Below are 69,510 nucleotides of genomic sequence, written 5' to 3'. Positions count from 1 at the left end.
CTTTCGCAAATAAAAAACGTATTTTGATCGACGGCCTAAGAGAGGGAGAGAGAGAAAGAGAGAACCGTACGTGAGTGTTGCCGCAGAATGTGCCTTGCAGGCATGACTGCCGGAAGGAAAACGAGAGTGCTAACGAGGAGGAGAGAAAGGCAGACAAAAACCTTCATGGCTAGGACCTAGCTTGATGAGTTTGATCTAATTTCTATTTCTCTCCCTTCGAGAGTTTGGTTTTTCTAACTCAGAGAAAATGTGAACTTTTTGGTAGGACAAAAAAAATGAGAAAGCACGGTGCGTATTTAAATGGGTGCACCTATTGAAGTAAGTCACAGGCAAAGGTGAGGGCTAATGGGAAAGGGCTCACATGAAAGAGAAGGTGATCAATAAGAAAGAGTGGTCACAGGGCAATTGCTCGAACCCCTTCGATTGTATTGATCATCTAAGCTTTAATTCCTTCATTTATTTGCTTCTCTCACGTTTTTTTTTTATTCCTTCCACTAGCCGTATGGAATTTCAAGAGAGAGAGAGACCACAATTGTGCAGGTTCGCTTCCCGCACAATTGATACGGGTTCGATTTTCGGAGTCAAGTCACAAAAAAGAAATTTCTTGCAAATATCCTCTAGTCCCGGCATGGATGGCTCGCCTTTGATTGGACTGTGGAGGAGATAAGTCGATGTATACGTAAGCTGATCCGGACAGCTCCGATCATATAGAGAGAGAGAGAGAGAGAGAGAGGGAATTTAGTGATGAAATATACGTGAGCGTCTGGTGAAGAAATTTTGAAACTGGAGGGTCTAATGTGACTGCAATTAATGATGTTTTCAGGTAGTTATGAGATCTTCTGCTTATGTACATGCCCATGTATTGATACATCACTTTCAAAAGGCCACTTTAAAACACATACCGGCCAGCTTTTAATTTCCTGTAAGAACTGGTACAAATCAGTACTTCTATTTCTCTCTTATGCTATAAAGAATTTTTCCAACAATTAGTACGAAATCCAGAAGTTTGTACCGGTAAGAAATACTGTATATGCTAGAAATTAGTACAAAATCCAGTAATTAATTTGTACTCTACTAGTTAGTGATTTTCAAAAAAATCGAGAAATTTAAGGTAAGGTTTCTTTGGATTTATGTGTTCGATTAATGTCAAATTGATAAATTGTATAGCAAGGTAACAAAGGAAGTAATGTTGAAAATGGGTGTTCAAATTTTTATAAATAAGGTGGCTTGGGTGTTTATTTGTAGAGTAAGTTTAAGTTACCTTTTACCAAATATAACATATACATATCTATAAGTACAACTCGAAGCCTAGGGTGTTCAATTGACTACCCAAGGCACGATCGAGAAGCTTGAAGGGGTTTATGTGGGTTGGTCCTGCCTGACTTGATTTCACCCATCAGGTCCTAAAAGCGCATAATTCCAAAAGTCCATAGCTGACAAGGTCCTTTTCTTGGAAAAGAAATGCAAAAAATAAAAATAAAAATTAGTTAAGTAAAAACAAAAGAGCGTTGCCAAAAAAAAAAAAAAAAATTCAGTAAAAGAGTGGTTTTATTTATTTGGAAAAAGAAGTTTCGAGCCATCTCTCAGTATAGACCACTTTTTCCATGGAACGGAAACAGCTAGCTATCCCTCGTTTTTGTTCAAACTTTTTATGCCTCATTATACTACTGTTTTATGGAGTACTATTATATATAGTTGCTAGTTTTTTCTTAAATTGAGTTTCTCACTTTAGTTATTGTTCTAATGTTCTTCATTTCTGATGAAGTATATAGGTCTCGATGAATGGAACTTAAAAGTTACTCTAAAAAATATTGACCGAAACTGGAAATTAAATTACCAAGAACGGACCTATATGCGTGGATTTCTTTAGAAACTAGTACTAGTCTATATTTGTTTAGTAAGTCAATTTTTTAAGTAGTGACAAAGACCAAAAGATTTTAAAAAACTATGCTAAAAGTTAAATTGATTAACTAAGAACGATTTTTTGGAAATTTTCAGATTACTGGAAAAAAATTGCACGGTGAGACCCGCAATGCGCGGTGGAAACCCCATGCTTTCCACCTAAAGTGGAAAGAATTTTAACTCTGTATGTTTAAGCTAGATTTTATGTGTCAAAGTTGTTATGTTGAGCATCCACAATGGGCGTGCTAACTCGTGTTTTAATTGTGTGTGTTAAGATCTAGCAAACAAAAATGTATTTTTTGTGCTACAATGCTAGTGTTAGTTTGTGTGTCAAGTTTGACAACTATGTTAGCAAACAATACGTGGGTCCCACCTTTATAATTCAAACTCCAACCATAAAATATAAATATCTACTACTCCTAATACACACTTGTGGCACCCATTTTTATCCTAACAAACATTTTAACATACAAATTTTGTCAAACTCATTGTGGATGTTCTAACACACTTCTATGTTATCAATATCTAACACACACTTATGGGATCCATTTTTATTCTAATACACCTTTTAACAAATATTTTATCACACAAATATCCCAAACGTCATTGCGAATAAGTGAATAATGATTTCATAGTGAATAGGGAAAACGTTTCTTGAAAAATAAAAATAGATAAGCTTTGGGATCTTATCATTGTTTTACGCTACTAAGTGGAGTATTTTAAACCATAACCTGATAACCATAGTTAAAATAGAGTAGGCGCGCTCCACGAGTTGGTACCAAATAATGAGGTGGTGGCTAACACACTTTTCAGCAGTTCTATAGGTTGCTTTTTGCATTTTCTCTCCATAGACTTTCATTGGAAATACTATATTGGTCAAAGGTCAATAACGAGGGCTTCAGGCAACTGCTTATTGAAGATAAGGCTTGACAAATGACAGCGGGTAAAGCCCCTTAGCCTAACTTTTTAGTGCGATGTCTTTTTAGTATTTTTATTTAGATCAAATTTCTACGTCACATCTTTCGACTTATAAGAGGAATAAGACTAATGTTAAAAAATAGTATACCAACGTTAAAACCAATTGACATAAAATAACGAAAAAGACCTATGTACTTTAGGCGGCACTACGAGGTAGTATACGGAGTATTAATTTACTATTGTTATGAGATTCATATGCTTAATTTAAGGTCCCGTTTCAGAACACCTTCTTAAAAAATAAGAACTTATTTCACATTTTTAAACTAAAAAATAATGTAAATGAAAAATAATTTTTCAATTTTTTTTGCACCGTATTAAAGATCTCAATGAGATCTATTATACAAGATCCATAGTGATAAAAAATTATTTGCGTAAGCACATGATTTTTAAGCTTGAAATTGCCTTCTTAAAAATAAGTACTTATTTATCGTTCCGGAACGGAGCCTAAGACTAACATTTACGTGTGGTACCTTAAACACAACGTGGCGGGGGCCAAAAGTATTAAATATATATATTTTTTGATCCGAACATTTCAGCCGTCAATTGCCTTGAACTTGCTTCCATTTCATGAGAGATTATTTAGCGACAAGGTCTAGTGTCGCAGGTTTCTTTCCGCCATACAATTATGAGGTAAGGGATTTAAGCACCGGGTGCCGATGCCTGCGTTTTAATAAATTTTCCCATTTCATGGACCTACCATTAAGACTTACAGTATTTGCCAAAGTTGACTCTTCCACAATGGATGTCAGCGTCGTGGATTACATATTTGGCTGCAATCCAAACGTTGCGCCCTCCACGAAAGAACCAAAAGGCAAGAACAGTCGAACAAATTTTTCCTTTTATATATACAGCATCTTCATATATCTACTTGGTTCAGCTAGCCCCTCTCTCTCTCTCTCTCTCTCTCTCTCTCTCAAGCACACAGCCATGGACTCCCTAGTAAGGAACACCACACTGCGTTTCAGCCGGCGGACCCGCGCAATCCCGAAGCAAAAGAGTGATGACCAACGCCCTAACATGACAGTTTCTTTAAGCTTCAGAAGGGAAAGGGCGAAGAAAAGGCAGATTTTCCTCAGCACATACAAGTTGGCATCCTCGGACAATTACGACTACTCGCGAGAATCCAATAGGTGTCAGAAGCTAAAGAAGTTTGGCGTCAAAGTGAAGTCGGTCGTGTGTTCGGCCATGCTGTTCGCGCAATTTCGTTTATCGAGGTGTTGCTACTCTCCACCAGCAATCTCTCCACTCCCATCCCGGAGCGAAAGTATTTTTAGTTTGCTTTTTCTTGTAACTTTTGGTTTGGTGAAGAAGTTGGGTTGAGCTGAGCTTTGAGTCGACCTGAAGGTATTGCGAATGCTCTAAAGCAAAGATGGTTAGGTGCGCGCAAGCTGGCTCGGACACCCTGCATTAAAAAAAAAAAAATGGTTAGGTTACTCAGTTATTTTGTTAGCGGGGATTCAACTATACTATGCATACAGTGTTATGAAAACCTTTCATCTTCATGCTATGAGAATTCTACTTATATATTTGATTGACGAAAATTGGAGTTTGGTCAACAGGATTCATATGTATTTTTGGTTGATGTACAAGAAAATAAATATATATCCACCATCAAAATTAGGAAGAATAAATCTCTACTGTCACAAATCTTGCTCCTATCATGGAGTCTGTGGAATGTAGCCGACCTCAATGGTCTGAGCCGTCATCTCAGGCCCGCCTAGAAAACAAATTGGCCGAGTAGTAATAGTCAACTGATCGAAATCACATTTGTCATATAAATAAAAATTAGCCAATCTGCATACCCCATTTGATCCCTCACTAATATCTTTTCATTTGGGAAAAAAGATGATCTAATCAATCAATTTTTTATTTGGATGATCTACTTGGATAGCAATACCTATCATACCGCTCAAATCATCCAGACGACCCGTACGTTATGGTCCTGCATTTCGCGGACTTCACAGTGCAATCCCAATTTCGGATAGCAAAGAATCGAAGTTCCAAAATTTAGGATAATATGCTGTCAATTCTTGAAATATAGTGTAGCTGATATGCTGTAGCAGAAGAACAAAGAAATTCAGTCAAACTAGCCAGCAACCCCAAATGTCTGTACAGGAAATAAAGAAGAAATCCGGGAAAAAACTGCACGTATCCAAGAGCCAAGTTATTTAGCTCGAGCAAGCCCGCTAGAATATGTACATCTTTAGCCACACATATGTGAAAACACAGTTGTCTTAAATTAGACAAATACCTATAGATACCAATCTCTCTCTCTCTCTCTCTCTCTCTCTCTCTCAGATTTCAGCGGAGAGGAAGAAGAAGAGCCGCTCCTTCATCCTCCCTCATCTTCTGGTTCTCCTTCTTTGATGGAATATCAACCAAAGGTTGCATTCTTAATTTCCACATTCTAACCCACCATTATCACAATGAGTTCTGCACCCCCGCCACCCTACGTCGCCCTATCTGAGAACAACGGAAGCCTCCGTCCCCCTCCCTACCGCCGCAATGTCCCCCGTTACCAATCGACCCATCACAAGAAAGGCGGGAGTGGTTGCCTCAGATGCATATGTTGCTGCTATTGCCTCCTGTTCCTCTTCATCTTCATCGTATCCGCATTCATCCTCTATTTCTACACCTTCTACAAGCCTCAAATGCCTTCCTACCATGTGGAAGGCATGACTGTCCAAGCTTTCGACCTTCAATCTGATTTCAGCCTCCTCACCCAGTTCTTGGTTACAGTGAAGGCTGAAAATCCTAATGAGAATATTGGTTTCATCTATGGCCGCGAAAATGCTGTGACCGTCTCGTATAAGGACTCCACGCTTTGCACTGGGAATCTCCCTCACTTTCACCAGGGGCACAAGAACACCACCATGATGAAGGTTTTGATGAGTGGAAAGAGTGAATTCGGGTCGGGTCTTCAGGAGGCCCTCATGCAAAACCAAAACTCGGGGCACATACCGTTGCTGGTTCAAGTCAAGGTGCCCGTGAACGTTGTGGTGGGAGAATTCCCTCTGAGGCATTTCACAGTTTCTGTCAATTGCTCTTTGGTCGTGGACAACTTGTCGCCCAACAAGAAGATTGGGATCGTGTCGACTAAGTACAACGCCGGTGTTTCGCTCTGAGTTTGACAAAAGCTTATCCTTCGTGATCTCTCTCTCCCTCCCTCCCACTCTCTCTGTCTCTCTTCTTGCATGGGAAAGAAATCAGATATTCTCGTGTCCTTGCTCAAGATGTAATATTTCTGTTGTTTACCATGGGTCGATACATTTTTTTAAAACCAGCTATACATAAACATTGAACATATAGATTGTGCAATGTAGGCTTCTATTCAATTTGCACGGAAGATGCAGGGTTGTCAGGCAAGGAAAACACATGATAATGCAAATAGATAGCAGGGCAGATACTAGAAGCCTTGATTACAGGCAAACTTTCAAGCGTGGCCAGTTTTAGATATCTCTGACACTATATTCTAGACAATTCAAATTTTCATTGATGAATGATGATTCCTAAGAATTTGCAGAAGGTCAAAAGGGTTATTGTATGTTAAAGCATCCAACTCCAAACCAATTGGCAAAGAATGGAGAGGCCGCCCAGGCTCATATACTAGTTTTGGAGGAGATAATTAACCAATGTGGGACAAATCCCAACATTGTATATTTCACAAAGGAAAGCAGTTCATTTAATCATGTAATTCACAGACTATACATTAGCAAAACCTTGACAGTGGAAACAAGATTCTAGCTAAAGTAGCTTTGAAGGTTCCAGGTAAAGCACAGGACACCAACCGGACAACCATTACTTTGTGGGTTAGAAAACATGCATGATATCCAAATACTACAGGTGTGCTCAAAGGAAATAGACCTGTTTTGGGGACACATAGCGTCAAACATCATATAACCTGATAAAAACATTCTTCTGTTAAGGTGCGGAGAACCAAGAACTCCTTTTCTAGACATTATTCACTATCCAGGATGCTACTTTATCACCAATCAAATTGCATTAACGCGTTTTCCTTTTTCTTATTAATGACTATACAGTTTAACTTGCATACTTCAGGTGTCTCTTACAAGTATTTTAGTATCACAACTATATAAAGAACAGTTAAAACAATAATATACTAGTATCTAGATTCACCAGCGTATCAATCTTCCATCTAGATCTCTGGATTTCCAGCTTCAGACCCCAGTATAATCGTAGCAACGAGCAAGTTATCCATGATTTGGGCAGCCAGAGGTGATGATAATGATAAGAAACACTAAATGCTCGACAGAGTGGTTCCAAGGTGGGTTTGGAATAGGAAAGTTTCTGAGACCATTCATGCATGATTTTTGGTTACAAGACAGTTGCTCCTGGAGGATCTTTCAGGATCAGTAAGTTGAACCACTGGCTTCTAACATGCTCAATTGTTTTGCTGAATGCTGGGTCCCCATTTAATCCTTATTCCTTATCATCACATCCCCCTTTTATGTCTCATTGTATCATAAATATAAGCAAGCAATGAAAGACCTTGATCATTGATTCCACAGAACCCGTTTCGAATATCTATACTTAAACGACTGTTTGACAAGGCTTCGAGAAACAATATATGCAAATCAATATGCGACTACCCACAATGATCAGTTCACTTTTGTCAATTTTATGTTGTTCATAACATCTAAATCCTTTGTCTGGGTCAAGGACGGATCCAGAAATCTATCCTAGTAGGAGCACATTATTTGTCATCATCGGTGAAATTTATTTTCCTTGTCAACCACACTAAGATCATACTAAATTAGGATATGTATTAATAACTACAAAAGTTTATAATGCATACTTAATAAAAGAATATCTTGAAATGAGCATAAAATCTTAATTAAATTTTTTTAGAGTATATTTGACATTGGCAAGTTCTTAGAATGACATAGATGGTTTTAGTGATGGCTTTCTTTCCAAATACTCCTCCAAGACGGATAAAAATAAAGAGAATCGAGAAACAAATGTTCCGAATAGTCAAACTTTGTAAACCAATAATTATAAATCAACCATAAAACGAAAGTTGAAGCATAAAAGTAATCTTGTAACTTTATTAGTGAGATGTATACAAGCCTGTATGCTAAATATAGTCGGACATTTAGACTATTATTCTAAAAACATAAGAGTATTAATCGAATTTTCTAGTTTTGAGGGTCATGTGGCCCCGCGTATATCCTGCCCAGCCTGGGGCTGGGGCTCAAAATAAGCACTCTCTGTCATACAAAACTCTATTTGCTTGTAGTGTTTACTACCACAACTTCTACATAATTCCTACAACCACCAGCTATAATAAGATACAAGAAAAAGATGACAATATCCGTTTCAACCCGAGGAGTTTGTGGAGTACGTATCAATAAAAAATAGCAGTTTAAAAATATTAATATGCAACTGGAGACAAATAAACGAGCAATTTGCAAGTCAGCCTTACTAGAGATGCAATTTTCGGCAGTCCAAGAGACTATGAGAGAAAAGATCTGTCTAGCAGGCATGGTTTGTGTAGGGATGAGGTCTAAATGAGGGTTCATTTTCCTATGCTTCCTCTGCTGATCAGCCCCATGTTACCAGGCAATGTTCATACCCTAGCCCGATTTAGTACATGTATCCCAAAACATAGCACACTTAAAGCATGGTACACTTCCATTTCAAATTAATGATCTAAAGCCATACCAAAACTTCCATTTTTACTAAATCAAGTAATCAACTTATGAAGCTAGAGAAAGTGGAATTTCAGAGAGAGGGAATGTTAAAAATTAAGTCTTCATAATGTTTATTTTGTGAATAAATTGGAAAAGAATTATTATTTGACCAGGTACTTATCGGTTGGAAGAGTAAATTCTGTTTTGTGTAACCACAGATCGCAAACCAAACACACAGACAAACTCGAATCAGTCACGAGAGAAAATTCATCTATTATTATACACAACCATAATAGATTAAAAAAAACTCTCCAGGGAAGGAGCCCCCAATTCGAGCTCAACTCTACTCCCTCTCTCTGGTTCTCTCTCCCTCACAGTTCACCACACACCCTCACAGCAAGGTTTTAAATAGCAAAGCGGCAGCGGGAGTATCATATGATACGTAGCGAAAAGCGGTTGAAGAGATCGTAATTTTTAAAAATTATCTTTGGCGCCAGAGCACCTAAAGCGGTTGTAGTGGTCACATCGCGGCTGTAGTGGCCGTGAAGTAGGCAAAAATTCAAATAAAAAGTGATACGTAGCATGTATCGGACGATACGGGTGTGAATTTTTGGTAACGCCAGTATAGCGGGGTGTAGCAGTACCGGAGGACCCAAAAACCACTACGTAGCAGCCGATACGCTACTTACAGTCCCACACTCAGACAAGAGGAAAGCTTCTGAATTTATAGACATTCTAGCCTAGGAGCCTTCGCAACAGGCAACAAGTGATAAGGCACACAAACAAAGGGCAGCCTTCAAAACTCTGAGTTTTGGTGCTGCAACAAGCAGTCTAGGTCTCCCACTGAAGCACAAAGCTTCTAGAATTCTAGCTTATCATTTTGAGCCAACTCCACAGGTTCTACTTTTGTTATCTATACAAGCCCACTCTAGATTACCACGTTCCCGTTTCTCTCACACGTATGATTAGTATACACATAACATACAACCAACAAAATTGCATACATTAAATCGCCAAAACTCTCCTTTATGAAACTTATATTGTCGCCCGCACTTATCCAAACTTAGCTCATTGCCCAAATGAAAAATGTGACGAATAAAATTACCATAAATTTCAGCCCTGTTTTGCTGAAGTTCTGGGTTACAGCCAAAAGCTTTGCAATCCTCCACCTCGAGTCCCCAATTGAATTTGGATCTTTCATCCGTCTGGATGACTCAGAATCACGAAAACTAGTCACTAAGTCCTAAAAAATACCCCCGTTCTGATCTACTCAAGACAACTACGAAAATGAACGGTTCTAACAAGCATAAAAGCAAACATCTGGAGTGCTTTCATCACAAACAGTGTGAACAAAATTTTATGATCAGGGTTAATGTTTTTATCGTGTTCCTTTCGCTTTAGCAAATTCTTACACGTATATTGTCGAGTAAGATAACGAAACTAATGAAAGAAAGATCACTGGTAGTATAACAAATGAAAGAGCTGTGTAGGGTTGGTTGCCGTGTTCTGTAAATGTGGTAATTGAATATGAAAAGGTACAAAAAGGAGTTTACCTTGTTTCTTTTTTGGCTGCGAATTGGTCAGCAATCACCATCATTTTGGGTGCTCGGCTTTGCCCCTCATGACAAAGCAAAGGTCCAAACCTCATCTCTCGAACTTTGCATGCTCTGTCTGTCATAAGTTGGTCACCAACCCAAGAATATATGAAAAAATGTATACATGTTTGGGTTTGTCATTTGTGTATGCGTGGGGAAGGAGGTAGAGAGTGAGAGATTTGCGATAAGTTTTTGAGATAATTTTTTTTATAAGTTTTTGAATTTTTCGTCTTTGGTAAATTTTGTTTATATTTTAATAATTTTTTAATCTTTTGATCAGAGATATGTTATATACGTCTAAAAAATAAAAATAAATAAAAATTTTGGTAAGAAATCACTAAAGACGAAAGAATACAAATAACAAAACAATCAAAAGTTTTCGAGATGAATTTTCCAAGAGAAGAACCAAACAAGGTGCAACGATTACCTCTTCTTTATTTTTACTCTAAATAAACATAATTACCAAAACCACGCAGTGTTTTGAATTTGTGGGTTAAGAAAGTAGATTATTGAGGACGTGAAATCCGACCTTGGATATTAAATATTGAAGGTAACATATTACGGAGATGGTGTCAGTGCCTACGTTTTGAGGATGAGAGTATCTTTTTCAGGGAGCCTCCGTGAGCAAAATTGTTCACAGAGCTGTTCAATCTTGCACGTTTATTTTGGTTTTGAACAATTTAAATTTTAATGAAAAAATTTCGGGAAAAAGTTAATCACAATTAATTATTAGCGGTCATAATTGGTTTTCAATCCGGATCGTCTAAAAACACTTTGGACGGTTGCGATTGAGCTCGGTAACTTCTTCTTTACAGAACAGCCATAAAGAAGATTTTCTCTCGATGATGTCTCGGAAAAAAGTGAAAACAACATTTTACGGAAACAATCATTCTACAACCACAAATACTTACACAAATATTTATATTGGGATCCACATACACTACGCCTTCAGTGTGTGGGCCCTACCTAAAGATGTGAGTGTGCGCGAGTGTTTGTGGAACGTTGAATAATAATTGTTACGGAAAAATCATTACACTAAAATTTTGTGCTGTGGCATTAGGAATATTCGTGCTCCACTTTTTATCGATGGCGCTCCACTTTGTTCCTGAATTACTAGTAATTTCACGTTAAAATTAGAGTGCCATCAATAAAATATGGAGCGCGAAAATCAGTTTCATAGCATTAACATCTGCTAAAAAGAAATATGAACAACAAAATGTCGCACCCATCTACTGTTTGATAAATACACTCTTATTTAGTTATTTATTTATTTATTTTGGTCAAACGGAATTCTTTAAATTAAAAATATTGTCCAACTAAACTGCCGAGATTATCTCGTTTAAATTTGGGATTTTGTGTGTGTGAGAGAGAGAGAGAGAGAGAGAGAGAGAGAGAGAGAGCACGTAGGAACACTGACGAAAACTTTGAAAATGCAGAGTTCGTTCAATTGCGGTAAAAAGGGAACCTCAATCAAATGAAATTGCAGTGACTTAGCAAAGCACAACATATTCGATTGGTTGTTATTGGTTATAGGTTATTTGGTATCTAAAATAGAATTTCAATTAATATGTATCCAAGATTTGGACACATTTACTACGGGAAAAAAAATAGAGTACCTTATTATATATTCTTTCAAAAAAGCATATTCCTTTTAAACGAAACATCGAAGTCATTCAAGACGTATGTGGTTATGACGGTATTGGTGAATGGTGATTTTGTGGATATAGATATCTCATTAGAGAGATTTCATGTAATATAGTATTCGAGGACTTTCTTGATTATCTAAGAACTAGTGGATGCCCGTGTCTGAAGACACGGCTTGAACGATTCAAACAATACTGGACATTCAACCAAATATATCAACCCCTACCCAATGAATTCAACTTTGCGGAAAATAATAATCCAAACAAATTTATTGACCTGTTTAACTTGAATCAGCAAGTGAAGGGCAAATAATTTTTCAATTTCTAACTTCTGTATGCACAAACTCAAATGCATAAAACTTTGATAAAATAAAAAACACCATCCAAACATCAATGCAAACAAAAAATCTATATTGATTTTGGATAGGTAAAAAAATCAATAATAATAAAATGACAAAAATATATGGTTGTGTACCATTTTTTTTGCCTACGATGTGTCCCCAGAAAGCGATTATGATTAGGGCATTCCAAACATTGATATCTGTCAATAGATACTAGAGAAAGCCCGTTCCCAGTTAACAAAAACTTGTACCAAATTAAAATTAGGCAAAAATCAAATTAAGATTAGGGAAAAATCGCGTGAGCAAACATTACAATAGATTAAATTCATGCCACTACCTTGGTTGATGTTTGGTGTGCTCAGAAGAACCTTAGCAAATCTGTAAATGACATCTAAAACCACAGAAATCCAAGAAATTTTTTTGGATACGTAAAAATTTTGGTAAGAAATCACTAAAGACGAAAGAATACAAATAACAAAACAATCAAAAGTTTTCGAGATGAATTTTCCAAGAGAAAAACCAAACAAGGTGCAACGATTACCTCTTCTTTATTTTTACTCTAAATAAACATAATTACCAAAACCACGCAGTGTTTTGAATTTGTGGGTTAAGAAAGTAGATTATTGAGGACGTGAAATCCGACCTTGGATATTAAATATTGAAGGTAACATATTACGGAGATGGTGTCAGTGCCTACGTTTTGAGGATGAGAGTATCTTTTTCAGGGAGCCTCCGTGAGCAGAATTGTTCACAGAGCTGTTCAATCTTGCGCGTTCATTTTAGTTTTGAACAATTTAGATTTTAATGAAAAAATTTCGGGAAAAAGTTAATCACAATTAATTATTATCGGTCATAATTTGTTTTCAATCCGAATTGTCCAAAAACACTTTAGACAGTTGCGATTGAGCTCGGTAACTTCTTCTTTACGGAACAGCCATAAAGAAGATTTTCTCTTGAGGATATGTTTCGAAAAAAAATGAAAACAACATTTTACGGAAACAATCATTTTACAACTACAAACACTTACACAAATATTTATATTGGGGTCCATATACACTACGCCTCTAGTGTGTGGACCCCACCAAAAAATGTGAGTATGTGTAAGTGTTTGTGGAACGTTGAATAATACTAATTGTTACGGAAAAATCATTACACTTTCAAAATGCAGAGTTCGTTCAATTGCGGTAAAAACGGAACCTCAATCAAATGAAATTGCAGTGACTTAGCAAAGCACAATATATTCGATTGGTTGTTATTGGTTATTTGGTATCTAAAATAAAATTTCAATTAATATGTCACCAAGATTTGGACACATTATAAAATTTCAATTAATATGTCACCAAGATTTGGACACATTTACCACGGGAAAAATTACTTTATTATATATTCTTTCAAAAAAGCATATTCCATTTAAACGAAACATCGAAATCATTCAAGGCGTATGTGGCTATGACGGTATTGGTGAATGGTGATTTTGTGGATCTATATATCTCATTAGAGAGATTTCATGTAAGATAGTATTCGAGGACTTTCTTGATTATCTAAGAATTATGCCGAGTGTCAAGTTTAGGCGAAAATAAAAATAATTTTGTTATTTTTAATTCCGTTCAAGATTAATTACCACTTCATTTTAAGTCGTTTCATTTTATTAGAAATAAAATTGACAAAACTAAAATAAAATGAATTTTTTAAGAAGAGAATTTATTAGAATAAATTTGTCAAAACTAAAAATAAAATCTGTTATTGTAGTCTAAATTAATATGAATGAATTTTTTTTAAGAAGTAAATTATAACTCTCTCTCTCTCTCTCTCTCTCTCTCTCTCTCTCTGTTTCTGGGGTTTCGAGAGAGGAACCGGAGAAATCTCTCTCTCTCGCTCTCTGAAGTCAGAATGCTTACCTTTTGCTTTTGAGATTTTCTGTAGTCCATATAATTTGAATACCCCTACGCTCTGTTAAATAATTTCTGGTGATCAATAGCACGAGTTCATGCAATTGATAGTTTTAGATTTTATTTTAGGTTTCTGTTTTCTTTTTGTGCTGTTGGAGTATTATCATTTTCTTTTTCAGCTGGTATAAGTTGACAGCGTAGATATTCAAAAGTATAGTGTAGTGAACAGTTCAAGCATATATGGAATCTTAATTAGCAGTGTGATCATATATAGAATCGGATTGCCAATACCCAGGAAATTATCATTCCAAACCATCATAGATAGATGGTCGATATCAGAAGCTTCCAAGAAATCTTCGAAATAAAACTCTCACGGTCTTTTGTCTTTCTCGTCGGAGACAGAGTAATCGGGTAGCTCAGGAGTCAACCACCTGAGCTGTTCGATTAAAATTTTCTAGGTCTAATCCAATTTTCTTCTCCTATGTGACAATCGACAATGATCTCTTCGGACTTACCGAGAAAATCTCACAATGGCCGGTCTTTGTTTTGACTTTTGATAAACCCACCCTATAATAACAGATCGAAGATTTTTTTTTTTCCGCCTCCAAACAAAAAGAAAGTACATACTAATATTTTCAAATTGGACGGCAAGCGAATTGAACTGTACGCGAACAGCTTGGGGTTCGGTTTGTTAAGAGCTTGGCTCTGTTGTAAAGGTATGGTTCGTATGACTCACTCATAGAGGTGCATTTAGGGGGAGTTTCCTTGCTCTCTCTCTTGTCTTTATTATTATTTTTTTCACTTTTATTAATTTTGCGTCAATTTTTTTTTGGATTATCCTTAATTGGAGTTTTTAAATATTCATCCTTATGCATCACTCCTCGTAACTTTTCATCCTTTGACTTTTTTGCACTTATGTTTTCATCTTTTCTCTTTTTTAATACCAATTGTACCCTTACATATAAATATGCATAACAGATGTTGCCTAAATAGGTGGCATGTAATTAGGTTTCATGTGATCATGGTTTCCTAATTAAATGGGATTTAATTGATGATTTGAAAATGAAGGGGGATAATTCAAATCTTTGTTATCTTTTTTCCAAAACTTCTTAAAAGTAACTAAAATCCATTTCATTCCATTCCATATACACACGAAATCCCCATTGAATAAACACATCATGAATGGAAAGAAATTTTTAATAAGTGTTTCATGGTTAATTATATACATGATTTTTATAACATACACGAAACCATCGCCTCATATCATATTCGTGACATCTATTCGCAATTGTGGAATCGATTTTATTATTAAAACATGACATATTAAGATCATGACGCAATTCGAATCAATAAACCTAACATCTATTCCATAAAAACATGACAATCGTTAATCCCAACAAATAAACGTGAAATCGATTCCACCATGAAATCGGTTTCATAAACACGACAGATTTCAAAAGATAAACTTTAAAATTATGGCAGATTTCATAAATCGATTCAAGTACCCCGTTGTGCAATTCGCCATGAACTTCAACCATGGAAGATTTTAAAAAAATTAAACCTATAAACATGGCAGATTTCATCTGCATGCAGGTAATACAACCCCAAGCCTCGCCGCCTCTGTATGAACTTCAAAATCATGATCATGAACATAAAAATCTGTCATGTTTCATGAATCTAAACATGAACTTCAAAACACGGCAAATTTCTAAAAAATTGAACCTATAAACATGGCAGATTTCATCTGCATGTACGTAATACAACCCCAAGCGAGGATGACACGGTGAATCATTGAAACGCCAATTTAAATTATAAAAAAATGAATTTGGGGCACTTACGAACTGGAACCATTCAAAAATCGTCCTTTCTTCTTCGATGACTAGTGTTTTCTGGCGATGTCGATTACAGACCGGCGAGGATGGAGGACTGAGTCTAGGGATGAAGGATGGAGGATGGATAACGGAGGATGGACGATGAAAGACGAAGTCGACGGAGGACGAGAAATAAATTCTTAGATTTGTTCTCCGTGAGGATGTGATATTGTGTGGTGGTTTTTTCATCCTAATTTCAAATTACTTATAATAGTACTTGGAAAGCAAAAATTTAGGGATTTAATATGAATTACAATCGGAAAAATAGCAACTAGGACCTGGAAGATTTGAAATAGATATGAAAAGCGTGACTTTAGGGATTTGGTAAGTGTAGATATCCATAAATTACGGCACGGGACCTTTGAAGTTATTTTTTAGTCCCAAAAATCATTGCCTATATGGGCTCCCAAAAAACAAATAAATTCCATAAATATAGTTCTACGAGGGTAAGATGGGGTTTTTTAAAATTAGAGGATGAAAACATAACTTGAAAAAATGGCTGGGATGAAAACATACGTCGATTAAGGTCTGAGGATGAATCTTTAAGTCTCCCAAAAAAAAATATATATGGAACAAAATAAAAAGCCTAGTCTGCTTTTTTAGGAAAACTTTCCTTAATTAGCGAATTAGGTGATGGTCTTGTGTAGTGATGTGCGCAGCACCGTGCTGCACACCTCCGAACAGCTCAAGCTTGAACTCGAATAACTCGGCTGGGCTATCGTTGGATTTCCTAACTGGTATGTTCCTTATTTTACTATGTTTGGGGTTTTAAGAGGTGACAAGTGTCCTACGTAGGATGTTCCCAAAAAAAAAAACCGTCTCCCTCCACCACCACCTCTCTCTCTCTCTCTCTCTCTCTCTCTCTCTCTCTCTCTCTCTCTCTCTCTCTCTCCCATTTTTCAAGCCCACTTCTTCCTACTCCGTTTTCCCCTCTCCTTAATAACCACTCCTCTATCCTAGTTGACCCCAAACTGTCAATTTGTTTCCTTCACTTCTTCTTCCATTTTCCCTCCCTCCCTCTTCACCCAGCTAATTAACCCCCCATGCAAGTTTTGGTAACTAACATAATGGAGTATTAGCTTTCCTATTTTTGCTAAAGTATGTATCCATTATAAACGAAAATCATGAAAACAGAACGAAAGCAAAAAACTTACCCCTCCCACTCCCCAGGAAACACACACACTCTCTCTCTCTCTCTCTCCCACGTCCCCCATCTCGAATTAGAGCTTTCTGTTTGCATCCCACCTCTCCAATTTTCCTGAACTTTCCTCACCGCTTCTAGCTATGACCAAATTTTCGTCAACCCATTAATCCCACTTTACAACAAACCTAGCTCTCGTGAAAAACACAGCTCCAGAGACATGTTCGATTTCTTGTTTGGATGGAGGAAAGCCTCCTACTGGTAAATCTCAATATAATCTTGTCTATTTATACCTGTGGCTGTACGTATAGGTGATTCTTATTATGCTAATTATTTAATTTTTTTGGACTGGTGCAGTAAGAGGCTGATAACGCAAGTGCAGTGCCGTCTGAAGCTGGTGAAGAACAAGAGATGCTCGATCGTGAGGCAGTCACGGGACGACGTCGCCCAGCTTCTCAAAGATGGCCATGAACAGAGCGCCCAGCTTCTCAAAAAGGTATATGCTCTGTTTTTTTTTTCTTGCAGAGAATTCTTTACGGAACAAGTAATACTCCCTTTTCTTCTTCTCTCAACTTCTTTGAGGCTTCCCCTGTCTACGTATGTGTATCTATTTGTAAGCAAAGCATAAATACTTGGTTTTTGTTATGATCAATTAGTTGGATGCATAGATTACTCGGGTGCATGTAAACTGGCCTGGACACGCACGTTTTCGAAAATTAGTTGGATGTATAGAATGAGAATATTTTGTCAGGTCAAGAATGTTGAGTTGATGAATTCTATAGTTACAAAGCGGTGTTATGTTACTAGTTTTTTTAATTTTTTTTTTCATCTGGAAAAGTAATTTTGCTTTTGTTTTTGTTTTTCTTCTTGTTTTTGTTTTTGCGATGTGGGTATCTAGTCTTTAGTGGTTAGTGGATTTCTGAACAAACTCGCACAAGAAAAGCAAAAGAACATCTTTTTCCCCAACCGAGCCGCCATGCCCAGGTTCATCTCCCACCGTCAATTGAAAAATCTCCGGGTCACTGTCGGTTTGCTGTCGTTAACTTCAGCACTACGAGATTAGTCAAAGGAGCGTGAGCTGGCCTTGACACTTTATTAAAAAAAAAAAGAACTAGGATTTCAAATTCACCCCGGCTCTAAAGAGCTAGCAATGATCATTCAGGAGTCTCCGTGTCTGACTTCCTTACCAAGTTGAGAGAGAGACACACATGAAGACATTCCGGCCAAACCACGCAACTCTCAGTCTCTAAATTGGGGGTGTGAGCGGTCCACGATGCTTAACATTTCGTGCAACGGGGATTCAAAGGTTGGAAAGCACTGGGTATCACTATTTTTCCTCATATTAGTTCCAAACCTAAATGGGATTTGTTCGATGGGGCTGACAAAGTTAGATTGGGAAAAAAAAATTGGATTGTTCCATGTTAATTGGAGGGGAAATCTCGGCTAGTCGCGTCTTAAAATACAGAAGTTTGGAGTTTTTCAAGGCCTCATTTCATTTTGAGAATCTTCATTCATACTGGAATGCAAGAATTTCCACCTGAGCCTCAGTTTTAACCTATCTTTTTTCCTTTCGTTTTGTGTTCCGATTCTCAGGTTGAACTGATCGTCAAGGATGAAAGCATAGTAGCTGTGTATGATCTGCTGGATCATTTCTGTGAATTCATCATCATTAATCTGTCATATATCCGTAGCCACAAGTATGCTTTCTCCGCGCTAATGAGTCTCTAACAACTCACCTTCGTACTTTTACAAATTTTTGGCATATGGAATCGGGACAAGAACGTGCATTGGATACGCACTTCTCTGTTCATACTTTTACAAATGTTAGGTACAAAGAACCGCGACATAGAAAACGTGCATTGGATGCGCACCTCTTCTGTGCCCCAATTTCGTGTCGTTGGAGTTTTATTTGAAGTTGCATGTTGCTTGTCCCTATTTGGCGTCGTTTCTCTTACGATGCAATGACATTGCGTTGTGATATGTATGGTTGGTTTCAGGGACTGTCCTAATAATGTCAATGAGGCAGTGTCAACTCTTATATTTGCATCAGCAAGGTGTGGGGATCTGCCCGAGCTTTCGAAGATACGGAAGCTCTTTGGAGAGCGTTATGGTCAGAGCTTCGCCTTGGTTGCTCTCGAATTACTACCCGGGAATCTCGTTAATCGACAGGTCACCCATTTTCACTTTCAGTACTTAAATGATACTACAGTCATTTTTTATTTTTATTTTTTGCTATAGCATACAGTTGCGAATTATATTTGCAACTTACGTATCTGTGACTATAGGTTATGGAGAATCTGTCCATAACATCAGTACCAGATCATGTGAAGTACAAATTGGTGGATGAAATAGCCAGGAGTTGCCTCGAGCCAGCGCCTTTGGCACTTGAGTACTACTCGGAGCTGGAGCTAGAGCAGGTAACTCATGCACTTCTCCTGGATCAGGATTGGGATACTCCGTCTGATGATGATGACCCGGAGTGTTCCGATTCGTCCTATTCTTTCTGGTTAGCGAATCTCTTTATAGTCGTTCTGGACCTATTAGACGAAACATGAGAATTCGGCTTTGAGAAGCCGATGAGTAGCGATGAAGGTCCCGCTGATTGACCTTTTCTAACTCTCTATGTAATGTACTAGTGGCCTTGGAACCAATGCACAGGGGTGTAAGAACAAGATATCCAGCAAGAAGAAAAAGGAATAGGATTCAATCTAAAAGCATCATTCTCTGCCTAAATTGGCCATACTTATTTAGAAAACTGGAGAGTAACGTTGTGGCTCGGTAGGCTAAATTAATATTTTACCCTTTTCTTTGATACAGCAGATGAATAAAAGCAAGGGAGATCAAGTTCCAGGACGTGATGTTCAAGTGAATTGCTGCAAAAGTAAAGAACATCAAGTGCATGATTTTAGCATCATGGAGGGAGAAGGAAAGCTTGTGCATGTGGATTTTACATCAGAGAGCAGAAATCTTGTTATTCAACCATGCTACTCTCACCAGGGCTCCGATGCTACCACCGGAGGAAGCATCAGTCCTGTTTCACTGCCTTGGTCTGTGAACCGGGAAGACGGAGGGAGAGTTGGAAACTATGCCCACCCGGGATCTCCATATGAATCAAAAATCCCAGCCCCTTCGGTTGATAAGGGAGTGGGGATGGCTATAGAGTCTTCTTCAGATAGTTCATATCGGTTGCCCAAGGAAATGGTGGGGATGGCTATGGGGATGGCTATAGAGTCTTCTTCAGATAGTTCATATCGGTTGCCCAAGGAAATGGTGGGGATGGCTATAGAGTTTTCTTCAGATAGTTCATATCGGTTTCCTTGTAGTTCATATCGGTTGCCCAAGGAAATGGTGGGGATGGCTATAGAGTCTTCTTCAGATAGTTCATATCGGTTGCCCAAGAAAATGACACGCCTAGATGACGTAGAGGAGTTCGAGTCTACAATGAGAAAAGATGGGAATGGTCAGGATCAACGGCTTTTTCTGTTCAAATCACCGGTTCACTTCGAGACAGATAGGGTTGAAGATGTTTTTGATGAAAGCAGTGTAGAAAAATGTGAAGAATGGATCAATGACAAGGCTGCCTCGAGAAGCTCTAGAAAGAGCAGGAAGGCATCTGGAAAGAGACAGAGGATGAGATCCGTTTCTAAGGAGGGAACAAATGTGAAGGATGTCGAATCTACAATGTACTACGGAGGGTCATTAGATAATTCTCAAAACGAAAATCTCAGATATCATCACCGCCGAAAGCATCACAAGAGGACTCCACCGAATGAAACCCGAAAGTCATTGGGAGCACAAGCAAGAGTAGGCCAACCATGCCACCGTGTCAACAATGGAGAGGCCGGAATTGTCCACGAATGCAACTTGGAAGATCCATGTTATTTCTGCACTAGTGACGACAAAGACAAATGTGGAAGCCGAGCGTTGCCTAAAGAGACTAAAAAGAAAGTTGGGAAATCAGGTGGATTTGGTCATGCCCCTTACCTCCTAAGGGCCATGACCATGCCTGTTGAAAGATCAAGCGATTGTCCCATGGTAAGGTCGAATACGTTCGCGTTTCAACAGGCTAGTCACATCCATCCTAAGCTGCCGGACTACGATGAGTTAGCAGCGAAGTTCACGGCTCTGAGGAAAGCAAATCTGGAATGCAAGAGCAACCAAGTTACTTCAGCAGCATGAGGGGTGTCTTGTGCTGGTCTAGATTCCAATATTGTGTTTTCTTTTTTGTTTCAGTGTCCTGTTTCATTGAACTTTTTTCCCTCACCTGTTTTGTAACAAGTAGTGAGTGAGAATAGTGATACCTTCTTTTTCCCCCTCAAAATATGTTTGGCTTCAAGTACGATTACGAATGTGACCCTACTGTGTATCGCATGTGTCCCTTTATTTATGTATGTATGCATATGTATTGTGAATCTATTACTATATGTTATTGTACTGTTACGGAAATTCTGTCAAGCACTCCTTGGAAAGCGAGTACAGAGCATCCGATTTGGCCATTAATCTCGGCAATCGACGGTTTGAATTTTTGCTGAGTAATCGACAACTCAAATTTGCATACGTTCATATTCAATTCAAACCGTCCGTGTCGAAATAACGTTTGGATTGACCGCCCTTTACGACTTTGCAGGGCTGCCACCCGAAAATATGCCTCACTTTCTTTTTCCTTGCAATGTTTGCTTGCTTCAATGACCTTTTCCATGCCTTTTCATGTTGCCTCATGAATGAATAGGGTCAATATTATACTACTAATAAACTATGGAACCCTTCTATTCCTTTAAAAATATTGAATTCTTTGAACGGTAAATTGGGCTAGAGTCCGTTTTGAAGGTGTTTTTGGGTGTTTAGTCCAGCCCAATGTGTAATAGTGGTGAAGGTCCATTACTGTAATATTTATTAGCCCTACAGTCCGTTTTTAGACCAAAATGCCCTGACTGGTGTGTATATATAATGTGTTATTTTTTAATTTTGTTCCCTGCTGCTTTCAACCCAACGCGTCATTACTGGATAGGGCACCATTTCTGGATCTCGAGCAGCACAATTACGAGCTCGAGCTCGTTTCTGGTGCGCCTCTCTCTCTCTGTTTATCTCTCTTTCCGCAATCACAGCTCAGTTCTCTCTCTCTCTTCCTGCGATCACAGCTCAATTCTAGATCACGATCACTTTCACAATTTCGATTATGTATTGCGATCACGATCTCGTTTCCCTTTGTGACGATCTCTCCAGATCAGGATCACGATCTTTTGTCTTCAGAGTGTTTTCTGTTCGCGATCTCTGTGCTGATGTTTCTCTGTCGCTGTATTCTTCTCTATCTCAGTATTTGTTTTGATTTTTGCTGTGTTCTTCTATTTTGTGTTTATAGAGTTTATTTGCTGAGATAGCGTTATCTATTGCTCTATTCTGGTAGATACTGAGATTGTTTTTTGTTGAGATAACATTATCTATTGATTTATTCTGGTAGATACAGAAATTATCGTTGCTGAGATATGTGTATCACAGTGAACTGTATTTTTTGAGATACTGTTATCTCTTTCTATTTTTGTTTATTTGCTGAGATAGCATTATATCTATTTCTTTGTTCTGGTAGATACTGAGACTGTTTTTGTTGAGATAACATTATCTATTGCTTTGTTCTTATAGATAGACTATTTTTTTGAGATATGTGTATCTGATTTGTTTATTCTGATATAATGTTATTTGTTTGCAGACTGAACTGGTTTTTGAAGTTGAAATGGATTCTTCTATTCTTCTATTGTGCAAATATGGATCCTATAGTCTTGTTGTTAAGGAGACAGAAGGTTATCAATTTGAGGATCTTATTGGAAGTATTTCTAACAAGTGGAATGGTTTGGTATCAATGAGGTTATTGTATTCTGTTTGTGATCATCGGTGAAAGCAGTCGTAGCAATGGAAATGGTGGAGTAACTAGTAGTTCACATTCTGAAATTATTGAGGATCCTCTTGAAAAGTTTTGTCCTCATCATGAGACAAAAGACTTTTTGCTGATTGGGCATATTTGATTAGTCATGTTGGTCAAGAATTTCGAGGTGGTGTTAAGGATTTTAGGTTATCTTTGTGTAAGTATGCAATTGAAGTTGGATTTAGGTTCAAGCATTTGAAAAATGACCAATCAAGAATGACAGTGAGTGTACTTTTAAGGCAGATGAATGTAAATGGTTTGTTCATGCAATTCTAGATAAATCAAATCATTTTTTTCGCATTAACGAGCTTGAAAAAGAACACAAATGTGGTGCTACAATTTGTATAATGGCACACCAAGTAGTTACCTGTACTGCAAATGTTTTGGTTTAACATCCTCTTCCTTCACCTCTTTTACGTCTTCTTCCTCCTCATTTTTTTTCTTCTTCTTCCTCTTCTAGTTGTTATTCCTCTTGAGATAGCGTTATCTCTTTTAATTTTTGTGAAATTTACTGGCTGAAATGTATTGGTTGAGATACTGTTAAAACGGATGAGATAACAGTATCTCAACCAATTCAATTCACAAATAAACTTAGGGATAAAGCAAGAAATAGTAATATCACAATGTAAACACATGCGAAAACTCCATTTCACAATATTTAACATGTTTTCTGTCATTTTTCTTGTTAAAACAGATGAGATAATAGTATCTCAGCTAATTCAATTCACAAATAAACTAAGAGATAACTCTATCTGCCAGAAATATTGTGTATAAGCTAAAATGAAAAAAGAGATAACAGTATCTCAGATAAAAAGTATTGGTATCTCACAAACTTAATACAGAGATAATGTTATCTCATCGAAAACATTTTCTAATTGTATTTTACAACAAGGGATAAAACAAGAGATAGTAATATCACAATGTAAACACATGCAAATACTTCATTACACAATATTTAACATGTTATTTGTCATTTTTTCTGTTAAAACAGATGAGATAATAGTATCTCAGCCAATTCAATTCACAAATAAAGTAAGAGACAACTCTATTTGCCAAAAATATAGAGTATCGGCAAAAATAATGCAAGATATAACAGTATCTTAGATAAATAATGTTGGTATCTCACAAACTAAATAAAGAGATAATGTTATCTCATCGAAAATATTTTCTGGTTGTATTTTACAACAAATGATAGAGTAAGAGATAGTAATATCACAATGTAAACACATGCAGAAACTCCATTATAATGATAACGACAGCGATGGTGACAGAAACATGTGTATGCTGGGTATTTTCGGAACACGTGTCCATATAAGGACTGGAACCACTATGAAAAGTTTAGGTGGACTAATTGCACGTTGAACCCTGTAGTGTGTCCTTATCGACAAGGCTCCCTTGTTTGAAATACCATGGATTTTGCAACTTGAATTAGCTTAATGCTCAGGTGAAGTTACCATTTTACCCTTATTTGATTAGTAAGGCTGCGTTCTTATAAACTTAACTTAAATCTGAGAATTTTGTCCTTATTTGAAATTTTTTTCGCTAAAGTTAGTTTTATGCCAAACTTTTGTGGGTTATTGATTCGTTTCGACGAGAGAAATCGGAAAAGTAAATTTTTTTACTTTTACTCAAGTACTTTGAGAAATAACCACTTTTTAGTGCAAAAAATGACCTTTTTTTTGCTAAAATATGGATATTTCTCAAAGTACTTGTGTAAAAGCAAAAAAAAGAAGAAGAAACTATGCATTCTCTTGGACTTAACTTAAATTTAAAATTTTGTCCTTATTTGAATTTTTTTTTGAATTTTTTAGTTTTGCGCCAAACTTTTGTGAAATAACCCACATAAGTTTGAGAAATAAGTACCCCCTCCAATTCCTCATGATTGGTATCTGTACTCGTATTAATTTCTACCCAGTTTTACTCTCTGTTTTCATTTTCCTGGTCCTTGTTTTAGGATTCGGATTCGACATTTGGTAATCTTTTCAGCTAAGCTGTAAATTCATGATTTGAAAAGATGGCAGTTGCTTATATATGCTAGAAAAATGACTTGATTCCTCAACCACAAGGAACTGGTGACAAAACTTCATCAAAACAAAAGGATAAGCCTATGGTACACACTTGCAAAAAAAAATTGGTGACAAAAATTTTGGTTACTTTAACAAAAAAAACAAACATTGTAACTGATACAATAAAAATGCGTAACTAATGAAAAAAAAATATGCGTACCGCACACCAAATACACTTGTAACAGGCATAAAAAATATGCGTATCATCTTCCAAAATTATTTGTTACCACATCCTCCAAAATTAGTTGTACTCACCTTTCACAACTAACCAAAATATGGGTTACATATACTAAAATTACGCGTAACATACGCCAAAGAAATGCGTAACATTTATGGTTCACTTACGTGTACCATAGCTTTCTCACGAAAGACATCGCATATTTGTGGGAAGTAGCACCTCATTATCAGATGAGCGTAAATTTAGTGTAGCACCTCATTATCAGATGAACATAAATTTAGTATCCAACGTAAATTTTCTGAAAACTTAAAAAAGAAAGAAATTCTTAAAATTTATTCTATAACACAAATTCTCAAAAAATGAATGAAATTATCATAATCGTGCCGCTGCAACAAACATGGTTGTCAACTTGTACTAAAATCCAGAATCTAAAATTTGCAGCAGAAATTGAAGCTAAAATCTAAAATCTTTATCCCCAGTTGTCACAACACATGCATTTTTATAGTTTGATTTTGCTAGGCTTTTTTTGAATAATTGGCTAAGATTTTGAAGTATTAGCTAGTGACTAATTATATACGGTGGTTAATTTGGAAAAAACGTATTGCTTGATGTAGGCTTCTCCTCCTCTTTGCACAATTTCGTTCTCTCTCTCTATCAATTGCAGAGAAAAGAATGGAAAAGGAAAATAAAATTTACACTCCTACTTCCTTGTTTGGCTGCGAGGGAAACTAAAATAGGTGAGAAATCAGCAAGGAAACTAGACAGGCGTTTGAGAACCGTTTGTTTCCCATGAGAAAACGTGGGAGGAAAACGAGGGAAAAGTTAGGGTGAAGATTCAAGATTTTTAACAAGCAGTAGGAAAACCTCGTTCGATAGTCTTTAATCACTCTCAGAAAATTTTCGATCAGGTATTGGTTTCTCTCACTCTCTGTTTCTCTTCTATTTTTGAATTTAAATGTTTGTGGAATATTCTTGAGAAATTTTCAAAATGCCACCTTAACTTTCACTCCAATGTCACCGAAACACCTGAACTTTACTTTATTTCAATTAAACACCTGGTCTTTCAAAATCCCCAAATTGAGGCACCTGCCGTTAGCTTCCATCCATTTCCTTCACAAATTGGCTGATGTGGCTCATTTCTGGCTTTCAAAGGCCCCACTAGAGATGTTAGAAAATGAACTCAATGCATACAATCACAACCCAAAAGTGAAGTAGGGTTGGCATGGGTTGTAATTGTGTACGTTGAGTTCACTTTCTAACATCTTTAGTGGGGTCCTTTAATGCCAGAAATGAGCCATATCAGTCGATTTGTGAGGAAAATGGATGGAGGCTAACGGCAGGTCCCTCAATTTGGGGACTTTGAAAGTTCAAGTGTTTAATTGAAATAAAGTGAATTTCAGGTGTTTCGGTGACATTAGAGTGAAAGTTCAGGTGCCATTTTAAAATTTTCCCAATATTCTACTAGATTTAATGCAGTGTTTGTTCTGAATGTAGAACTATGTTTGAATGCCCGTAATCTTGAGCAGGAATGAGAATCTTATTATTAGGACCCAGTAACTTAATTCCTGTGAGAAGCTCATTCTAATGTTCGGATTAGTTCAGGAATCCTATCCACGAAACACTTACCGAAGAAAATTTTCAATTGTGGACACAAGATTTGTACTTAGTTGGGCCCGAATCACATGTATTTCATTGGTAACAAAAGTAGATTTTGTGTCTCTATTGCTACTTGTTAGATCAGAGATTTACCGGCCGGTCTTAGGAAGTTGCGTAAAATTCCCATTAAGGATTAATTATGTTTTAATTTACGCCTAAGTCTAGTTAGCTCTGCGAAGTTACACTAATACCCTTACACATCAAAAACAGAAAACACATCAAAAACAGAAACGAACGACAACAACTTGGCGCAAACTTCGCTCATCTCATTCAAACTTCGCTCATCTCATTCCACTTCGCGCAAACTTCTCTCTCTCTGCTTGCTGGCGATTTTCTAGGGTGTGTTCGCGATTTCTTGCTGGTTGATTTTCTAGGATTTTGTTTGTTGTTGTTGCGATGTAATCTCTGATCTATATTCCAGGAGAGTTAATTGAGCCCCTGTGTTGATGATCTACTAGTCTGGCTAATCTCTGATCTCGATTTAGGTAAACACACACACTCTCTCTCTCTCTCTCTCTCTCTCTCTCTCTCTCTCTCTCTCTCTCTCTCTCTCTCTCTCTCGCTTATTGCATGACATTGATTTTTTTTTGAAATCGATTTTTGAAAGCTAATACAAAAAAGCTTATTCTGATTCGCTTTCATTGTTCTATTTTGTTATGCACTTGTTGTTGTTGCTGCGATGTAATCTTTGATCTGTATTCTAGGAGAGTTGTTGATGATTTACTAGTCTAGCTAATTTACGCCATTTAACTAGTGCCTCTGAAAGTTATAGTCGAGAAAATTGATTTTCTATACAAAAATGGTTTATCCAAAACACTGTCAATTCTATCATCTTTACATTAGAAAACTGTCAATTTTTCAATATTAAATTTGCAAACACTATGATTTTTTTTAAATTTTACAAACACTGTCAATTTTAAACACAGACACTGTTTTTAAACACAGACACTGTCAATTTTATCATTTTCACATTTTCAAAAGCACTATCATTTTACTGATGTGCTTTTGTTTTCACTGTTTTTGAAGAAAAGTATGGAGGATCCTGCTGTATTGTTGTGCAGGCGGGCCGATAAAAGTGTTGCTATCATTTTGTCACAGAATTTGGATTTTGAGTCATTGGTTAGCAAGTTGTCTCACAAATGGAAGGATTTGACTCAAGGTTGCTTTGAAATATCTTATACCCTAGATGGTCATCCAAACTGTGATGTTGACTGTGATGAAGATTTGATTGCTTTACGTACTTTAGCAACAAAGTTTAGAATTGGTCGTATTGATGTTTTTGTTCATGACTTGACTGGATCTAATACTAGTTTGAATGCTAGAGAGTGTGGTGATAGATCTAGTTCTAGTTTGAATGTAAGAGGGTCTGGTGAGTTGATATCTGAAATTGACAATGGTTCTGAGATGACATTGTCGTTATATGATCAAGAAAGGAAGCAGTTGAAGTCAGATGCTTGGCGCATTGCGATTAAGGGAGTTGATCAGGTGTTTGTTGGTGGTGCTGTTGCTTTCCGTGACTCTTTAAGCAAGTATTCGTTATTTCATGGCTTTCAATACATTTATGCTAAGAATGATGCTGAGACTGTGAAAGCACGTTGTCGTACATTGCATTGCACATGGTTTGTGAAGGCCAAGGTAGAGAAGCCAAGTGGACTGTTTAGGATAAAAGAGTTGATGAATGAGCATTCTTGTGGGGCTGCATCGTTGTCGACTAGTAGTTCTCATAGTAGTTCTGGTTTGATAGGCAGAATATTTTCAGAAGATATTCGGTTGAGTCTGTCGAAACGTCCCGTGGATGTTAGGAAGGAGTTAAAGAAAGACTATGGGATAGATGTGACTTATCGAAGAGCATGGATGGGTGTTGAGAAGGCTAGAAGTTTTGTGTATGGGGATTATACAAAATCATTTAAGGAATTAACATGGTTTGTGAATTCCTTTAAGGCTTCAAATCCTGATAGCGCATGTGACTTAGAGTGCGATGAGGCCCGGCGTTTCAAGAGATTGTTTGTCGGGTTTGCAACTTGCAAGCATGGGTTTAAATTCTGTCTACCTCTTTTGTTTCTTGATGGAACTTTTTTGAAGGGAACTCACAAAGGATGCTTGCTCGCTGCTTGTGCTAAAGATGGCAACCGAGGTAATACGTCTATCTATCTTTTGTAGATGCAGTATATTTGTATTTTCTACGCATTTTTTTCGATCTTGTATGAAGTAGTGAACTGCATTCTGAAAATTTAGCAATGCTTTGTGTTAGATTTTGCCATGTTTTCATTCTTGACAAAAATTTAACAGTGGTAGATATGGGCAGATATGAAACTAACCACTACCTGCTAGAATCCCCATGAATAGTGTACTAATTTGCAATTCCCACTTGATTCTACCATGAAGAGAATGGACAGGTTTGTAGGTTGTACACATGGAGTGATTTCGACCAATGCAAAGTTCATCTGGGGATACAACGAGGAGCATATTTACAAACAATTGTGGATATCCATCGATTCCCAAGTTGTTATGGGATTAGTGTACTTAAGAATAAATGTACATATTGGATTTAATAGTATGAGGTTTTCATTTGAAACTTGCTTATCTGGAGAGGGGGAAAAAACCTAATTTACGATCTAAAGTCTAAACTTCAGCACTGTTTTTGGATGCTCAAGATCTGTCATTGTGGATATTAGCGATTTCTTGTTCTCGATTTACCATTTAGAGGGGTCGGTGCTATGATCGATCTGTTTGTTGTTTATTCTATGGGCTCATGGCATGTTTGAGTGTCTTAGGATTCTGCTAATAGTCTCTGCCTTTTATTCTAATGGATTTTTTTTTTCTGGTTTCCGAAACATAGTAAGAACGGTGGACTAATCTAGGATAAAAATACATTACTTTGATTCTTGTAAATGTGAACCAAATTATCATGTTTCATAATCTATCTGCTCGAAGTTGCGGCTGTTGGAAAGTAGGACTTCTGGAAATGACATTTGGATAACCATGGGCATGGATGATTCATTGCCAACAATGCTCTCTTCATGCACATCTGCGCGCGAATTTTCTCCCTTGTACCATACAAGTCTTAGATTACGACATTTCTTCTCCACTCTAGAATCTGAATTACGAACTTTTTTGAAATCTTCAATTAACCTTTTCGTATGCTGTGATATTCGCTTCCTTTGTAGCATCTTTCTAAGTTGTTTACAATTCCAGGCAGATGCCTCCTTTAAATTGGCAGTATAATCACATTTTGGAGATGATCACCAAAACATACAAGAACCCACTAGATTTTTATAGTGCAAATACAGCAACTTGAATGTTTGTTTACGTTTCGGTCTGAAAAAACATACAAACAAAACAGAATGGTGCTATCGAGCTTCCACTTTTTTGCATAATGGCTTCACTTTAGAGGGTAAATATCTTCTTTCAAGTGCTTGGATATCTTAGGAATGTCATTAGATGCCTTTTTGTGCATTTCTGGTCCCATGGTTATTCAGTGACGGAATTAGTTTATTAAGTTTGTGTATCTTACCTATTTTGTGAAATCGTTCTATTGTAAACAATAGAAATATTTAGCTTCTTTCTCAACTTGAACTGATTTCAGAATAATGTTCTGAAATCTTTGAGATTGCCCTCATTACCTTTCTCCAGCACTTTTATTTAAAATGCAGAAACTTAAAGTTAAGTAAAGCTTTGCCCAATTGTGTTGTCCATATTTTCATTGGTTTAATGCTTTATCTGCTATTTATTTACTCCCCCTTTTGTATTGATTGTAGGTCTATATCCCATTTGTGTCGCTATTGTCGATTCTGAAAATTCAGAAAATTGGCACTGGTTTATGTTGAAGTTGAGAGATTTTTTGGATTTTGATAAGGAAGTAGTGTTTATATCTGATCGCCATGAAGGGTTGTTACGAGCTGTAGAATCTGTTTTCCCGTCTTCACCCCATTCGTATTGTCTACTTCATCTTAAAGCCAATTTAAAGAAGCATATGGGGGGGTTACCCACAAAAAAGAAGAAACATATTGTGGCCTTATTCCATAGGTGTGCTTGTGCAGCAAATGTACAAGAGTGTGACAAGCTTTTGAGTAAACTCAAGCAAGATGGCGGAGTAAAAATTACTGAATTTCTGTCAAGATTAGAAAATGAACATTGGTGTCATCCTTATTTCCCAGGAAAAAGATATGGTGAGTTGACTTCCAATCTTGTTGAGTACTTTAATAATTGGATTAGAAAGGAGCGTCGATTGCCAATAACTCAACTTGTTGATAAGATTAGACTAAAGTTAATGGACCAAATGTGTGATAGGAAGGAGTTGGCAGCAAAGTGGAAAACTGTTATTTGTCCAAAATGGGACAAGAAGTTGGTTGAGTTGTTTGGTCTATCGAAGACATGGAATGTAGTTAGGTCAAATGGAGATTTATATGAAGTGCAGTCTGATCCGTCAGTTGGTGTTGACATTGCGCGTCGTAGTTGTTCTTGTGGAGATTGGCAGCTAAACATGTTCCCGTGCGTTCATGGTGTTTGTGCATTGAAGAAAAGTAAGAAGGACTTAAATGATTACATGGAACGTTGCTTCTTCTCTGAATCTTATCGTGAGGCGTATTCGAAATGCATCAATCCTGTACCTAGGATTTGGCAGAATGTTGATCTTGATGCTGCTAATGATATTCTTCTTCCTCCACTGTGCAAGAGACCTCCGGGACGACCTCGGACAGAAAGGATACCATCAACAGGAGCAAAGACCAGAAAAGTTACTTGTAGCAGGTGCGGACAGGTTGGTACACATAATAGGGGAACTTGTAAAGAGCCTTTGGAGAGTTGAGACTAGAGGTATAAAGTGCGGCAGGTGTGAGAAGATTGCTAGGCACAACAGGACAACTTGCACAAAGGATTTGAGAACTTGTGGGATTGCTGTTTAGAATAAGAGAGTAGGAATGTTCTTTAGAAAGGATTTTTGTTTGACATTTGCTTCAAGAATGACATTTTCATTTGAGAACTTCAGCATATTTTTCCATTGACTAATTTTTTGGAAGTGCTTAATAAATGTGTTTTTTCATTACTATGGTTATGTTCCACTGATGAATTGAGATTGTCTTGTTTGCATACTTCTGCAATAAAATTTCACTGTTCAATTTTTTGAAGTTGAAAAAGCATGGCAAGATAGTGCAAATTTTAGGAATTGGCATGTCAAGATGGTGCAATTTCCATGATTATGTGTAATGGGTTTCCGGAACTTGAAACACAGGATATGCCTGTTTTGTGCCTGTTTTATCGCTCTCCATGTCTGGGTATGTCATGAAAGTGGTGACCATTTTTAACTTCAGAATGGCTGCTGCTGATGATTCCGAGGCCTATTCGGCCATGTTGGATGCGTTTGCGAAGGAACAAGGTGTTTTTTTGGAAGCTTTGGTGCAGATTTTGGAAAAACATAAGGGCAGTATCATGATGAGAACTTAAAATTGATTCTATATCTGAATTGTGTCTTTACTTGTTTTTGTTGTTACTGCTTTCGTTTGGCCTTCGCCGCTATGCTAATCAGTGGAATATAAGACTAACCATTATAGAAGTTTTATGATTAAATTATGTGAAGATCAGTGTACGAGCATGAACTGTTATAAATGTGCCTACATTGGTGGAAGAATTTTCAAGGATTTTGCTATGAGATTATGGTCTTGAAAATCTCAAATCTTAATTCTGATATGAAGCAGTCCCTGAAATTTACTGTTGTTACTGTGAAATTAATAGGGAGAAATGATAGAGTGGTTAAATTTTGCATAGTTCACAATCCCACAGCTAGAGTTGCCTAAGAGTTTAGAGTTGTACCCTGTAGGAACCATTCACTTTTGTTAATAGGCATTTAATTCTGCATATTGTTTAATGAGTGTTTGAGCTTAGTGTGAGTGATCTGAGTGAGATCTCTAGCTGGAAAGGGATAGCAATATTATGAGAAAAGGATGCAATTAGTAATCCAAACTCCTGAACCCGTTTGAACTGATAAAAATGAAGGAATATGGCAGGTTTTGCCTCTGCTGGATATTTGGTTATGGAAGCACAACCAAATATTTGGCCCCCGCTGTGTACAAATGATGTGTCTGCCACCGGACGAAATGCACCACTATAAGAAATGAGATTACTATTATGGATTATCTTTTCTTCACAATACCCATGGTCTGACTAAAAATGGAAGCCACAACAAGCGGCAGATGCGCAGATGCATTTGGCTACACTCTCTAGTTGCATCAGATCATAACCAAGCTCCTTGTTTTTATGTTTATTCTTGTTCTTTTTTGTCTTTCGGATAAACCTCAATTACTAGTTACTAATAATAACTCCAATTTTTTTGGGGTGGGAATAGCCTTTTTAGCAGGGATAAAATTATTAGTGGTCCACAACCACCACCAAGGTTTTTCTTTCTCGAGGGAGTTTATTGAGTGCTGCTGATTTTGTCAAACTAGTCAGTCTCCGGCCCCCGGACGGCCGATCCGAGCAGTCCAAAAATTCTATAAAAAAAAAACCCAACGGGGCCTACGCGGGAATCAACGGCATCCGAGGTGCGTAGGATGCTTGATCCGAGCACCCCTTTTTCGTGTACGTTTTTCCTCCCCCCAATCGGTACATATAGCATTACTCAATATTGCCCCATCTATTCGACCATCCAGGAGTAGGACAATTCTATCCGTGTAAAGTAAATAATACTACTACTCTTCACATATGTAAAAGGTGTAAAGCTAGTCAAATTGACATGTCAAGAGGCCGACTGTGTTCGGTTTGGCAAATCCAATAAAAAAACCAGTCGAAAACCTTCCAATGTGAACAATCGGTCTCTCTCTTGGTCGAAAACCTTCCAGTAATTGAAAATGTAAAATCAATGTTATGCGTAAAAATGACAGTGTTTCAAATGTAAAATTAACATTGTTTCGAGTAGATTCTATTTCAAATTCACAGTGTTGGCATAACAAAAAAATTATAGTGTTTCAAATGTAAACTTGACATTGTTTGGAGTTGATTTTATTAATTTTACTTCCAAACACTGTCAATTTTATAATTCCAAGCACTGTCAATTTTGTCAAACTTTAAAATAGCTAACAATGTTATGCGTAAAAATGACAGTGTTGGCATAACAAAAAATGAATTGACAGTGTTTAGAAATAGAATTAAAAAAATTTCATTTCCTAACACTGTCAATTTTATAATTCCCAGCACTGTCAATTTTGTCAAACTTTAAAATAGCTAACAATGTTATCCGTAAAAATGACAGTAATTTCATTTCCAGACATTGTCAATTTATAATTCCAAACATTATCAATTTTGACTACTTTAAAATAGCTAACAATGTTATGCGTAAAAATGACAGTGTTAGCATAACAAAAAATGACAGTGTTCCAAATGTAAAATTGACATTGTTTGGAGTTAATTTTATTAATTTAAAATAGCTAACAATGTTATGCGTAAAAATGACAGTAATTTTATTTCCAGACACTGTCAATTTATAATTCCAAACACTGTCAATTTTGACTACTTTAAAATAGCTAACAATGTTATGCGTAAAAATGACAGTGTTGGCATAACAAAAATTGATAGTGTTCCAAATGTAAAAATGACAGTGTTTGAAAAGTAAAATGAGAGTGCTGACATAACAAAAAATTACAGTAATTGAAAATGTAAAATCGACAGTGTTTAGAGTTAGTTTTATTAATTTCATTTCCAAACACTGTCAATTTTGTAGACTTTTAAACACTGTCAATTTTCTAAAATTCACAATGTTGGCATAACAACAAAATGACAGTGTTTAAAATATAAAATTAACATTGTTTGGAGTTGATTTTATTAATTTCATTTCTAAACATTGTCAATTTTGCCAACTTTAAAAAAGCTAACAATATTATGCGTCAAAATGACAGTGTTGACATAAAAAAATGACAGTGTTTGAAATGTAAAATTGACAATGTTTGGAATTGATTTTATTAATTTCATTTCCAAACACTGTCAATTTTATAATTCCAAGCACTGTCAATTTTGTCAAACTTTAAATAGCTAACAATGTTATGCGTAAAAATGACAGTGTTTCAAATGTAAAATTAACATTGTTTCGAGTAGATTCTATTTCAAATTCACAGTGTTGGCATAACAAAAAAATGATAGTGTTTCAAATATTTAATTGACATTGTTTGGAGATGATTTTATTAATTTTACTTCCAAACACTATCAATTTTGTCAAACTTTTAAATAGCTAACAATATTATGCGTAAAAATGACAGTGTTGGCATAACAAAAAATGACAGTATTTGAAATGTAAAATTAACATTGTTTCGAGTAGATTTTATTTCAAATTCACAGTGTTGGCATAACAAAAAAATGACAGTGTTTCAAATGTAAAATTGACACTGTTTGGAATTGATTTTATTCTAATTTCATTTCCAAACACTGTCAATTTTATAATTCCAAGCACTATCAATTTTGTCAAACTTTAAAATAGCTAACAATGTTATGCGTAAAAATGACAGTGTTGGCATAACAAAAAATGACAGTGTTTCAAATGTAAAATTAACATTGTTTCGAGTTGATTTTTTTAATTTCATTTCCAAACACTGTCAATTTTATAATTCCAAGCACTGTCAATTTTGCCAAACTTTAAAATAGCTAACAATGTTTTGCATAAAAATGACAGTGTTGATATTAAAAAAATGACAGTGTTTGAAAAGTAAAATGAACATTGTTTCGAGTAGATTGTATTTCAAATTCACAGTGTTGGCATACCAAATAAAATGACAGTGTTTCAAATGTAAAATTGACATTGTTTGGAGTTGATTTATTAATTTCATTTCCAAACACTGTCAATTTTATAATTCCAAGCACTGTCAATTTTGCCAAACTTTAAAATAGCTAACAATGTTATGCGTAAAAATGACAGTGTTGGCATAACAAAAAAATGAATTGACAGTGTTTAGAAATAGAATCAACAAAATTTCATTTCCAAACACTGTCAATTTTATAAGTCCCAGCACTGTCAATTTTGTAAAACTTTAAAATAGCTAATAATATTATGCGTAAAAATGACAGTAATTTCATTTCCAGACACTGTCAATTTATAATTCCAAACACTGTCAATTTTGACTACTTTAAAATAGCTACAATGTTATCCGTAAAAATGACAGTGCTGGCATAACAAAAAATGACAGTGTTCCAAATGTAAAATTGACATTGTTTGGAGTTGATTTTATTAATTTCATTTCCAAACACCGTCAATTTTATAATTCCCAGTACCGTCAATTTTGTCAAACTTTAAAATAACTAACAATGTTATGCGTAAAAATGACAGTATTGGCATAATAAAAAATGAATTGACAGTGTTTAGAAATAAAATTAATAAAATTTCATTTCCAAACACTGTCAATTTTATAATTCCTTGCACTGTCAAATTTGTCAAACTTTCAAATAGCTAACAATGTTATGCATAAAAATGGCAGTGTTGGTATAACAAAAAATGCATTAACAGTGTTTAGAAATAGAATTAATAAAATTTCATTTCCAAACACTGTCAATTTTGTCAAACTTTAAAAGAGCTAACAATGTTATGCGTAAAAATGACAGTGTTGGCATAACAAAAAATAAATTGACAGTGTTTCGAGTTGATTTTTTTAATTTCATTTCCAAGCACTGTCAATTTTATAATTCCAAGCACTGTCAATTTGTCAAACTTTAAAATAGCTAACAATGTGTGCGTAAAAATGACAGTGTTGGCATAACAGAAAATGAATTGACAGTGTTTAGAAATATAATTAATAAAATTTACATTGTAGTAAATTCTACACCGTCAATTTTGTCAAGTTTTAAACACAACTAATATTTGCAGTGCTAAATTGACAATGATGGCATAACAAAAAATGACAGTGTATGCGTAGTTTAAAACTCACAGTGTATGTGTGGTTTAAAATTGACATTGTTGGCATAACAAAAATTTGGCAGTGTATGCGTAGTTTCGAAAAGCGATACAAATACTATTCTAAATCATATGTCCTACATAACTATATGAAAAAAATTTGTAAATTTTATCATATGTCCTACATAACAATATTTTTAAACACAGATACTGTCAATTTTATCATTTTTACATTTCCAAAAGCACTGTAAATTTTTTATATTTTCAAGAACTGTCAATTTTGTCAATTGCTTTAAAATAGCTAACAATGTTATGCCAACAATGTCAATTTTGTCAACTTTTAAACACAATGTTTGCATTATGTAAAATTTATAGTGTTGACATAACAAAAAACAAAAAACTCTTTGCATAGTTTAAAGTTGACAGTGTTTGGATAGTGTAAAATTGACAGTGTTGACATAACAGATTTCAGTCTAGTAGTGAATTACACCCCATTCAATCTCAAAAATCCAAACCCCAGAAAGCATGCCTCCTCTAATCCGTAACAGTCCACCAAACCAGCTGAGAAAAAGAACAATAAAAAAATAAGTGCTTGTGGTCTTCCACCCTACCATGACAGAACGCAACCTGTCTTTAGCAGATAATCTCCCTAGAAGAGCTACCCACAAAATAAAAGACAACATGGGCACATGCTTGTTAAACTAGACCAAAGGAGACCACACCACTTCAGAGTGATCGGTTCTAATTGCCAACCAAGCTGACATAGCACTATACGACCATTAGGATTCAGATTCCAAAAACATGGTCCTCTGTCCATCATGGGGATAATAAGATTTTCCTCAAGGTCCAGGAAGAGTCAGCTGGGAGAACACAAGAATGGTAACTAAAATGGAAATTTCCAACGCAAGAGAACACAAGAATGAAAATTTTCACAAAGCAAAATTTTCAACGCAACAAATCAACCAGAAAGCAAGAGAACACAAGAATGGTAACTAAAATGTGGGGCTTTCCCTAATAGTTAAAGCTGCCAACAAGAAAAGTAAATCCATGATGTCAAACTGGTTACAATACAAAATTACAAAACAGTTAGAGCTGTCACTTCCACAAAACAAGATGTGTTCTGTCAATTCCATTAGTTTTAACAGATCAACCAGCAACTTAACAAAATCCTTCCAACATAGTAGACAGAATTTTGATCTTCAACAAACACCTTCAGTTTCTTGAAAGAGAAATACAAACTGCACAACTTGTTTTCTGTAAATTCAACCTTCAGACAGGCATTAACAAGCATAAAGAGCAAAAGGATATGCTTGTTTCAACTTAGAAGTGCTTGACTTGCTTTGATCACTCAAAAAAGCAAGTATCATCTCGGCTCTTGTTTTCCTACACTCCTCAATACTTATTACCTTACTCCGTTCTTGGTTCATCGAATAATGCTTCATCAAGAAGATAACGACGACCCCACAATCAACACTGTAACAAAAAAATTGTGCCATGAGATCTTATTGTTGGAGAGAGAGAGAGAGAGAGAAAGAGAGAGAGAGACAGAGAGAGAGAGAGAGTCACGATGATTGCGAATGAGTAGATCAAGGAAACTGATAAATGATTGCGAATGATCATTTGTACCATTACAGCTATAATGAAAATTAAATTTGAGGGAGAAACTGAGCAACATTCCATATGACTTACTAGCAAATAGGAGTAATAGAAAGAAAAAAAGATGTTCTCTATAGGATATCATTGTCCCATTAGCTGACCAATTGAGACAAACAAAACATTAAGCACAAAAGGGCATATTTTGGTTCATTGATGTTGCTTATGCAAGTCAAGCAGGGTAACCCAACTTCTTTCCCAAGCACAAGCTCTCAGCTTAATCCCTTCCCATAAAAATCTTGGCTAAGCGAAACCCCAGCCCAAGCTCAGAAAGTCATAAAGGGCTTTAAAACAAGCATGTAGAAGTCGTAGGATAAACAGGGATCGAAAAGTTCACCCTTGGAAAAGGGAAGGCAGTTTCCCTTAATAACTATGTTTGAGCAGGAAGGAAATTATGAAGGAAGGGAGGTGACGGAAACTCATCACAAGAACGAAACATGGTTGATCCTTCTGTTGTCCATCACTTTATACCTTATCCCACCCTCATGTTCTTACCATGATGCAAGGACAAAAGAAACATCTTAAGAGTTGAGTAGGTAGGAAAAAGAAAGAGGCCTCCTGCTTTGGTTAGAAAGAATAACTGGTATTATTCTGCAGATTGCAGATTGCAGGTGTGTGTGTGGGTGGGGGTGGGGGGAGATTACGAAGCAATTATTGCATTAATAGCTCTGCAGGTTTTCTTTTCCATACCTCCAGCGTATTTCATCTTCAGGAACTTTAGGAGTCTAAGTTAGAAAGTGATGCTATTGCAGAAAACTAAATTTCATTCCGAAGTGTTCTATATTAACTTCATACAAGGGTCTAAAAGAAACTAAACAAATTTTAAAGACTAAGCCAGAGGCCACAGAAGATAAACACGTTAGTAGTAGTAGTAGAATTGAAATAGCTCATGTCAGGTTCCAATTGCATTCTACATTAAAATTGTAACATCATAACTCAGAACTGGTCGAACAGAAATATATACATTTATGTATATACGTGCATATAGTGTAACTAGTCCTTACCATATCAAGAGGAGACATGTCTTCCAAGCTGCAAACAACATGTACTCCAAGCTCCAGTAACAAAGGGAATGCTCCGAGACACTGGAAACTCTCAGTACATCCCGCATCTAAGTAGATAGTTGCGCCTTCAATGTGCTCTGATATCTGAACAAGATAAAGAAAAGTCTTCGAATAGCCCCAAAAAAAAGTGAAACTTCAAAAAGCATAAACGTAAATAAGAGAAGAACGCCAATCCCTCAACCACCACAGATTGATTCACGTATACATTGACAATTGGAAAAGAGCCCAAGCGTCTACGGAACGACAGTAGTTATATTTTCTTACACAGTTATCTGCTGGTGCTGCCCAATAGAATAGAATTGATATAGCCATAGCATGCAACCTTTCTTGTATTGTTTTTGTTTGAAATACCACTACTGCTTCCCACATCAAAAAAAAACTATTTATATCAACACAATGGGCAGGGACAGACATTTATCCTAAGGGCTGCCTTGGAACCTCCTTGATTTTGGAAGAACTGAAGAACTAATTGTACGTTGTGCGGGGTAAACCTCTAGACAACTCACACAGACCCACATCAACAGATACGATTATGGTGATTGCGAATGAGAAGTAATAAGCACCGTGAAGTCACAAGAAAGAGAAAGAAAGACAATAATCACACATGAGACGAGAATATACGGTTAAGTGTTAACTACCATCCATAGGCAGTCAAAATGGCAGAAGGTTTTACTATCAGTGGAGAATCAATGCTCCAAAGAACTATAACGCAGTTTTCTAAGGAGAACAAAACCCTACTTTCCTCTCCTTCCAAGTCTAATTTCACCAATTAGGGGTTCCTTGGGATATAAGTACTTGCATATGAGGCAAAAGACGCAAACCAACTTGCTGAAGTCCAAAGACACTTTAACCGCAAATCACTCGAGTTCAGATGAGTTGCGCCTGAGCGCGAACGGTCAGAAGCTCAATTTGTTGCTCATAACGCACCCCCTTCTCTCCTTCTGTCAGCCCCTAAATGGGCATGGGCATATTTTGGTTCATTGATGCTCCCTATGCAAGTCAAGCAGGGTAACCCAACTTCTTTCCCAAGCACAAGCTCTCAGTTTAATCCCATCCCATAAAAATCTCGAATAAGCGAAACCCCAGCCCAAGCTCAGAAAGTCATAAAGGGGTTTAAAACAAGCTCCATTACCATTCTGTAAACAGCATGTTAAATATAGCTTGCAAACAAGGCAGCTTCAATCCACAAAGGTAACCAAAAGCCCTTGACCATCTAATTATGTTTCAAGTCTATAGTAACATGTGAATATGTGACAGGATAAGCAGACAATATGGTTAGGTCACCACGCAAATCAAGTAAGGCTATGCTCCACATGAAGCTCCACGTGAAGAAAACTTCCCCCCAGCTTTTCTAAAGAAGAGGTGCTCAAAAATTGAAGATAGATGGACGAAATCAGCCTACAACCCTAAAGTTTCATTCAATATTTTGCTTAAAATATGAGTTGTAAACCATGTTATCATCCACTTCTATTAAATTGAAGCAAATAAGAGACATATGCACCTCCCCACCCCTAGATGGAAGGAGAAACCAAAAGAGGACCGGGGTAAGGGGACACAAGTTGTTTACCACAGTCAGAGGTTTAATTACCTGATCTGCTGTGAGAGTTCACTTGCAGGAATTAGCAATTCAGCAGCATTCACAATGTAATAGGGAATAAACACAACCTAAAAGGAGAATGTCAAAGGTCAGTGACATATGTGAGCTTGCAGCAGGAAATTAAGAACAGTATAGGGATGACCTTGCAGCAGGAAGCCATTATTGAACATGATGTCATGGAAACAAGGAAATTTCACCGCCAACAACACAATTAATGACTCAGTGGACTGTCCAGCAAAGATCCACCAAAAACTGTACAGATAACGAGATATGAAGGAAAGATTTACTGGCCAATAGCTTAACAGCTCCACATGGTTGGCTTTTAATTGCCTAGAATTCAGTTGCTTAACATTCACTGGAATCAGCATAGTTCATACCAACATTATATAGCTTACATGTACATAGTGGTAGATTAGAATTATGATTGCCTTTCCTTCGGTTGCAATCTTATAACAGATTTTATATGGCCAACCATCTCTGGCCATTCTGAACAGATTTTATCAAGAGTTATGTTGATGACACAAATTGTTTTATTGCCGCATGGGCAATCATTGTAGACTGGATAGCTACAACAATACTCTACGACTCAGACAAAAAGTCCTCCAAATCAACGTCTATCTCCATGGACTACAATGTCAATAGTACACTATTGTGCTTGACTCTTACAATGGGTCAGAGTGATCATCGTTTTTGATGAATAAGGTCAAATTCATAAAAAATATACTCTTTGCGTAGTTTAAAGTTGACAGTGTCTGGGTAGTGTAAAATTGACAGTGTTTGCATAACAAATTGCTGAAAAATTATGGTAATATGTACCTTCTTTTCATAGAGAGTAAATCCTTCCAAAAACGAGTATAAGAGACAATTGACATTGCTATTTGATTTTAGGGCCTTGTTTCACCCTAAGTTGATAATGCTTGAACTGTGGTTTCAGAGCCTTTGAAGATTCTGCAATTTGCTTGAGGTTTTGTACTGGTTGTGGAACCTTTGAAGTGCTCGACTTGCTTTGGTCACTCAAAAAAGCAGTTATCATCTCGGCTCTTGTTTTCCTACATTCCTCAATACTTATTGCTTTGCTCCGTTCTTGGTTCATCAGATATTGCTTCATCAAGAAGATAACGACGACCCCACACTCAACACTGCAACCAAAAAATTGTGCCATGATATCTTATTGTTGGTCATTAATTGACAGAAAAAAGAGAATAGGTTTCAAATTTTATAGTACTTACAATCCATCCGGTTGTTGAGGAGAAAACTGCTCAATGTGGACTGTGTCACCAATACCTTTACCAACACTTGATTTGGAATAACTATTAATATAGTATGCAATAAGTTTTCTCTGTGTAGTTTGTGTAAACATGTTTAGCATTCAAAACATAAATGTGTAACAGGAAAAAGATGATAGATGTTTGCTCACCAAATTATTTGTTGTCTCACAGTAAAAATCTTTTCGATGCCCTTTAAACAAAGAATTATAGAATATCCACTTTCCCTCATCTTTATGAAGCACTAGCAATGTCCAATGGAATTGATGAATTATGGGGAAAAGCAGGAAAGTTGCATATACGGCCTTTGGCATCGTCGTATCGAGAATCTTCTTCACTTTGATTGGTTGTTTGTCATTGAGGATTGACTATTTACAAAGCAATAAAACGGATCTTGTGGTGAAAGGAAATTACATTAACTCACCAAAAACAGATATGCATGAAATCACCAGAAAGAAGTATAAGACCAATGTATATCATGAGTTCACTACTAGTGTCTTACCACAAAAAAGCTGGGAAACACAAAAGACTTGGCTGGTTGCGTTTCCAATATGAACGTCGGTTGTTGGTCTACGTGTTGTTGCATAAGGATATTCATGTAAGCATCAACAGACTGTATAAAAAAATAGAATCTATATAGTTAGCAAAGTATCTGCGATTAGCAATATCTGTACAGTTAACCAGTGAAATTTAAACATTGCCCGGGTTGATAATGCTGATTCAAACAACAATGTCTGTATGTCATGAGCAGTGACATGCATTAGTTCATCTTTCGAAGACCATACTACAGTACTGCAAAAGAAAAATAACTTGTTAAAAGTCTCCAAACTCTGCATTATTTCGACATTACACAGAAATAAGACTAATTTTTTTTACCTGATGCCTGCTGTATTCCAAAGTGTTTCAATCGCCATCCAACTTTCACGACTTAAAAGCTTTGGTACCTCAGCATTTGCCTTCAACTTTCTCAGTTTCTTTTTTTCTCTTTCGTCCTCTTGAGACTCGACGAAGTTATCTACATCTATGAAAAGTTCTTTTCCAATCTTTGTCTTCTTCTTTACTTCTTCATAGACAAAGTCCGCATCTGTGTTCTTCTTTCTTTCTCTTGCCTTGAGTGCTATTATGTTGGAATTTGGAGAGCTCAAAGATTTTTCTGCCTTGCGTTTCTGTCTCTCTTCATGCACTCTAATATCTAAGAGTTCCAATTCAAGCTCCTCCTTTTCACGTTCAAGTCTTCGGATCTTCTCAAGAGTTGCATTTTGTGTTACTTGATGCACTGCGCCCTCGGTCTCATCAGCATAGCGTTGTGTAACCTCATGAATTTTGAACTCGTCAATTTGCATTTGTAATACGTTATTGACGTCTTGTTGTTTAGCCTTTTGCTTCTCGAGGACACTGGCTTTGTTCAAAAGTGTCTGTATGTATCTGTCCTTTGCCAAACACAGCTTCTTATTTTGTTTGTCAAGACTTTGGATTTGATTCTTCATTTCCTCTCCTGTTTCTTCAATTTTTCTTGCCAATGCTCTTGCCAATTCTGTAATTTGCTGATCTTTAGATTGTAGCACAATGTAATTGTCTTCTTGCATTTTCAATTTTTGAAGCTCCAATTGCTTCTTTTCCTTCTCCAGACTTTCAACCTTCTCAATCAGATCCTTCTCCAACGATTGTTTTTGGTTCTTGAGTTCATGCATCGATGTGAGTGGGCCTTTGCTCATAACATCTTTCAACATTATAATCTGTTTATCTTGACTTTCCACCAGTTTCTTCAATTTTGCAATCTCGTCATTGAGAGGCTCGCAAATCGATTCTTTCTCAATCTCCATCTGCTTTTTTTCATTCTCCAAACATTCAATCTTCGTGGACATGTCATTCGTAATTGAGTCTTTTTCCTTCCTCAATTCGTCAATCATGGCAAGTGCATCCTTGTTTGATTGTTTCTCAATCTCCATCTGCTTCTCCAAATATTCAATCTTGTCAGTGAGATTGTCACTAATTGAGTGTCTTTCTTCTATCAATTCATCAACCATTGCAGCTGCATACTTCTTTGAATCATCTAATATGTTATCCACAAGTTTATTCAAGCATTCATCTTCTTCTTGCAATAGTGATTTTCTACTCAATATATTAGGTTCAAGAGTTGAATCCGAATTATATTTGGGAGAGGTCACTTCATCACGTCTGAAACTAACAGCCTGTGATTCATCTATTTCGCCCGAGCACAATGGAGACTGAAACATATCAGTGGGAGTATCGAAATCATCCAACCCACAACTATCAGGCACGTTCTCATCTTCAGCAACTTCAACTTTCTCCCCCTCATCTTGCTGAACTTCAAATTGAGCTTCAACAAATTCATCATTCTTCACCTCATGTTGGTTGACATCATCTTTCTCCCCAGCAACTAGCTGAACCTGATCTTGCTGAACCTCATGTTGCTCAAATTCATAATCAACTTTTTCTTCAGTGGTTTGTTCAAGTGTCCCATCTTTTACCTACAAAGAGGCAATGCCATTAAATCACATTAAACCACGAAGTTTCATCATAGACAGGTCGCCTTATGAACATTGGAATCAAATATGAACACTTAACAACCATGTTACCTTCTCATCCGGGAGTTGCTGCAACTGTCTCACGTCTTTGAGCTTTTTCCGCAGCTTTGCAATGTTCCACTTGAGCAACCTTGGAATAGAATCTGGGCTCTCTTGATTCAGGATGTTGCTATGCTCACAAAGCCAATACTGCACAACAGAATTACAAATTAAAAGGACACATATAATTATTTTTTAGACTAACATATGGAAAGAGTAATATTGTCAATTACCAGTAATAGAATTGAAGAACCTTTGACTTCTTTGGGATCTTTATGCTCCACGTGAGTAGATTTCAACAAGTACTTACAGATAGCTTCTGCCCAATCAAATTGTTTAATCGTATTCAAGTCTTCCATATAGCGAACATAAACCCAATTGATTGTGGTTCCGCTTGTAGAGAAGAACAACGTCCCACAAAGGAACAAACACAACAATCTCGCGACATCATCCATATCTTCTTCCAACTTGCTGTTTTGCTTTTCTTTTAAAAGCTTCTTGATTATTGAGGTATCCAACCTTTTCTGCTTTATTTTCCACTTGACCGCTAACTGCACATCTTCTTTCTTACAATAACCTTGGTTTATCTCCCCATTTCCACATGAAATCCCAAAAATCAACTTCACATCTTCCCTTTTGAGCTTGACATGTTTGTTTCCCAATGTAAATGTTCTTGTATTTGCATCATACGACTCTACAATTTTAACAACCACCTCATCGAACTTTCTACAATGTTCACTCTTCACCTTCTCCTCAATAAATGCATTGATCAAATGCCAAAAAGGTGTTTTTTTTCAGCGAATCTTTGAGCGCAGGAGTGATAGGAAACCCTTTCATTAATCTAATCATCGCTTGCATGTTACATCTATTAAAAGCGATGTGTTGTGACTCTTCAGTCGCTTGTGTCTCTTGAGTCTCAACCACAATTCTTGGTCTCTTTCTAAGAGGTTGTGACCGAGGAGCAGCTTGTTCTATGTTGATTCCTTGATTTTTTGGCGATCTAACCCGAAGGTCATATTGAGATTGAGCATGTCTTTCATGTGAAGCCTTTGGGACAGAAGATGAAGTAACTTCAATTGGTTTTCTTCCCGCCAATTTTTTTGTCTTTAACTTCTTTGGCGGATTTGAGATTGTGTCAGCTTCTATAATTCCTTTAGATACTTCCTCATCACTTGTTTGTTCTTCTGTATCTTCTTCATCACTTATGGAATCTAACAGCTTCGCTTTCCCTTTTCCTCGAACTACTGCTTACAAAAACAACAAGAAAATGCTTGTAACATATGTTTCCAAATGTAAAATTTTCAGTGTATGAGAATGTAAAATTGCTGTAACATTGTCAATTCAAATGAGAAAATCTAAAACTGTCAATTTACAGTGTATTGTTTTCAAAATAAAAATGTAAATTTTGACATTACTCTAACATTGTCAATTTACAGTGTTTTCAAAATAGAAATGTAAACTTTTGACATTACTCTAACACTGTCAATTTCCTGCAGTCTAGAACATAGACAACAAGTGGGAAGAACTACAAAACCTAATGTATGCTTTTAAACATGGAATGTGGTCTAAAGGGTTACAAGGCACAAAATACTGCCACACAACTTTAAAACAATTGAAAGAGAATATTTCAGTCCCTTATGAATGCATTGGCAGTTGCCAAGAAATGCAGATACCCATATTGCAACAATACCAATATATGTTAAACCTAGGTAGAGTTTGACTTGAACTAACTTGCATGTCCACACAACCCACCTCGTAAAACTTACGGATACACACAAATCAGTGACTTGGTATGATACTTAACAAGGGCACAGCAGAACAAGGGAGTCTACACAACAGAATCTTGACACATACAACTACCTAACAGAAGCCCCCCATTTCATAGGAGAATATTTTCCATTGCAAGAGTATTGGTCCAGGAGGCAAAATGACAGTGTTATAACATGCTTGTAACATAAATGGTGGGAAAAAAATGCTTGTAACATATGTTGTCTCATATCTCATGCATAAAACTGCTTCCTACACTTAAAATGCATAGGCATAGGTTCAAGATGATTACGAAGATGTCTAGCCATTTTGCGGAAAACATGGCCCCAATTATTAGCTATTTTCTAGCACGTATGTTTTCTTATTACCGGTGACAATGTCTGTTTCATTCAGTCATACACCTGTCTCAGTACAAAATTATGTGAAAGACCGCGTACACAGGCACAGTGACAAAAGAAGAAGGAATTTATCAAAACCTTTAACTCGATTGTTTCATCAGTCTCAGCCTCGGGAGTGGCTTTACTTCAAATCTACTACTTTACATCACAATGCCCTAGCAAGACTAGATAGATCATAGATGCTAATATATTGGTCCAGTGGTACTAAAATGTTCGCTAGGCAACCAAAATATCAATTTATTCCCCTTCCAGTCACTCAGTGATGTATATTCAATTCACCAGTCTTTTCAAGAAAATTGCAGCTATATCAAATGCCGTGAACTTGAATAAGAAAATAGAGTTCATCATTTCATTTTGATGTGTTTTGGCAACAAAAAGTCTCTAGCAAAAACCTACTAAATCTGAAAGCAATCAATTTCATTCTGAGAACCTAGTATATCTCTAGCAAAATCAGTGCTAAACCACAGCTCGTACAGTAATACACACAAAGTCCTTGACAATTGCCTCAATTTAAGCATGCAATGGAGCAATAGGCTGCTGTCACGGAACAACAATGGAAGGCAAACTAATTTTCAAACGTAAATGACAAAGAAATCGCATATAAACAAACTAATTTTCAAACTAGTTTGTTTTTGCCAAGAACAATGGAAGGAAAGCTATACAAAATTGAAAACACATACCTTTTCGCCCCATTACAAGACGATGAAGACATATTTGGAGTCGGAGGACGAGTCGAAGGGAGGAGTTTGAGGAGAAGTCAGAGGAAGCGAAGACGGTGACGGAGGGAGGAGTCGGATGGTGACACGCGAAAGAGCCGCTGGCCTCGACGACGTCGGAATCACAGAACACGCACCAGAGGCGGTTAAGGGAGGCGAAGAGGGGAGAGCTTATTTCTTTTTTTTGATCAGCGGGGTTTCAAAAGGGGTATTTCAGGTAGGGAAATTAAGGGCCATACTTATTGGTTCTTTTAGGAACGAAAATCCTATGTGTACCGACCATTTTTGGACCGAAACCATACCGACGGCCGCGCGCGGCCGTCTCCGGCCACCGGACGGCCGATCCGAGCCGTCCAAAAATTTAAAAAAAAAAAACCGAGGGGCCCAACGCGGGAATCAACGTCATCCGATGTGTGTAGGGTACTTGATCTAAACACCCTATTTTTCGTGTATATATGTATACACGAAAAATAGGGTATTTAGATCAAGCACCCTACACACATCGGATGACGTTGATTCCCGCGTTGGGCCCCTCGGTTTTTTTTTTTAAAATTTTTGGACGGCTCGGATCGGCCGTCCGGTGGCCGGAGACGGCCGCGCGCGGCCGTCGGTACGGTTTCGGTCCAAAATGGTCGGTGTATATAGCAGTACTCTTTTAGGAATTGGGCTGGAGTGCGAGGGAAGTCCACCAAAAAATTAAGACCGGCCCGTAATTTTTAGTTGTTCGATTTGGTAGAGAGCCCAGAATGTGTGTGTATATTTCGCGGCCCTTTAATATTACTCCCGCTACCAAAAAGTGTTTGGGATTTGTTTTTTCATTCTTGCAGTGGATCAAACTAACCACAAAAACTAGTAGTATAACACAATAACTTGCGGGACCCCGGGCACCCCATTTTGTTTGCCTCTGTGCTATAGTTCCTTCGATAAATTGAGCCTGAAATATTCGAGTGCAATAGGGAGGCGGGGCTTAGATTCTTAGTTAGTTTAGAAAATATGATTCGAGATTGGATAACTAATTATGAATCACTTTCCTATTCCGGAAGTTGGGAATCTGGAATCACGTTACCCTTGAACTAGAAAATCATAGTGACATGGGGTCTCTTACGTTGGAGTTGATTTGCTCATTTCTGCTTGTTGAACGGGTTGGTAAGAAATATGGAGAGCTATAAACTAGAATTTATGTTGATGAAACTAGCAGTCAATAAGATGCACTCAGAATGTGCATTATGTGCTAGGTGTAGTTAAATCAGGCTATCACTCTTTTCTTCCTCTTTTTGGGTTGTTTTCTTAGGCTATATAAATGTTATTCTAGAATTGGAGTATGAATTGGATATTTGAGTCTACAAGAGGGTGTTATACTCGAACAAATTGCTGACCAAAGACCAAGAAGAATGTGAGGAGTGTAGAAGGAGGGCAGCCACTTGTGTGGCTATGCTTCCTGTGTGACCCGGCTTCTCCTTCCTGGTATGAGAGAGGCGTCAAAAGTGGGAAGCCATTTGCATGGTGTTTTTGTCAACAATATCGGAAATTTGGCAGGAGAAGTAGGCAAGGATATCATACGATCGCAAAAGCCATTTAGACTAGACTAACATGCTGTGTCCATTCTAGGAAGAACAGAATTGTACACGACTGCAGCTTGGAAGATCCTTGTTATTTCTGCAGCAATTATCTAGACAGTTGGGGAAGTCAGAAGAGGAGAATTACAATTTACAACTTTGGAGGGGTTTCCAGTGCATAATCTCTGGGAAGTAAAAGCGGAACATGGCATTGCTGCCATCCTTTTAAATATTTTTGCATGGGAGAGAAAAATGACCAGGAAACCAACAAGAACCAAAAGGATACAAACAGATTGGCATTGTGATGGGAGTAAATCTGACCTACAATGAGCATGTGCCCAGTGATCCGACCAAGAAATTAGAAAAAAGCTGATGGATTTGATCATCCCCCTTCATTTGAAGACCAATTTAGTTTCACGCTGATGACATAATATGACTGAATTCATTCCCATTTCTACCACCTATTAGTTTGAGTAACAGGTCTTCTACTTGCCGTCGGGTCCATCCAAAACTGTCTAATCATGATCTGTTAGCAGCAATGTTCATGGCTCTCCAGAAGGCAAATTTGCTTGTAAGGATAACCCATTACTTTAGCAGCATGAGGGTTTCTGTGCTGGACTAGATTGCAATTTGCTTTTTTAAATGTCCTCTTTTTAGAGGTGTGCATTGTACTTTTCTCGTCTGTTTTGTAATTAGGGATATATTCTTATTTAGCTGCTACAGTGGAGTGTTGTGACTATGATGGACTGCACAAAATGTTGAAGGCAATTAATTTCAAAACCAAGGATGGAGTTTATGTTGTTTTCTCATAGTTAATAGTGGGAAATAAAGATTTTACAGCAAATCAATAATCTAAAGCCGTCCATATAGAGATGAGTCTAGAACCCTTTTCCCCTATAGTTGAAAAAAGTTTCTTGTAAATTTCAGATAAATATCAGTTTTCATTCCTTTGGCAATGTCCTCATTTTCCCAAATTCTTGCAAGAAAAAGTTCTAGGAATCACTTTCGATTCTGAGTTTTGATTCTGAGTCATATGTTCTGTTAAGGATGCTATTCTTCTGAGTTAAGGAGGTAATTTCAAAAAGAATGGGTGAAATTGGTTGTAACATTAAAGATAGCAGTTGCTTATGCTGGAAGAATGATACTTAGTTCTGTCTAGTGCCCACTAACAACTGTTCTACGAAAAAGCTAGAAAATAATGACATGATATGGAATGGAGATGTCTAATAACTTAAACAAAACAGTAAAAGCAAAGGTTTCATTCTAACAAGATAACGAGAGGGAAGAACATCTTAAGCTGGGCATATTCGAGCTCAGTGGGCATCCTATTGTCCGCCAGACAAACATTTAGAACTGTTTAACTGAGTACTTTATAACTGTATCAAAGTTAAGTTCTGACAAACTATTACATTACTCTGGTACTAATCTTCTACGTTGATTGTGCATCAACCATACTTTTGAACAGATTAGATACTGACGTGTGAAACCACGTCTATAAATCCACAAATTGATTAAACCCACACCAAACACACAATTGAAGTGATCTATAACCAGTGTTACTTGAATTCCTCTCTCCCCCTCATGGCTTCCACATCCAACATTGGAATAGATGAGCGAGATAGGGAACTATACAAAGCACTAATTGATGAAGACAAGGAAAGGGTGCTTAAACTTTGCAAGCAATTTGAAGAAGGTCCATTTCATGTGGTAACCATACACAACGACACTGTCCTCCACGTGGCCACATACTCTAAGCAAGCTCACTTAGTTCTTCAATTGCTTGAAACGGTTTCCGATGATCAACTTGACAAGTTGACCTTTCAAAACAAAATTGGGAACACCATCCTTCACGAGGCTTCCACTTCAGACGGTTTAGTCGAGGCTGCCAAGAAAATGCTAATCAAGGCACCCGGTTTGTTGTATAAGCGCAACCAATATGATGTAACGCCACTTTATCGATCTGTTTGCTATGGCAAGATTGAGATGTTCAAGTTTCTGCATAACGAAATTCAAAAACGAAAGCACATAATTGGGGGGGATGTAGAAGCGGATAGCGAGGACCACTTTCAGCAGAAGAATAAGACCACTATACTTCACACCGCTGTTGTCATAGAGAGTTTTGGTGAGTAGTAATTTATTCAATTGATACTATGCATATCAAATATCCCCCTCTTGATTGGCAGATTAGTTAGAGTGCCTTAATTTACTTTCCTTATTGAGAATATGAGCAGATCTAGCCCTTTTGATTGCAAAGAAGTATGAATACCTAATCAATAAAAAAGACAAAGATGAGATGACTGCTCTTCAACTTCTTGCATGCAATTCATCGGCTTTCGAAAGCAAGGGTGGAGGATGGGCTAAGCGTCTCATCTGCTCTAGTATGTTCCCTTTCTTTGACTTTGTAATTCAAATTGATTGAATCTGGCTAACACGTCTTATAGAGCCATTTTCTAGCACGTATTAATGGGGCATATATTACCACTTACATAGTTCTGCTGTTACTATTTTTTTGAATACTTGTATCCTAAATAGAACTACCATTTCTTACATACACTCATGGAGAAGTTGCAGGCTACTGGGGAGTGCCTTTGAGGCAAGAAAAATGGAAGCAGAACCAAAGATACGAATCGGCCTTGACGCTTGCCAAGTTCTTAATAAAGAAAGATACATCATGGATAGCTACCAAAGCCGTGGAAGATTGGAATCAGACTAAGTACCACACATATGGAGGAGTTGATCCCTCCTCCTTCTCCCCTGAGCAGAAGATAAAGAACAATCAGAAACAAGCAACAACACCATTGTTTTTGGCGACTAAGTTTGGTTGTGTGGAGATTGTTAAAGAAATACTCTCAGAGTACCCCTGGGCAGTTGAATACATTGATCACGATGGGTGTACTATTCTTCATAGAGCAATAAAGTACCGTGAAATGCAAATATTAGAAATTGTGGCGCAAATGGGGGTTCCGATGCGGAGGCTGGTGCGAAAGGTTGACCGATATAACAACACCATTCTACATATGGATGGAGAAAAAACAGATGATCCTGTGGTTCCTGTGGTGCAAAGTCCTGCTTTCCAATTGCAAGACAACTTGCTCTTGTTTGAGGTGAGTGCTAGCCACTTGATTTATTTGCAATACAATCTACCCCTCCAACGCCTCATTTTAGAAGAGTATATAAGTGTCAGCACTTGAAAATAATGGCTTCTATCTAGCTTGCTTTCCATCTGAAAATAGTTTCCGTTGACTGGGATTTTTTTTTTTGCTTGATTTGCAGCGTGTGAGGGAAATATGCCCTGACTATTTACTAAACACAATCAACATGGACAAGAAGACTGCTCAACAGCTATTTGATGCGGAAAATCAAGATCTTCGTGAAAAGGCCAAAGAATGGCTTAAGCGTACGGCAGAAAACAGCTCCCTTGTCGCCATTCTCATTGCCACTGTGGCCTTTGCCGCAGCCTACACAATACCGGGAGGGCCCAACCAAAGCACTGGTCTCCCAATCCTCCTCAACCAACCTTTCTTTGTTGTTTTTACCATGACCGATGTCCTTTCCCTAACATTTGCTTTGACATCAGTGATCATATTCCTTCGAATCCTCACATCCCCGTTTCGCTTAAATGACTTCAAGCAGTCTCTTCCACAAATCCTTATGCTAGGTTTAACTTTTCCGATCTTATCGGTATCTATGATGATGTTTGCGTTTGCCGCAACTGTAATCCTTATGATACGTCACAGGGGACAGTGGACAAAAGTTGCCTTGTACACTGCGTCATTCCTCCCAGTCACCATCTTCGCACTGTCGTACTTGCCTCTTTATTTGTCCCTCATGAAAACCGTCAATTACTCACTCAAGAAAGTGGTCATGATCTTTCCCCGTTGCACTGGTGCTTCTGTTCTATCTTGTGCCAAATCATTCTTACCCAAGAGGTCCAGGCCAAATCAAATTGAAACTCCTCTTTCCACTTGCCCTCCCAAATCTCAAGCCTGCCCTAATCTAGTTGAAATTGTCTAGTTCTGAGATTGTTAGAGATTTCTCTTTTCTGAACTCCCCACTTATGAAGATATAGTATAAAGATTGTAACTTATTAGAATAGCAGGAATGATGGTGTGCTTCAATTTGAAAAAGCTCCTCCACTGTTTTGTTATAATGGACTTTGGTTTTGGGTTAATATAGCAAAAATGAGCCCTTCACTTCTTTTTATACTGGTTATTACAACATCCTATATACAAAAGTTTAGAGGCTCCTTAATTTTAAGAAAAAAATTTAGGGCCCAATGATCAAGCACTGTTCATCTTGCCTCAAGGACTATTGTGCATCTCAAGTAACAAACATCTCGCAATTCAACCATCGATGCCCAGAAACTAAGTCGGGCAATGTTTATAACTAATAATTGTTCAAAAATATAATGCAGCAACGCTCTTGAACCAACTAAAATCTAAACCACTGATTCGCCAAACTATGACAAACAACAGACCTGCGTCTTGATTTTAAATGTAAGCTTACACTCAAAAAACATCAATACCACTCAAATTCTAGGCTTCCAATCACCACTATATATGATACTGCAAAAAACAAATATCCGGAATTTGATGTTTAAATTTAGCCGATAGCAAGAATAGAAGAACAAAACCACTGCACTTAATTTAGAAATTAATTTTTCATGCTATAGTAATTTGTTTCACGGATTCTTAGGTTCGATAGCCTTGTTTATCCCTATACACCCAAACTTTTACGTTGCCTGAAGCACGATTTTAGAATGACAAACCACCCATGGATACAAGTCTTGCCAAACATGCACAATTTCTTCCCATTTTCCCTTTCTGGGAAATGATAATGCCAAAATTGTTTTGGTTTGTGCCAAAACTACAACGCATAAAAGCCTTGCACCATGTGCAATGTACAAGGCTTTTATGCACTATAGTTTTGGCATAAACAAAAACAGTTTCCAGTTTAGCCAAATCGATTCACTTGATGATATGATTGACAAGATGCCATGGTGGTGTTTACCCTAATCAGCTAATTGAAGAACACTAACATAGCAAGTAACAACAAATTTAGCAAGAAAAAGAAGATGATAATAATGAGATCCAAGCAAAACTGTAGAGTAGTTGAAGAGCACTAATATGAACTTTTCTATTCACAACAATTGTTACACTTCCTATTTCCACATATCAACATGATTCCTTCCTCTGTATTCCTAAACATGAAATGTTGGTGCCCATGCCAAGAAGGGAGGATGATGGGTACATGTTGGTGCCCATGCCAAGCCTTGCCAATCTTGCCAATCCGGAGGCTTGCCCCGTACAATTCTACTCTTCATTTAGAGAGAGAGAGAGAGATGAATTGAGTAGCACCCCTCCATTTGCCAAAGCAATAGCCATAATGGCAGCAGACTCCATGACCCATGACGGAGGATTCCACATAAAACCCAAGAACTTGAGAAGCTTGCCCTCCTGTTAGGAATTTCATCAAACAGTTCAGCATCAAAAAAGTATAGTGCTCAAAATTTCAATTAGAAATAAAGAAGTCTAAGATGCAAAGGAGTTAAAAAGTTGTGCCTTATTCTCCTCAAGCTTGTTAAAGCCAAAGATTTGTAGTCTCGTCTCTCTTTTCTCTGATGACAAACCTTCCCTCGTACATTTTAGTTGCTTGAATACTTCCTCGATCGGAATGTTCTCCTAAACACCACTAATACATAACAAATTCAATCAACAAAAAATGATAGGTGTAAAAACTCGTCTAGAATGAATCTCTGATATTGTAAGTAGATTGGTATTGAGGCTTGAATGGGAAATCCAAGCCATATCATTTATATAAATTGAAAAATTATTGGATTTCCAGAAAGTGCAAGAAACATTGCAAGGAAAAATTAACGGCTCCAAATGCAATTGTGTCTAGAGTTGTGGTTGAGAGTTTGTATGTAGACTTAGGGAGCTATTATAGAGAAAATTAATCTAGAACGATGTGGTAGACACAAGGGGTGCCGCAGTGCCAGGGTGCCCGAACCCTAAGAAAATATTCGCACTAGTTGTACTAGTTTTTAAGTTGATTTGAAAAAGTTCTACGGAATCCGCCCTGCAAGTCCTTAGGCGCACAAAAACTCAAAAAACTCTCATATATGTAGAAAAACAACTACCTAAAATTTCAATTTATCAACTATTTTTTGGTTGCGCGTGTAAACTCAACTTTCAGTTCGTCTCAAATTGGGCTAAGAATTGGCACTTCTTTCTGCCTGTATAAAGATGAGATTTGGTTGGTCAATTTTAAGCTGCATTTTTCTTTTCTTTTTTGTTCAGCAAGCTGCATTTTTCTAGAATCCATTTTGTACGTAGTAGGACTACTGCTTTGGCATTGACTTATGCCTTGCTATAGCCTAAATGGTGCAACCAAGCCAACCCTATTCTGTGATGAAAAGAAACAAGGAACTAACTTACATATCAACTAAAAGAACATATTACCATCTTCTCCAAAACAACCTCACAAAAAGAGAGAACTACTTAGAATGAAGAATGCACTTCACAAGAAGCCCATGTTCAGTAAAATCAAGAGTCCAAGCAAACCTCAATGTGACAAAACCAATGATATTTGAGAAACCAACAAGATACAAACAGATTGGCTTGGTGACAGGAGTAAATCTGACCTACAATGATTGTGTGCCCAGCGATCCGACCAAGAAATTAGGAAAAAGCGGATGGATTTGATCATCCCCCTACATTTGAAGACCAATTTAGTTTCACGCTGATGACATATATGACTGAATTCATTCCCATTTCTACCACCTATTAGTTTGAGTAACGGGTATTCTACTTGCCGTCGGGTCCATCCAAAACTGTCTAATCAAGATCTGTTAGCAGCAACGTTCATGGCTCTCCAGAAGGCAAATTTGCATGTAAGGATAACCCATTACTTTACCAGCATGAGGGTTTCTGTGCTGGACTAGATTGCAATTTGCTTTTTTAAATGTCCTCTTTTAGAGGTGTGCGTTGTACTTTTCTCGTTTGTTCTGTAATTAGGGATATATTCTTATTTAGCTACTACAGTGGAGTGCTGTGACTATGATGACTGCACAAAATGTTGAAGGCAATCACTTTCAAAACCAAGGATGGCCATGGAGTTTATGTTGTTTTCTCACAGTTAATAGTGGGAAATAAAGATTTTACGGCGAATCAATAATCTAAAGCCGAGATGAGTCTAGAACCCTTTTCCCCTATAGTTGAGAATAGTTTCTTGTAAATTTCAGATAAATATCAGTTTTCATTTTTTAGATTATTATGGGTTTTTTTGTAATTAGTTTTATTAGTTGTTCTATTGTGTAACTAGTTCATTCTCTAAGGCCATAGTGTAATTGGTCTAGTGCGTCTCTCTCTTCCTTTACATCTTTACATCATTCCGGCGCCAATGTCCTCATATTCCCAAATTCTTGCAAGAAAAAAGTTATAGGAATCACTTTCGATTCTGAGTCATATGTTCTGTTTCAGGATGCTATTCTTCTGAGTTAAGGAGGTAATCAAAAAGAATGGGTGAAATTGGTTGTAACATTAAAGATAGCAGTTGCTTATGCTGGAAGAATGGTACTTAGTTCTCATCTAGTGACCACTAACAACTGTTCTAAGAAAAAGCTAGAAAATAATAATATGATATGGAATGGAGATGTCTAATAACTTCAACAAAACAGGTAAAAGCAAAGGTTTCATTCTAACAAGATAACGAGAGGGAAGAACGTCTTAAGCTATGCATATTCGATCTCAGTGGGCATTCTATTGTCCGCCAGACAAACATTTAGTATTGTATAACTGAATACTTTATAACTGTATCAAAGTTTTGACAAACTATTACATTACTCGGGTACTAATCTTCTACGTTGATTGTGCATCAACCATACTTTTGCAGAGATTAGATACTGACGTGTGAAACCACGTCTATAAATTCACAAATTGATTAAACCCACACCAAACACACAATTGAAGTGATCTATAACCAGTGTTACTTGAATTCCTCTCTCCCTCTCATGGCTTCCTCATCCAACATTGGAAGAGATGAGCGAAGTAAGGAACTATACAAAGCACTAATGAATGAAGACAAGGAAAGGGTGCTTGAACTTTGCAAGCAATTTGAAGATGGTCCATTTCATGTGGTAACCATACACGCTGACACTGTCCTCCACGTGGCCACATACTCTATGCAAGCTGACTTAGTCCTTCAATTGCTTGAAATGGTTACGAATGATCAACTTGACAAGTTGACCTTTCAAAACAAAATTGGGAACACCATCCTTCACGAGGCTTCCACTTCAGACAGTTTAGTCGAGGCCGCCAAGAAAATGCTTATCAAGGCACCCGGTTTGTTGTATAAGCGCAACCAATATGATGTAACGCCACTTTATCGATCTGTTTGCTATGGCAAGATTGAGATGTTCAAATTTCTGCATGACGAAATTCAAACACGGAAGGACATAACTGGGGAGGATGTAGAAGCAGATAGCGAGGACTACTATCAGCAGAAGAATAAGACCACTATACTTCACACCGCGGTTGTCATAGAGAGTTTTGGTGAGTAGTAATTTATTCAATAGATTTTATGCATATCAAATTTCCCCCCTCTTGATTGGCAGATTAGTTAGAGTAGCCTTAATTTACTTCCCTTATTGAGAATATGAACAGATCTAGCCCTTTTGATTGCAAAGGAGTATGAATTCCTAATCAATAGAAAAGACAAAGATGAGATGACTGCTCTTCAACTTCTTGCGTGCAATTCATCGGCCTTCGAAAGTAAGGGTGGAGGATGGGCTAAGCATCTCGTCTGCTCCGGTATGTTCCCTTTCTTTGACTATGTAATTCAAATTGATTGAATCTGGCTAACACATGTCATATAGAGCCATTTTCTAGCACATACTGTATATCAAACCGTATAAGTCCGTTTCACATGAGGGGGTTATCATTTTAGTTAAAATGCGGATCCCCCATTTCTCCCCTTTCCCAATCGAATTTTGATGATCCGAGCCACTCAATGTGTTCAAAACGTGATTTTAAGGGTACTTTAAAGAAATTGGCAAAAAAAATGACCTGAAAGGGCTTGATTTGAGAAGTTTTTATTTGAACCGTTCAATAAAAAACTGCTCAGATTAAAAAGCCCTTCCTGGATATTTTTTTTGCCAATTTCTCGCGAGTACCCTTAAAAATCATGTTCTGAACACGTTGAGCGGCTCGGATCATCAAAATTCGATCAGGAAAGGGGGGTCCGCATTTTAACTAAAATGAGGAGCCCCTCATTTGAAACAAACCATATATATATATATATATTATAGTTCAGCTGTTACTATTTTTTTGCATACTTGTATACTAAATAGAACTACCCTTTCTTACATACACTCGTGGAGAAGTTGCAGGGTATTGGGGAGTGCCTTTGTGGCAAGAAAAATGGAAGCAGAACCAAAGATACGAATCGGCCTTGAGCCTTGCCAAGTTCTTAATAAAGAAAGATACATCATGGATAGCTACTAAAGCCGTGGAAGATTGGGATCAGACTAAGTACCACAAATATGGAGGAGTTGATCCCTTCTCTTCCTCCTCCTCCCCTGAGCAGAAGATAGAGAAACAAGCAACAACACCATTGTTTTTGGCGACTAAGTTTGGATGTGTGGAGATTGTTAAAGAAATACTCTCAGAGTACCCCTGGGCAGTTGAATACATTGATCACGATGGGCGTACTATTCTTCATAGAGCAATAAAGTACCGCGAAATGCAAATATTGGAAATTGTGGCACAAATGGGGGTTCCGATGCGGAGGCTGGTGCGAAAGGTTGACCGATATAACAACACCATTCTACATATGGTTGGAGAAAAGACAGATGATCCTGTGGTTCCTGTGGTGCAAAGTCCTGCTTTCCAATTGCAAGACAACTTGCTCTTGTTTGAGGTGAGTGCTAGCCACTTGATTTATTAGCAGTACAATCTCCCCTCCGACACCTCATTTTTTAGAAGAGCATCAGCGTCAGCACTTGAAAATAATGGCTTCTATCTAGCTTGCTTTCCATCTGAAAATAGTTTCCGATGACTGGGATAATTTGTTTTTTTGGCTTGATTCGCAGCGTGTGAGGGAAATATGCCCTAGTCATTTACTAAACACAATCAACATGAACAAGAAGACTGCTCAACAGCTATTTGATGCGGAAAATCAAGATCTTCGTGAAAAGGCCAAAGAATGGCTTAAGAGTACGGCAGAAAACAGCTCCATTGTCGCCATTCTCATTGCCACTGTGGCCTTTGCCGCAGCCTACACAATACCGGGAGGGCCCAACCAAAGCACTGGTCTCCCAATCCTCCTCAACCAACCTTTCTTTGTTGTTTTTACCATGACCGATGTCCTTTCCCTAACATTTGCTTTGACATCAGTGATCATATTCCTTCGAATCCTCACATCCCCCTTTCGTTTAAATGACTTCAAGCAGTCTCTCCCACAAATCCTTATGCTAGGTGTAACTTTTCTGATCTTATCGGTATCTATGATGATGTTTGCGTTTGCCGCAACTGTAATCCTTATGATACATACCAGGGGGCAGTGGACGAAAATTGCCTTGTACACTGCTTCATTCCTCCCGGTCTCCATCTTCGCATTGTCGTACTTGCCTCTTTATTTATCCCTTATGAAAACCTTCAAATACTCACTCAAGAAAGTGGCCATGATCTTTCCCCATTGCACTGGGGCTTCTGTTCTATCTTGTGTCAAATCATTCTTACCCAAGAGGTCCAGGCCAAATAAAATCGAAACTCCTGTTTCTACTTGCCCTCCCAAATCTCAAGCCTGCCCTAATCTAGTTGAAATGGCTTAGTTCTGAGATTGTTAGATTTTTCTCTTTTCTGAACTACCCACTTGTGAAGATATAGCATATACTATAAATTGTAACTTATTAGAATAGCAGGAATGATGGTGTGCTTCAATTTTAAAAAGCTCCTCCACTGTTTTGTTATAATGGACTTTGGTTTTGGGTTAATATAGCAAAAATGAGCCCTTCACTTCTTTTTTGAAAAACATACAGGTACTGACCAAAACCGTAGGAAAATCGTACCGACGGCCATGCTGGGCCGTCTCCGGCCACCGGACAGCCGATCCGAGCCGTCCAAAAATTCTATAAAAAAAAAAGCCGAGGGGGCCCCCGCGGGAATCAACAGCATCCGATGTGTATAGGGTGCTTAATCTAAACACTCTATTTTTCGTAAATATATGTAGAGGTAGCAATACTCTTTTCCGTCTTTTTATACTGGTTATTACTACATCCTATATATAAAAGTTTAGAGGCTCCTTAATTTTAAGAAAAAAATTCAGGGCCCAATGATCAAACCCTGCTCATCTTGCCTCAAGGACTATTGTGCATCTCAAGTAACAAACGTCTCGCAATTCGACTATCAACGCCCAGAAACTAAGTCGGCCAATGTTCATAACTAATAATTGTTCGAAAATATCTCAAGTAACAAACGTCTCGCAATTCGACCATCAACGCCCAGAAACTAAGTCGGGCAATGTTCATAACTAATAATTGTTAGAAAATATAATGTAGCAACGCTCATGAACCAACTAAAATCTAAACCACTGATTCGCCAAACCATAACACACAACAGAGGTCATTGATTGGGCAACCACTATCCGACCTGTGTCTTGATTTTATACGTAGGCTTATACTCAAAAAACATCAATACCACTCAAATTCTAGGCTTCCAATCACCACTGTATATGATACTGCAAAACACAAATATCTGGAAATTGATGTTTACATTTAGCCGATAGCAAGAATATAAGAGCAAAAACTCAAAAAACATCAATACCACTCAAATTCTAGGCTTCCAATCACCACTGTATATGATACTGCAAAACACAAATATCTGGAAATTGATGTTTACATTTAGCCGATAGCAAGAATATAAGAGCAAAACCACTGCACTTAATTTAGAAATTAATTTTCCGTGCTATAGTAATTTGTTTCACGGGTTCTTAGGTTCGATATCCTTGTTTATACCTATACACCCAAACTTTTATGTTTCCTGAAGCAATTTTTTAGAATGACCAACCACCCATGGATACAAGTCTTGCCAATCATGCACCATTTCTTCCCATTTTCCCTTTCCGGGAAATGAAAATCCAAAATTGCTTTAGTTTGTGCCAAAACTACAGTGCATAAAAGCCTTGTACCATGTGCAATGTACAAGACTTTTATGCACTAGAGTTTTGACACAAACAAAAACAGTTTTGGCATTAGCAACACCCTTTCTTGTTTAGCCAAATCGATTCACTTGATGATATGATTGACAAAATGTCATGGTGGTGTTAACCCTAATCAGCTAATTGAAGAACTCCAACATAGCAAGGAATAACAACTTTAGCTAAGAAAAAGAAGAAGATAATAATGAGATCCAAGCAAAACTGTAAAGTAGTAAAAGAGCACTAATATGAACTTTTCTATTCACAACAATTGTTACATTTTCTATTTCCACATAGCAACATGATTCCTTCCTCTGTATTCCTAAACATGAAATGTTGGTGCCCATGCCAAGAAGGGAGGATGATGGGTACATGTTGGTGCCCATGCCAAGCCTTGCCAATCCGGAGGCCTGCCCCATACAATTCAATTCTTCATTTAGAGAGAGAGAGAGAGAGAGAGAGAGAGAGAGAGAGAGAGAGAGAGAGAGAGAGAGAGAGAGAGAGAGAGAGAGAGAGAGAAATTGTGTAGTATCCTTCCATTTGCCAAAGCAATAGCCATAATGGCAGCACACTCCATGACCCATGACAGAGGATTCCACATAAAACCCAAGAACTTGAGAAGCTTACTCTCCTGTTAGGAATTTCATCAAACAGTTCAGCATCAAAAAGGTATAGTGCTCAAAATTTCAATAAGAAATAAAGAAGTCTAAGACGCAAAGGAGTTAAAAAGTTGTGCCTTTTTCTCCTCAAGCTTGTTAAAGCCAAAGATTTGTAGTCGCTTCTCTCTTTTCTCTGATGACATACCTTCCCTCGTACATTTTAGCTGCTTGAAAACTTCCTCGATTGGAATGTTCTCCTAAACACCACCAATACATAACAAATTCAATCAACAAAAAACGATAGATGTAAAAACTTGTCTAGAATGCATCTTTGATATTGTAAGTAGATTGGTATTGGGGCTTGAATGGGAAATCCAAGCCATATCATTTATATAAATTGGAAAATTATAGGATTTCCAGAAAGAGCAAGAAACATTGCAAGGAAAAATTAACGGCTCCAAACGCAATTGTGTCTGGAGTTGTGGTCGAGAGTTTGTATGAGGACTTAGGGAGCTATTATACAGAAAATTAACCCAGAATGATGTCATTGGCGGACACAAGGGGTGCCGCCGTGCCGGGGTGCCCAGACCCTGCAAAAATATTCGCACTAGTTGTACTAGGTTTTAAGTTGATTAAAAATGTTCCATGGAATCCGCCCTGCAAGTCCTTAGGCACACAAAAACTCAAAAAATTCTCATATATGCGTAGAAAAAAACTACCTAAAATTTCAAGTTATCAACTATTTTTTGGTTGCGCATGTAAAGTCAACTTTCAGTTCGTCCCAGATTGGGTTAAGTATTGGCACTTCTTTCTGCCTGTATATAGATGAGATTTGATAGGTCAATTTTAAGCTGCATTTTTCTAGAGACCATTTTGTACGTAGTAGGACTACTGCTTTTGCATTGACTTATGCCTTGCTATAGCCTAAATGGTGCAAACCAAGACAACCCTATTCTGTGATGAAAAGAAACAAGGAACTAACTTACATAAAAGAACATATTTCCATCTTCTCCAAAACAACCTCACAAAAATAGAGAACTACTTAGAATGAAGAATGCACTTCACTAGAAGCCCATGTTCAGTAAAATCAAGAGTCCAAGCAAACCTCAATGTGACAAAACCAATGAACAATTATTACACAACAAATATGAAATGATGCTTCTTCTAGTCTAACTATATAAAGCATGACAGCAACTAGCAATCATGTTGAAACTAACCTCGCAAGTGTTTGAGATAAAAACTGGGCACACTATGCTTGAGGTAAGCTGGAAACCATCACTTCACAATAGCTCCACCAATGCCAGTCTTTACAGCAATGATTCCTTACAGCATGAACTTAGAACATACTCTGAAACTGTATTCGAATTTGAAAACAAATACTCAGCACACCGTGAAAGAAGCCTGCAAAAGATAACAGTACGTGATTTCATTTCCGTTTAACATAATAGTTTTCCCAAACCTAAGATGAATCAGACACCATTAGCATACTTTCCACATGTAAAGTTTCCGGGTAAAACCGTAAAAGAAATTGAACAAAAATTTGCTCTTAACTATTAATCACCTTTTGAAAATCATGCAGCAAGACTTTAGCCAAAAAAGATTATAACAATCTTTAAATTGCAAATTTCTACCATGTGTAAATTTTGATTGGACACCATTGGATGCCCTCGTAACTCCCAGACGTGAAAACTATTGAATATAACTTGAGAACTGTGAACTTCTTTATTTATTGCTCTTATTAGCTAAAAGAAGGTACTCAGCCCGTTGCCACAAGCAAACAAGACAAATAATAAATACATAGTGCTGATAATCTTGCTCGCTTGGGTGCCAAACAAGTTGATGATATTTTAGTCACAGTGCAAATTCCCCCATCCACGAGGGAATTTGTCCTTGCTGACTGCCTGAGACCCTGAACCTTGCAAGTATTCCTGACTAGCCTTTTGCCTAACCCAGGTGCAGCTCCTGGTTGCTGCTTTTTGTTTAGTTTAATTTAGATTCTGGTGATGTATCAAACTCCGATCCCTATGATATGTCTCCTTCGTTGCTTAATAGTACTATATTCCATTGCACCAAAAAAAGAAAAAGAAAATACATGTTCAACAAGATGATAGGCCAACCTAGGACATAAGCAGAATGCACATCATGCAAGTCTAAAAAAAATCTGAACTATTACCATAGAACCGCTAGAAACCTCCAGGTTCATGTAAACATCACTATTGATAACAGTCTGATTTGTTGAAACTCTCCTCCGCTTGCTGCGACCATTGGGAGCAACCCTAGAGGTCCTTTCTTCTGCAATCATTACCCAAATTAGTAACAATATGAGGAAAGAGAGGTAATTAAATAAAAGCCATTCCAACTAGCAAAACAGAAGGGAAAAGTATCTCAATTAGAGAAGCTTGTAACAAAAGTTCATCGCAGAAAAGTCAGTTCAAAGATTAGGAAATGGAGAGAGAGGGAGGGGGAGAGAGAGAGAGAGAGAGAGAGAGAGAGAGGATCATGCCTCGTATCTTAAAACACCACTACCAAAGTAACCAGCCGGACACATATCTATGATTGCAACCGTGCCAACAACAGAGAGAATGCAGAAAGCTTGAGGACTCGTCTGAACGACTGAAATTATTTTTCCGAAAATGACCTAAAATCACCAAAATCACGTAAGGAAACCAATATTACTAACTTGGGGGGGGGGGGGAGAAATTAAGGCAGACACCTCCATATCTAGGCTTATTTCTCAGGACATGAGGAGTGAAGTTTCCTCCAGCTTTGTCTACACTACAGCAAGCTGACCTTCTCTAGAAAACAAGGGGCAGTAAAAAAAATTCTTCAACTATGCATTGCGGAAAACGTGCATGTCCCTGACTTAACTAGTGACGAAAAATACAAAAACGATGTAAAGGCAAACAAAAGGGACATATATAACTGTGCATAGTAACTCTCATACGATGTATGTTGAGGGGCCGAGGAGATATATTCTCAGTATTACGGTATTTCATAACTATTGAAGTAGGAAAAAGTACTCCCCTTGTTTCAAAATTGTGGACTTCTTCAACGTTCAATGATACCTTGAAGAAAGAAAGGACCATCGGATGTCGTTTGACATGCTTAGACAGCGTTTTAATACTAGAACTGTGTAGTGGGTCAATTAAATATGTAGCAAAGTTCACCTTTCTAAAGCTGCCAACCCGTTTTGGACACTTATTAGAAACTACAGTTCAAATCAAATTCAGATTCCATTGTTTCAACAAAACTTCTTCCAATTCAAGTGACTTTCAAGTTTTGACCCATAATGTGAAAAAGTAAAGAGTTACAAACTACATTTATGAGCTTACATCTCTCCACACACAATGTATGACATCCTTGCCCCTGACATAATTTGGAAAAAATAGCAGTACGGCATATCGACACATAACTGGTGTTTTAAAGCCATGCAAGTGTAGTCCAAAGTGAACAATACTGCAAACTGCTGGTTTAGGCCTTACAAAAATAATAATCGAGGTTGCAACATTGGGAATACAGGATTGGTTTGGCAGGGAGATGTGAGATGGGTTACGTATTGTCAAACAAGAGAACAAAGAGACGTAGTCATCAGTGGCTGCATACCATTCATCAAAGTATAGAGAGAGTTAGCCAAATAGCGCTAAGCCTAGTTGGTCACCCTTGTACACTCTCTACTGAGAGGTCAAGGGATCAAATCTTGCCTAAGGCAAGAACTAATTCTGCTATACAGGAGTGTTTCCTATTTTATTTCTGCCCCCTATGGGGCTATTGTTGGATTCTAAAATATTGGGCCTGATTTAGTGGTTGCGGACCTTACATGATTGATGGAGTATCTCGTTATTGTAACCATGTAAGTCTTACTGCTTAACATCAAAAAGAGAGAGTACAACATAACTAAAAAAATACAGCCCTAATAAAGGAACACAGATGACTAAGTCACCCTCGTGAATATAAAAAAGAGATGAATGCAACTAAATATCCAAAATTTCCGGTCATCGTTGAGAGTCGTAAAGTAAGAATCAAAAAATGCAAAATGGCGGGACTTCCTAAAAAAATCAACCAGCTACTAAGTTGAGGAGACACATGTTTGAGATAGAATCTAAGAGATCATACGAAGAAAACTAAACTAAGACATGGTAATATTTTGAGAAACTCATTCTCCATCAGAAAAATTTCCTATTTTATCCACCAAAAGCTAGATTACGGGGAGTATAACTTGGATTATAGAAGGGCATAGAGAGAGAAATTTTGTTTTAAGTGATATAAGAGAAGAAGAAAAAAAAAGGCTTTGGCCTTCATTGACAATTCAGACAACTGCTCAGATCAGGACTAGTTATAGAAGAAGTAGAAACTAGAAAGAATAACCTCTCCAAAGCCAGATTGACAGGCTAATTTAGGAGGATAAACACCTTAAACACCACGCTATGCAAGCAGGAAGGGATGAATCCTAACCCGCTTTTGTTTACCAATTTAGAGAGCAATATCATTATAAACAAGTTACCTATGTATTGCTCCATGTGCACATTATGCAGATGAATTCATCAAATCAGCTACAATGTCACTGCATTTCATCAGAAGGATCATCATTTGCAGGGAAATGTCGATGCCATTGGTTGTGGAACTAGTACTTTGACTGCTCTCGTTTTTCTTAGCCTCCACTTGACAATATTTCTTGTTGATGGCATTGTCAGCTTTGGTAATACTGTCAATTGACCCATTTAATTTTGCTTGCTTCACCTGATCATCTTTACATTCATGTTGCCAAATAAAGAATTATTATATGCCGCCTGAGCACTGGAGACTTTCTTGAACACAACCTGGCACGTTGAAGATTTCCAAAACACAAGTGTTCCCAACTCATCAAGTGTTCCGAAACGAGCAAATTTCGCTTTCATTTTGGTAACCTAAGGCAGTGGAGATCGACGAGGGAATTTCATCACCACCACTGTTGGTTCAGTCGGACCCACCATTTTCTCATCGCCTTGAACTTCCAAAGGTGTCTGGTTGGTTGCTTTCTTTTCTCCAGTCAATGGCTTTGTCTCATTCACTGTTGTTGCCTTCTTGATCCCTCGTTGAACCTTCAATGGAGCTGCAAAGTGCAAACAACAATAGCAAGGATATAAGATAGAGAAGGAAATGGCTTCCACACGTACTTATAATTGACAATCAGCAATTTACGCGAGTATATTCCACAACATACAAAAGAGAGCCATTTAAGGTGCAGGAAAGTAGTGATCAAGAAAGGACTCAACAACTATTGGTCATTGAACTTCAACAACTATTGGTTGCAAGAATCCCAAGCTATATGTCTTATGATATATTTGATTTATGCATTCTCTACAACCTGACTCTTTCTTTTCAGATTCCCAAACTATGGTCATCTGAGTTTCCAGATCATCTTGCATCTAGGGACGAACACATGAACATGACATCTCCAATGGAGCTCGCACAATAGATTTAAACTGTCAAAGCTGGTGATATTGAGCACATCTATAAACCACATACAAACCGCATCTGCATAAGGCACCATTTACCGATTGGGTACCATGCATGCAAGATACCTACTACAAGCTATCTTACGTGGACTCAGGTCAGTATCGGGTGTAGGTGCAAGTCCAAGCATCGGACCTTCCTAAACTTAAATCTGAGGATACTCGGATATGTGTTCCCAAATTGGGTATGGGTACGGGGACACGTCCTGAACACTTGTTTTTAGGATATATTGCATAATTTTTTCAAATTATGTACCATAAATTATATTTAGAAATGTATTTAAAAAAGAAGGGGTTGAGAAAAATATGTTTTTGCTTTTTCTTGTCCATGTGAAACTAGAAATATTGCTTTTCTAGTTAATTTGACATTAATTTTTCTATAAATATGATAACAAGTAGAGGATTCTGAGTGTCAAAATAGATACGGGTTTCGGACACATCGACATGGGTACTTCAACTAGAATGAAAGATCCATGTAAATCATTACTTCTTGTGCATCTCAGGTGCTGAGAGAGAGTATTTTATGACATAGTTAACAAAATTCTGCAATTCTCAATCTGTTTGAATGCAGTTGGATTGATCTGAAAGAAGGTTTTGTATGTTATCGACACTGACAATTAGGAATGCGACTAAAATGAATGCAAAAAAGGTGGTTACTTATTTCTATAAAAAGAATTGGTTTAATCACTTAGCCGTTAATTAAGTAGTAGTTACGGTGCTGGTGCAGAGTTGCGTCAGCTGCGGACATAGACTAGGCTGAAAATGATATTACAAATAATGCAACGGCAAAAACTAAATAGCGAACCACCAAAATAAGGAATCAACATGAATGCTTGGAGGTCACACGGAACAGTAGAACAATACAAACCTTGACATTTGATTGTCAGTGCTGCTACCTCCCTTCGACTCCCACTGCCATAGCAAGCTTTGTTTGATTTCCTTGGTAATACAAAGACGCGATCCCAGGTTTGCGACACTTGAATTATTTCTCCTCATTTGAACGTTACATCTATCTCTTGTTAAAATGTGACAAACCATGAGAATTAACTTTGGGGGTTTATTTTCTTTTGTCAACCAGTGGGATGCAATGTCTAACAGAAACCCGTTCCAAGAGAATGCAAGAATCTCCTATGGAGATCATCCAGGAGGCTGGGGGAAGGAACACTATGTTATTTAATGTGGATCCCCATGAGAAGAAAATTCACCTTCTAACTGATCTTGTTAATATTTGGTGCTGATGTGACTCGTCCTCAACCTGGGGAGGATTCGAGCCCCTCAATAGCTGTAGTAAGCTGTCAGGATCTTTTGTCGGTCATTTATGGTTTGTATTTATAAAACTTCTTTAAACATGTGTTCCTCTTTTATGACAAAGGAGGGTGTCAAATATAAGGAAATAATATCAATATGTGCGAAATGAGCAAAAAATCAGCTTTTGTTTCTCATTCCCTCTCTCCCACTCTCTGTCTCCTCCCTATAAATTTTTTTTTGCTAAGTTTGTTTAAGTAGAATCTAAGTTGGAACAGTAGGCAGAAGTTAATCATGCCGTTTCTAAGACCCTCGAGAACAGTTGCAATTTTTAAGTAAGAAGGCATGTCACTAAAAGCCCACGTTCAAAACCAGCAAGAGTCAGAATGACAATCAAAGAGTCATCGAAGATCAATAAATGACACAGCATCTGGTTATGAATCTTCTAGCCCCACATAGATAGATCATGACCCCAAGTATGACCATGTTTGAACTAAAAAATGGGAAGTGTTTGAGATGAAATACCGGCTCCTTAGGCTGCATCTTTGAGGGAAGCTGAACACTGGTAAGGGCAACAGCCGTAGGAACCCATGAAACTCTGAAAACCTCATTCTCCCATTCCTCCTGTCAAGAGAATTGTCATCATGCACATTAGCTTCGTCGATGCAATGTCCTCGTTCCA

The 69,510-nt window shown here is 37.4% G+C and overlaps 8 protein-coding genes and 1 long non-coding RNA gene across 20 annotated transcripts in view; 5 read left to right on the top strand and 4 right to left on the bottom strand.

Moving 5' to 3' along the window:
- The window catches only part of LOC131329009 (protein EPIDERMAL PATTERNING FACTOR 1-like), a 1,665-nt gene extending 1,247 nt beyond the window's left edge, over positions 1–418 (bottom strand). Inside the window, exon 1 of the mRNA XM_058362026.1 lies at positions 71–418. Coding sequence (XP_058218009.1) covers positions 71–167 — 97 coding nt within the window. The 5' untranslated portion in view covers positions 168–418. The remainder of the gene's footprint in view (positions 1–70) is intronic.
- Positions 419–3,750: 3,332 nt separating this feature from the next.
- On the bottom strand, positions 3,751–10,304 carry LOC131329008 (uncharacterized). 2 transcript variants are annotated; one of them, XR_009200593.1, is made up of 4 exons: positions 10,085–10,304; positions 4,778–4,934; positions 4,519–4,597; positions 3,751–4,282 (listed from the first exon to the last, which is right to left on the bottom strand). It is a non-coding gene; the product is annotated as an uncharacterized LOC131329008 (long non-coding RNA). The 2 variants fall into 2 exon arrangements; XR_009200592.1 differs by having other exon boundaries at positions 4,519–4,934.
- LOC131329006 (NDR1/HIN1-like protein 6) lies at positions 5,035–6,186 on the top strand. The gene has a single exon (XM_058362025.1). The coding sequence runs from the start codon at positions 5,307–5,309 to the stop codon at positions 6,003–6,005; it is 699 nt and encodes a 232-aa protein (XP_058218008.1). The 5' UTR covers positions 5,035–5,306; the 3' UTR covers positions 6,006–6,186.
- Positions 10,305–16,676: 6,372 nt separating the features above from the next.
- Positions 16,677–21,350, top strand: LOC131329005 (uncharacterized). 4 transcript variants are annotated; one of them, XM_058362024.1, is made up of 7 exons: positions 16,677–17,272; positions 17,369–17,507; positions 18,605–18,708; positions 19,009–19,180; positions 19,297–19,428; positions 19,832–19,850; positions 19,908–21,350. In XM_058362024.1, exons 1-7 carry the CDS (start codon positions 17,232–17,234, stop codon positions 21,188–21,190), a joined length of 1,890 nt encoding a protein of 629 aa, XP_058218007.1. In that variant the 5' UTR covers positions 16,677–17,231; the 3' UTR covers positions 21,191–21,350. The 4 variants fall into 4 exon arrangements, with proteins under 4 accessions (XP_058218007.1, XP_058218006.1, XP_058218005.1 ...); XM_058362023.1 differs by having other exon boundaries at positions 19,829–19,850; XM_058362022.1 differs by having other exon boundaries at positions 19,832–21,350.
- A 5,697-nt stretch (positions 21,351–27,047) lies between these two features.
- Positions 27,048–32,934, top strand: LOC131328627 (uncharacterized). The gene is made up of 6 exons (XM_058361545.1): positions 27,048–27,167; positions 27,250–27,313; positions 27,855–28,962; positions 30,587–31,591; positions 32,059–32,202; positions 32,831–32,934. Exons 3-6 carry the CDS (start codon positions 27,861–27,863, stop codon positions 32,932–32,934), a joined length of 2,355 nt encoding a protein of 784 aa, XP_058217528.1. The 5' UTR covers positions 27,048–27,167; positions 27,250–27,313; positions 27,855–27,860.
- Positions 32,935–37,721: 4,787 nt separating this feature from the next.
- Positions 37,722–47,963, bottom strand: LOC131329004 (uncharacterized). The gene is made up of 13 exons (XM_058362020.1): positions 47,706–47,963; positions 45,094–46,104; positions 44,873–45,010; positions 43,149–44,764; positions 42,974–43,064; positions 42,775–42,885; positions 42,425–42,640; positions 42,237–42,346; positions 41,824–42,146; positions 41,150–41,259; positions 40,999–41,075; positions 39,351–39,494; positions 37,722–38,166 (listed from the first exon to the last, which is right to left on the bottom strand). The coding sequence occupies exons 2-9, from the start codon at positions 45,313–45,315 to the stop codon at positions 41,882–41,884; spliced, it is 2,769 nt and encodes a 922-aa protein (XP_058218003.1). The 5' UTR covers positions 45,316–46,104; positions 47,706–47,963; the 3' UTR covers positions 37,722–38,166; positions 39,351–39,494; positions 40,999–41,075; positions 41,150–41,259; positions 41,824–41,881.
- A 2,350-nt stretch (positions 47,964–50,313) lies between these two features.
- Positions 50,314–53,479, top strand: LOC131329003 (uncharacterized). 3 transcript variants are annotated; one of them, XM_058362018.1, is made up of 4 exons: positions 50,314–51,419; positions 51,529–51,675; positions 51,863–52,401; positions 52,571–53,479. In XM_058362018.1, the coding sequence occupies exons 1-4, from the start codon at positions 50,879–50,881 to the stop codon at positions 53,309–53,311; spliced, it is 1,968 nt and encodes a 655-aa protein (XP_058218001.1). In that variant the 5' UTR covers positions 50,314–50,878; the 3' UTR covers positions 53,312–53,479. The 3 variants fall into 3 exon arrangements, with proteins under 3 accessions (XP_058218001.1, XP_058217999.1, XP_058218002.1); XM_058362016.1 differs by having other exon boundaries at positions 51,860–52,401; XM_058362019.1 differs by having other exon boundaries at positions 50,315–51,419; positions 51,869–52,401.
- A 3,494-nt stretch (positions 53,480–56,973) lies between these two features.
- LOC131329000 (uncharacterized) lies at positions 56,974–60,266 on the top strand. 4 transcript variants are annotated; one of them, XM_058362011.1, is made up of 4 exons: positions 56,974–57,849; positions 57,961–58,107; positions 58,686–59,215; positions 59,388–60,266. In XM_058362011.1, exons 1-4 carry the CDS (start codon positions 57,309–57,311, stop codon positions 60,126–60,128), a joined length of 1,959 nt encoding a protein of 652 aa, XP_058217994.1. In that variant the 5' UTR covers positions 56,974–57,308; the 3' UTR covers positions 60,129–60,266. The 4 variants fall into 4 exon arrangements, with proteins under 4 accessions (XP_058217994.1, XP_058217993.1, XP_058217992.1 ...); XM_058362010.1 differs by having other exon boundaries at positions 57,024–57,849; positions 58,680–59,215; XM_058362009.1 differs by having other exon boundaries at positions 57,024–57,849; positions 58,677–59,215.
- A 1,347-nt stretch (positions 60,267–61,613) lies between these two features.
- LOC131329002 (uncharacterized) overlaps positions 61,614–69,510 on the bottom strand; it is an 18,080-nt gene continuing 10,183 nt past the window's right edge. For 2 of the 3 annotated variants that reach the window (XM_058362013.1, XM_058362015.1), the window contains 3 exons: positions 69,355–69,510; positions 68,452–68,547; positions 66,593–67,180 (listed from right to left, as the gene is read on the bottom strand). The exon at positions 69,355–69,510 is cut by the window's right edge and continues 105 nt beyond it. In XM_058362013.1, the coding sequence (XP_058217996.1) occupies positions 66,996–67,180; positions 68,452–68,547; positions 69,355–69,510 (437 nt within the window). In that variant the 3' untranslated portion in view covers positions 66,593–66,995. Of the gene's footprint in view, positions 62,349–63,308; positions 63,493–64,264; positions 64,384–66,592; positions 67,181–68,451; positions 68,548–69,354 lie in introns of those variants that run through there. The other variant, XM_058362014.1, reaches the window with a different exon arrangement.

This window comes from Rhododendron vialii, chromosome 6a (assembly GCF_030253575.1).
Source record: "Rhododendron vialii isolate Sample 1 chromosome 6a, ASM3025357v1".
NCBI lineage: Eukaryota > Viridiplantae > Streptophyta > Magnoliopsida > Ericales > Ericaceae > Rhododendron > Rhododendron vialii.
Note: the sequence above shows the minus strand (reverse complement) of the source record. Positions and strands in the feature narration are given on the sequence as shown.

Excerpts from the sequence above, each read along its gene's own strand:
- LOC131329005 (XM_058362021.1), top strand. The coding sequence starts at position 17,232 with ATGTTCGATTTCTTGTTTGGATGGAGGAAAGCCTCCTACTG. Across the intron at positions 17,508-18,604 it reads GCGCCCAGCTTCTCAAAAAG|GTTGAACTGATCGTCAAGGA; the intron begins GTATATGCTCTG and ends TCCGATTCTCAG. Across the intron at positions 18,709-19,008 it reads TCATATATCCGTAGCCACAA|GGACTGTCCTAATAATGTCA; the intron begins GTATGCTTTCTC and ends GGTTGGTTTCAG.
- LOC131329006 (XM_058362025.1), top strand. The coding sequence starts at position 5,307 with ATGAGTTCTGCACCCCCGCCACCCTACGTCGCCCTATCTGAGAACAAC.
- LOC131329000 (XM_058362009.1), top strand. The coding sequence starts at position 57,309 with ATGGCTTCCTCATCCAACATTGGAAGAGATGAGCGAAGTAAGGAACTA. Across the intron at positions 57,850-57,960 it reads GGTTGTCATAGAGAGTTTTG|ATCTAGCCCTTTTGATTGCA; the intron begins GTGAGTAGTAAT and ends GAATATGAACAG. Across the intron at positions 58,108-58,676 it reads TAAGCATCTCGTCTGCTCCG|AAGTTGCAGGGTATTGGGGA; the intron begins GTATGTTCCCTT and ends ACACTCGTGGAG.
- LOC131328627 (XM_058361545.1), top strand. The coding sequence starts at position 27,861 with ATGGAGGATCCTGCTGTATTGTTGTGCAGGCGGGCCGATAAAAGTGTT. Across the intron at positions 28,963-30,586 it reads TGCTAAAGATGGCAACCGAG|GTCTATATCCCATTTGTGTC; the intron begins GTAATACGTCTA and ends TATTGATTGTAG. Across the intron at positions 31,592-32,058 it reads TAGCAGGTGCGGACAGGTTG|GATATGCCTGTTTTGTGCCT; the intron begins GTACACATAATA and ends CTTGAAACACAG.
- LOC131329004 (XM_058362020.1), bottom strand. The coding sequence starts at position 45,315 with ATGGATGATGTCGCGAGATTGTTGTGTTTGTTCCTTTGTGGGACGTTG. Across the intron at positions 43,065-43,148 it reads TGGAATACAGCAGGCATCAG|TACTGTAGTATGGTCTTCGA; the intron begins GTAAAAAAAATT and ends TTTCTTTTGCAG. Across the intron at positions 42,347-42,424 it reads GTGAGACAACAAATAATTTG|AGAAAACTTATTGCATACTA; the intron begins GTGAGCAAACAT and ends CAAACTACACAG.
- LOC131329003 (XM_058362016.1), top strand. The coding sequence starts at position 50,879 with ATGGCTTCCACATCCAACATTGGAATAGATGAGCGAGATAGGGAACTA. Across the intron at positions 51,420-51,528 it reads TGTTGTCATAGAGAGTTTTG|ATCTAGCCCTTTTGATTGCA; the intron begins GTGAGTAGTAAT and ends GAATATGAGCAG. Across the intron at positions 52,402-52,570 it reads ACAACTTGCTCTTGTTTGAG|CGTGTGAGGGAAATATGCCC; the intron begins GTGAGTGCTAGC and ends CTTGATTTGCAG.